Source organism: Myiozetetes cayanensis, unplaced genomic scaffold (assembly GCF_022539395.1).
Source record: "Myiozetetes cayanensis isolate MyiCay16 unplaced genomic scaffold, myiCay2020 scf10, whole genome shotgun sequence".
Lineage (NCBI taxonomy): Eukaryota > Metazoa > Chordata > Aves > Passeriformes > Tyrannidae > Myiozetetes > Myiozetetes cayanensis.
Window position 1 is genome coordinate 7,883,701 of NW_026086605.1, and position 60,948 is coordinate 7,944,648.

Below are 60,948 nucleotides of genomic sequence, written 5' to 3' on the forward strand. Positions count from 1 at the left end.
AGCATCTCTTCACGTTTGCTGTAAATTTACATATCTGTGTAAAAGGGAACAAGAGATTGGTCAGGAGCAGAAATACACAATATTGGTCCATAGACAAGTGTTAAAGAGCTCAATTCAGATGTTTGTGGAAATGCACCAGAGACAGTGACATTAAATCTGACTCCCTTGTAACAAAGTCAGTGGGAGTCATCTTGTTTAAAGTATGTTTGGACTAGATACTTGTCTGATTCATGTCCTTATTTATATAAATCCAAAATGGGATTTGTTATCTGGGTTAAAAAAGAAACCAAGCAATTTATTCTCATATACAATAAAAAGGAATTCACACACAGTCAGAACTCTGCCAAATACAAGGCAGCTCCAGAGAAAAATGGCATTGTAAAGCATTTCATAGCTTAAAAGAAAATAAGCTGGGTGTAGAACAAGGTAGGAACCATCTGCTTGGCTTCACTGGGAATTTCCCTAGAGTAATCATTGCAGGGGTGGATAGATCATGAAATAAAGGAATTTTTTTCTACCTCTAGTAATTAAATTTACCGGGTTGCTGCGGAACAGTTCCTGGCACAGAGTAAGACATGTAGATGTAATACCTTATCATTGTAAGGCTATATAATTACAGTGATAAACAAGCCCATTTGGTTTAGCAGAGTCTCACATTTTGTCTGACTGACAGACCTTCATTTGCTACAGATCATAAGTCCATTTTTTGTAGCCATGTCAGATTTCCCGTTCAGCCACTGCCCCCTGCACCAAAATGCATGCACTTCCCACAGCATCCAAGATAAATATCTGTTTGATGTACTACCAGATTTCTCTAGGAAGCTAAAACTTGAAGGGGTGACCATATATGCTTCATTCTTCTTCAAGACATTCAGACTAAGCAGCTGACCTTTACACGGGTCTTCTGTAAAGCTGGGAGCAGAGAACATGAATCAAGGAGGTGGAGGTCTGTATGACCTTGCAATAAATTAATATTGTCCTTTGACTTCAGGCTTTTGGACCTGCACCATAAATTCTTGATCAGGATGTAAATTCAGACCTACCCCTAATTTGCTTCTGCTGCAGTATTTGGAATTAGTTAATAATAATAATAATCAGGTAGTGATTCCTTTCTAATGCAATTGGAATTAAATATTGCTGTCAATCTAAGTTCATTTAATTAAGCAGCATTTACAGAGCAGTTGGGTGCTCAGAGAGGACAAGAAGCTGGGACCATTGTGTTGGTTCTGTGCTTCTTCCCTTACACTTTCAAATAATACATACTAGATTTACTTTTATTTTCTCTGTGAAATGAAAACAACCTTGAGAGTTACACAGGGTCAGAAGTAACATTTTGTTGAATCTTTTTGAATATGCTAAGCTTTATTTTTCTGGTTTCCATGATAAGTAGAAAAGGCCAAAAGAAGTAACAATAATTGTCCAGTGTTGTCTGTACTATTAACTAAAAATTAATAAATTACATGTGAAAACAAAGATGAATAATTTATTTCCAAGTAGTGGGCTTGACAAGAAAAATCCACATTTTGGCTGTATTTTCTCAAAATACACCCAGTCCATAAAGTAACTATCTCCCTCCCACAATGGAGTTTAAAATTACGTTGATTATACATCTTGAACGTAAACATAGTCAGGTGAGTTTACAGAGATAGACAGAGAAAAAACAGAAATAAAGAAATATTTTTAGAATAGGCCTTTATTGTACCTTTTGCAATATTTGATGGACTTTCTAATGTCTAGCAGAATCATTCTCCATAATGAGAACCAGAGGCAAAATTATCAACGAGCAAGGCAATCTAACCAACACTGTCCAGTTTCCAGAAATGGTGTAACACGAGTAGTGTTCAATATCAGACCCATCTCGGAGATGCTGCTCAATCAATGAACCCGAGCTCTTTAAGAGAAGGGCAGTAGTTTTGTGGAGTTGATTGTATATTGACTCAAATTTTGGTCACAGCACCTGCTGGACAGCTGGATGTTTCCTGATCTTCGAAGCCTTACACTGCTACCAGTTAGTAGTAGTGGACTACTACCTAGCTTTTCTAAATTGCCCCATACTCCACCAGCAAGGCCTTTGAACCTCAAGACTCTGGCAGCATTTTCGCTTCCAGGAGCATAGTGAAGGTGTTTTGCCTTGTGGCTGCAGGGCTAGGATGCACTGAGGCTGGCTGAGCCCTCAGATGAACTCAGAACTGGAGAGTTTGCTGCATTTCCTTTCCTCTAGGCATCCTGGTTGTTGCACACTTAGAAAACATAAATGTTAGATGAAGTTAAGTTGGACAGTGAACAACCTTCTTATTTACAGGGCAGTCCCACTGCTTGAGTCCATCCATGGAGAGTTCTCAAGCTGACATGTACTCTAATTCACACAACTCGAGTTTTTTAAGGACACTTCTCTGGACATAATATTTGGGCCCAGTGTGACTTTCAGGGTGTACACACTGCATGGTACAGCCCAGAGGCTTTAGTAAATTTCCCCAGTTCTTCATCAATCTTTAATACATGGTATTTTGCACTAACAGGCTGCTTAAGAGGCCTCAGATTCCAGCTACAATCAAAATGAAGCAGAGCAAAAATGTTCCCATCTTCTCAGCAACACTGAAAACTGAGGTTGGCTGTCCTGCAGTGTAACACAGCTGTGCTACAGTTCTGCAGGATATACCAGATGTATTTAGGGCAGTAGCTGGCCTGGGAACCAGGGGAGGTCAGGAGCAGATGCATCATCCCATTCTGCTGCCCCTGCTCTGGGGACAGATAAGCCGTGGGCAGTGGGGGGAGAGCAGCCTCTCGAAGCAGCAGCAGCAGAAACCCCCAGGGTGCGCTGAATCTGTGTGTTGGATCCTTGGAGAGGGTGTTACAGAATTCCTTCTCTAATGTGCATTTTGAGACAAATACCAGTCTCAGCGAAGCGTTTTCTATGAAACAGTCTGTGAGAAAAGGGTCAAACTGCTGATGTGCCAATTCCCACTCTCACCCAGGGCTGGGTGCCGGAGCACACGGAGTGGTTCAGTTACTGGGAAACACTCGGATACCCATCGGGATGGGTCTGAGGGGGGCAGAACTGCCTGTCCATGATCAGGGCTCGCAGCCTTTGACTGGTGAGGAACTGGCTGTGTGAGCTTTAATTAGCCAGCAACAAGGCAGAATTATAATCACTGTTTTACCAGCGCAATGTAAATAGCTGCTTCCCTGCTTTGCCCATCCTGGAAATTTATTTCACACTTGGATGTGTCCACACCTCAGAGCCAGGGAGGCAGACGCTGAGGGAGTGAGGAACGGGCTTTTGCAACCTGACCCCCGAGGAGGAATAGCTGCAGCCAAGCCTTTTACGATGACACATTTTTCTGAAATATTTATGCCCAATCACCTGCTGTTGTTTATCTCATGGCCTCCTCTCCTTGCTCACCCCAGGCTGCCTTATCATACAGCCTTCGCTATTTAGGAAGCACAAAGAAAAAGTGAGGAGTCTGAAATTAGAGAAAAACCTTTTTGACACACATTGAAGCTTCCACTAAGAGAGCTGTGGAGAATTAATTGTCAGGCAGAAAGGGCTGGGAGTGGGGACCAGAGGGTGCCCCAGCATGTGAAGGGCAGAGTTCCCCCCATCTCAGCAGGTCTGACTGCTGTGGATTTTAGGTAGGAACTGTTTTTCAGGCCCAGCTATTAACCACTAAGTGATCTGCTCTGTTGTTTCACCCAATCCATGCTGGATGTCTTCCCCTTCCCTGCTTGCAGAAAGAGCAGCCACAGCCTCAGTAGCAACTACAGCAGCCACCCGCAGCAGGGACAAAGGGAAAAGCCTCAGAGCAGGCAGCAGAAAGTAGGTTAGCCTGAAAGATGTGGGTGGAAACAGCGCTCTTACAGACACCTTTCATATACAATTCTGTATATTCACTTTTCAGTGGCTCAGAAGCAGAGGGCGTTTCTTTGCATCATTTCCAGTGAGGAGGGAGCTGAACTCCCTCCCTTCAAGCTCTCTCCCCTTTGACCTGTCTAATTTCCGTAGGACAAGGGCAGCCCAAAGAGAGTCAATATGGATAAAACCCTTTTGGATCCTGGTATTGGTCAAACTGCTGGTAGAAGGGTACAGCTTCCCTTGGGTCACAGACTTAGCTGAGGATAGCAGATTTGTCCTTTTCAACAGTTCTGCAAAATGAGGTGCTTTTGCTGTGGGATTTTTGGATTGCTTTGATCAGTTGTGGGGTTTTTTTACTATGTCTAGATCCAGGCTGCCTGAAGATAACCATGGGTTTGCCAGTGATTTTAGTGAAATAGGAATTTGACCTTGAAATATGCTGAGTTCACAGGCTATATAAACTACAATATTTTGTATATCTGCTCTAAATCCAGACAGCCAGAGGGCTGAAGGTACATTGCCCCACTGCAAACAGATCTGCTGAAAAACATGAACCTTGATTTAAAGGAAAGCCACCATTGCTGACTGTGTGTTATATCTTAGATGGGGAACAGAACTTTGATCAAACACATTCTATTGACTTTATTCCTTCCTTAACTAACAAGCGAACTTCTGAAAATGTGCACAGTAGCCATTTTATGAAATACGATAGCGAGCGCTAAATTACAGTCCTCAAATCACCAATTCAGAGCCCGCAGAAATATTTTTTTTTTCCATTTCTTCATCTATAATTTCCGGGCTGGAGCTCTAGCCATTAATAGCAGCTACATCATTACGCTGCCGTGACACTTCAGCAGCACCCTCATCCATTTCAGTCATTGATCCGCTAATGTGCGCCGGATGGGAAAGGAAAAGGGCCAGCTCATTCATCCTCCCCCTCCTTCCTCCTCCGCTCACCAGGTGGCAACCACTCACCCATTGCTTTAAATCCCTATCAGATTTCAGATGCTCAGTGTTAATTGTCTCTGTGCAAGGACTGACCCCAGACAGCGAAACTAAAATTAAAGTAACAGAGGCCACAGAAGTGGGTGAAATGCTACAGGAGTGGATGGATCTGCATCTGCTTTCCTTGGCCCACAGACTGCAGACAGCACTGGAAATGACAAGTTAGAGCAGGAGATGTAAAACACACTCCTAGGAACTCGATTCTTCCTGGAGAATGAAGCCCAAACAAGGAAAAGAGTAGGAGAAAGGCTAAAGAAATTAGGCAATAAGATCCAAGGTGCATCAGTGCACTGCTGGAGAAATGGTACTTTGAGTAGCACCAACTGCACAAGTAATTCTGTAATTCCAGTTGCATATGTAGCAAAAAAATATCTTTCCTATGGATATCCATGGGTAATCCATATTGCAGCTCAGTGTTTAGATGTTTTTCCGAGTTACAAAGATACTGAGCTGAAAGATATATTGCTTATGCCCGTAGCTTGTTGGGTTTTCTAATCCAGAAACCTGGTTTTTAAAAATGTTTCTTACATTTATCCAGCTAACCTATAGGCACATTCTTGCTTCCCCTTTCCACTCTTTGCTTGGTACATATGTTCTTTTGTTCTGATTTTCCTTATCTTTATATTGCTCATTTTGGGGATCAAAAGGAAATAAAAATCCTGTTAGTTTTCAAAGGTCCACAGAGCAGTGGATAATTGGTTTCCAATCAAGCTCAGACTTTCTTTGATCTCCAAAGCCCTCGCAAAGAACATTTTGCTAAGACACAAGTGTAAGTGTATGGTAGCACTTCCAGGAGATCTAATTTTGAAAGGCTGCAATTACCTGTGCAGTGACATGAAGATGAGAGGGACTGATAACAATGCTGTGTTTTTATACCACCTTCCATTACACTTGCATTAATCAGACAGGACTACACCCTTCTGAAGAAATACTTCCAGTACTGTTTCTCCCATGTGATGTAGTGGCAGAGGTGATGGGTCATGCAGAAGGGTCAGGAACAGACATCAGCTTCTTCCAGCTCCCCAGGCCACGGTTCAGCCACAGAAGCATCCTTCCTTCTCAGAGGCTGCTGCTCTTTCCAGGTCTGCTTCAAGAAGACAAATAGAATGTGCTGCTCATTCCCCCCCTGGTTCATGTTTCCACCTTCATTTAGCAGTTTATAACCTTTGGCTGTGCCCAGGGTAGTGCTGGAGTCACCATCCCCAAAGGGATTCAAAAGACATGCAGATGTGGCACTTGGGGACATGGTTTAGTGATGGGCTTGGCAGTTAATGGTTGGACTCAGTGATCTTAGAGGTATTTTGCAACCTAAATGATTCTATACTTCTGTATGAAAAAGCAAATTGTGTTCATGCTAGAAAAGCACAAGACAGAATAAAATGACTGATCTTAGGTTTGTAGGAATCTCTCTTCTATTTTCTTAATTTTTATTTTTATCCTTTTCTCTTCTTCTTCTCTTTTCCTCTTTCTCTTTCTCTTTTCCTTTTTCTTTTCCTATTTCTTTCTTACCCTCCATGCCAGGGCTGTCCAGAAACAAATTTTTTTTTTTTAATGTACCAAGGCAGAATTATTTTGTGCAATCTGGAGAGGCAGAGTGCACAAGATACACAGGTGTATATATTTGTGCATGCACACCAAAATCTCTAACTGACTCTGCTTCTTTAAATAAACAGAATACATTCATTTAGCTTAAAATAGGACTCCTGTCAAGCTCCTGCCCTAGAGCAACTACCAATTGCACTGTCAAAATCACTCTCTGTGGTTCTGAATAGGTTTCTTAATGAAAGAGCAACATTAGCTCTTTAGAACATTTTGTCCCTGAAGGATGCAGCAGCAACAGCCACAGAATGATTTCTGGCTCAGACATGCTTATAAAGGCTAGAAAACATAATGGTTTAAAACATAAGTATCAGCTCCCTGGAAATGCTTCATAACAGTGATTCAGTGAACCAAGAGACAAATGGATACTAAGAATGGTACCCACTGATGAGTGCTTTGTTTCCCACATGCACACAGACCCCCTTAAGAATAACTGTGGTTATGCTGTCACTGAAACAATGCAATAACCAGAGAATGAAATTATTTGGGCCCCGATCCAAAGAAAAATATGTTCTGGTAAAATGAAATTTTAATATTTGCTGGATTAAATAATGATGAGCACCCAAATGAAATTCCCTGTTTCTATTTTAGCAGTCTGGTCATACTGACTGTCACAGTAGTCATTTTTTATTCTGGTTAAACCTGGAGGCAGTAATAATATAATAATAATGGCCAGTCTTCGCGAGCGAAGATCCGGGGAAGGTCTTTCCACCTTCCAGCCTGCGCATTGGATTTTTTAGGTGAGACACAGTGTGCGCGGAACTGAGCCCACCCTTTAATCCTAAGGTTCATCTGCCGGGGCCAAGCGAGCTTGGACAGTGGCAGCGAGGTCCTTAGGACGTAGGTGGGTTGCCTTTGAGGGCTAACAAGCCCCACCTGCCCGGGAGTGGTCCTGACCGGGAATCGAACCCGGGTCTCCGCGGTGATAGCGCGGCGCCTTTACCCCCTAGACCACCAGGGGCTCCTGGAGGCAGTAGCAGAGCAGAATATGACTTGAGTAGATATGTCCAGATTCAGACCAAAGAAAAAGAACTTTTGTTATAAAATGCTTGGTTGGAGGCAGGACTCAGGTGTTCCCTTGTTTCTTTAATAGGGATGGTGTGGCTGCACTCAGCTGAAGTCTCCAAATTGGAGCTACAGCACCATTTAAATGTTGAAGAATGGTATTTATCAACAGCCTTATGCATATCCCAGTCTCGGTTCCAGAGAGATTTCAGATCAAATGCCACTGTTCTCATACAGGAAAAGCCCGCAAGCAGCTTTTCCACAGCACTGGAATCAGGAATCAAAATCAACAGCACAACAGATGACATTTTCCATCAGAATACAGAAGTATCTGTCCCTGCTCTGTCAGAGTCTTCTCCCTAGCAGCAGGAGACCGAACTTCTGATGTGTTTGATCCTCTTACTTCCTATACTTGCAGTCTGTTCCAACAGTCACCATCAGCCCAGACGTAATTATTACAGAATGCAGCTTTGTCTAGGCACAAAAAAATTCCATGCTGATAATAAAACTGTTACAAGTGCTCTTCCTATGTTCTGCCCTGTTTCCTGATGGTCCCTTCCCCTGCTCCTCAGAGTCTGTGGACCATGCTGTCATTCTGGTGGTGGTGATGCAGCAGGTCACTGGTTTCTGGAGTCTTTTCCCAGGAAGATTATGGTGCTCATATTGATAGTTTTGTCTGACTCATTTTAATATGGTTACTAACACATTTATATATTTCCTCTTCCTTCATTGTTCTGCACCCCCACATCCCATCTGCATTTTTTATCAATAGCACCTTTTAAATCTGCTAGATACTGTTTCTTTGTTGTCTTTGTTATCCCTAAACCCAGCTTTGTCCAGCTCCAGGTCGGTGTTTCTTGAACTCCCCGTGGGTGTGAAGCCTGTGCCCCATCTCTTTTCCCCATGCCAACATTATTCCTCTGCTGTGATGCTCTCCAGGCCTCAGCCATCCTACCAGCAAAGTAAAAGAATTTAGCCACAACCACCTGGTCAGAAGAAAAATCACTGTTGCAGCTAATTCAAATTAAAACAAAGCTGCAGGCAGGTCAATAAAGTTCAAACCAAGCAGGGCTGTCATAGCTCAGCCGTGAGGCCTTGCAAACTCAGCACAAAATCTGTGGCCTGTTAGCAGCAATGGCAATACAACACAACAGGGTTACATGGCTGCATTACTGTGCTATTCTCAAGTTTTCCATCCCATTTGTTTCCCATCCAACTCAGACCCTGCTAATACACTGCCCAAGGTAGGGAGCTGCAGGTACACGATCAGCCCAACAGCAGGAGTTAACTTAATGAAGCCAACTCATTCCATATTGCACTCAAGATTGGTGTCTCCTTGCCTGTGCTTATGAAATTCCATGGAGACTCTGGAATAAGTGCTACTGAATTAACACAAAGCTATAAATAGGTTAATCAGGTGGAATCTTCAGCTGCTAAAATAGTAAAGTTACAAATTATACTGACCTTGGCTCCTGATGGTGCAAGTTTTCGTGATCAAATTTTAGTTTCAGCCTGGAGATGATCTTTATCTGGCATCTTGGGTCAGCTTGCTCTTACAGTCCACACTTTTTCCAGTGAAGTAATAAACAACGGGGCCAACACTGGAGCAATTTCTTAGGGGCTTCTGATAATTGTTCATTTAGCTGCTGAGCATAAAAAGTTTCTGCAGAAAACTGAGTCAAGACTAAGAAGTCGAGCCCCTTCCACCAAACAGTTTAATAGCTGAAGAGCTGAAAAGATAAATTGCACCTATATGGCCTGTACTTTAAAGATGTAAATGAAGTCTGTATGTGTAATTCCTCTGTGACAGCTTCCTCTATTAACAGACTAAGTCATCCATCTGTCACAGGGAGAAAAAAAAACATATTTGCCACTCAAACCCACAAACCCAACAAAATTGCTCAGATTACTCAGCATCACCTCAGTGCGTCGTGAGTAAGCAAACTGCTTAAAAATAACTAAACAATTGGCAGAACAAGACACAGTGATCAGGGGTAAAAACTAGTATGTGCCTTGAAATGGCAACAACTGCTGCATATGCTGCCTGGAATTACTAGCATAACATTATTTACAGTTCCCACACCTTTGCTTCTTTCTGAAATAAAACAAAATACACAAATAATGGTTTCCAGGATAAGTATATATGCCGTAATCCAAAAGTATCCATCATAATGTACTTCTACCTTCTACCCCAGAAGTAAAAGGTAGAAACTTTCCATGTTGCATCTTTCCCCTCTTAGACAAAACCATCCAGAACGCTCCTTGTCAGCATCTCACTTGAAATATAAGCTAGAGAGAGAGGTTTGGAAGCTGTGGGCCCATCCCACTGCTTGATCAGATCATATTTCATCTTATTAAGGCATCTATTTTTTCATTATTCTGTTTGGTTGATATTTAGAAACAAAAAGGCAACACTATTTTAGAAATCTGGCAATTAGAATTATATTAGTAGATCCAACTGACATTTGGAATTAATTATAAAAGAGGGGAAGAAGGGTTTGTGCTCACTCTTGATCTTTTAGAATGTAAAAATAAGGTCTGATAAGCATATTTGCCATCTTGGAAACATCAAGATTTATTTTGATCTGTTGGCTTATAATAAACCAACTCCTTATTTAATGATCCAAGCTGAGATCCAGAGAAGCAGACATTTAATATATATAGAATGGAAGTCCTTCCACAATTCTGATGCATGATTTAGCCAGTATTACTATTACTTCTCCTAAATTTCAGCAAAAAATCAGGGAACAACAGAATTCTAAGCTGTTAATGTAAGGTCTTATTTACCAACAGAGAAGCAGCCTTCTGGTGTACCCTCTGAGAGGGTAATACTTCAGTTATCACTGGCTTAAATATGTATCTTACATGATCCTGACAAGTTTTTGCCAAGGTAAGCCAGGCTAAGACATTCAGGTGACTACATTTTGATGCCAAACTCTTCAGGCTTTGGTTCTTTAGTAATTAGTGTTTGATTATTTGAACAAAGAAATAGCACCAAAATAATAAATTTTTGAGCCATCAGAAATATGAAAGAAATGAAATATATATTTCACATATATGACATATATGAATTAAGCTTCTCTCATTGGTTAACACTTTATTTCTGTGGTAATGCTGTAAAATCCCCTCTGAGGGTCACAAACTGTTGCATTTCCCTTGGCCCAAGCCAACAGTTGTCCCACACATGCCTGAGCCGAGCCATGTCCTCTGTCCCTGTTGCTGTGTCAGTAGTTGTGCTGACATGCTCTTTAAATCAGCAGAACACATCTGCTTAGGTGTCTTTCTCTTAAACACGACCAAGCTATCAGTTTTCTTCAGTAATCCACTTTTTTCTTTTTATTCCTGTTTTTCCTTCCAAAAAAAAAACCAAAAAAACTTTAGCAGTTTGGGAAGCAGAGAGTAGAGGCTGTGCATTTCAACTGACAGCGAAATTTCCACAGATTTCAGTGTGTTCAGGTTTTCCTTCTGACCAGCCCACCATGTTTGCTATGCAGATGGGATTTCCCCTACAGATCCTGCAGCTGGACCTGGGTGGGCAGAAGTAGCTCTGATTTTATCTCTATTGTGCCTATGTGCTGAGCTGCACAAACTGCTGACTGCTGAAACCTCAAGGTGAAGGACAAGACAAAAAACATTTTCAGGGATTTGAAAGGATGGAATTAACAAGGTAGGAGAAAGTGAGTATAAAAGCCAGGATAAACAATACAAGGATTTCCCCCCCCCCCCTTCCAGGAGACTGAAAGGAAAATTGTCTGTAAATGCGCAGTGTTGATGGACAGCCTGCTAGCAGCGAAAATGGGAGTCTCTGAAAGCCTTAGGAAATAAAAATTCATGACCCAAATTAAGAAATATGAACTTGACAGGTGCTTCCCGTGGATGTAGAGATGAGGGAAGCAGAAGTGGGTTCCTCAAGTAAAGGATAATGACGATTCAGAGAACAGGTAATTTGTTTCTCCTCTCCAAGGAGCTCAGCACGGGGGGGAGGGTTCCTGGCCCTGCTAATCAAGCCGTGCTGCCCGCTGGGTGTAATGGGTGCTGCTTCTGCTGAGAGGTTGTTATGTAAGGGAGTCGCGTTTTGGAAAGCTGAAAATTGCTTTTCTCAGATTGCAGCAACTTCCCTCATTTACAGGAGATGCTCCACAGGAGAAGTGGATCAGTCCATCTCCCTGCTTCCCAGCAGAACAAATCCAAGTCATTCTGGAACCATTCATTAGCTGGGAGTCTGAGAATGTAAATGTGTGTTTACTTCCTCTCCTCAACAACACAGGCTGGTTCCCTCTGGAAAACATCCAATATTTTGTCCAGTCTTGGTTTTAAAAGCATAAGGATAAAGGCTCTGTCCTCTTCTGGTTCAGCAGCATTCACAGTCAGGGAGTTCTCACTGATAATGAGTATGAGTTTTCCTCAGTGACATTACTCCATTCTTAATTGCATTCCAATAAATTAAGGCTTCATAATTCTTTCAGTCTTGGTGCTTAAGTCTCCCAGATCTTTTTATTGGGAAGTAATGCTCTTCTAACCCTAAGCCATAATTTAACTGTGCTAAATTTAGTTACCTCTGTTGCACTCCTCTCTAAAATCAGTTTAATATCTTTTGCTGGTTTCTGCAGAACTTCCTCTCTCTTGTTATATGTATTACTCAGCACAAACACTTATGTTCTTGTCTGCTTCATCTCTCCAGACTGGAAACAGGATGCTGTACACCTTGAAATATGTAACACAAATGTCTCGTTTCTGCCATCCTCAGTGTAAATTACTAAAGGAGGTTTACACTCACCATCCACAGGCTCCCTGTGGATACCCTGCCTCGTTTCAGAAGTTATTTCAGAGAATTGTTCACTTTAGAATATAATGAGCTTCACCTTTTTGAAAATTAAGGTGATTAGGAGAATATGTTCCTAGTACAGAAACGGGGTTCTTCCCTTCACATTTCCTTATTTTTCAGTATGTAAAATGTTTTACCACCACATTTTACAAACCCCTACTGAGGGTTGTGGAGCAGAAAGGCAAAGCCAGCAAGATGTGCCTGCTTTGTCAAAGTTACAAGATAGTTACAAAGTTGTCAGTTCCACAGCACTGTTCTAGTAGATTCTATACCACCAGCAGCATTTATTCTACACCAGCAGCAGGAGTTTAATGAAACATAGCTCAGAATATATGTTCCACTTTAGCAAGGGCAACTGAAGCAGCCCAGTGAGGTACCACATTCCAAGAGGCATCTCTTTATCCTCACAGATGTGACTCCAAAGGCGGTGCCAGCAGCCAGTCCTACCGTGTAACATTTAACGTTCACACTCTCTTTTTTTTTGCATTCTCGAGAAGCTTATGACACCTGAAAACTTTAATCCACCATATGCTCCACTTGATTCTTAAACTGCTCTTCAGTTCTTTTTCTCACTGTTCAAAGGGAACCCTGGCTGATAAAGGATGCACCAGGAACACGTGGGTTTAGGCTGAAAGGGCTCATACAAGTTGTGACAGATTCACTTCACTGAGCATTAATCCACTTTAATCCAATTGGATCACATACCAAACTAGCAAAATCCTTGAGGCTTTCACAGCATCAGTTCTGTTAATATTTAAAGGTTAACAAAGTCAGTAGATCCTGTGCTATTTGTACCTATATTGAGAACTCTGGCTGCGAATTTGTAAAATAAGTTAATGAATATGAAGTAGAGACCACACACTGATAACATTCTCTTTGTTTGTTTTTTGTTTTGTTTTCTACAACAGGATGTAGAGCCCCAAAATCTTCTATCAGAATGCAAGTGCCATAAGCTTATCATGCTTCAATAACTCAGTCATTTCAAGGATATCAAAGTGAGAGAAAAATACAAGAAGATGCCAAATGTTCAAATCTGATACAACTTCCTCGCTGATTGGGAAAGCAAAGTGTTCCTAAATCTCTAAATGCCTCATGTAGGCATAGCAAATAAACCATCTGGGGTAGGAGATGACAATCTCCAAGACCCAAGAGGATGGGGGAAAGATGCAGAGAGCTATAAAAAAGCTGTCAAGTGCATCATCTTGCTGTAGCACTGTTCTTGTAAAGATGCAAGAGCACTTGCAGCTGTTAAATACTGAGGAGAAACAGCTTAACATCCAAGTGTATCCCTCAGAGGGGATCCTACAGAGAGACAAGATTTTTCAAAGGCTGATGAAAACCTGAAGGACAACAAAACAAAGAAAACCCCATAATAAATGCAGTTTAAAAATATATAAAAACATATATAACCTCCTATGTATAAAAGCCTTCCTTGAAGGCCCTGAAGGAAGAAATTATGCTTATTCACATATCTGACTGACATTTGTCCCCAATTCAATAAACTAATGTTGTGACTGCTGCACTCTGCACTCAAATGCAATAGAAAACCAAGGTCTTGACCAGCTGCTGCCTTTCTGGAAAGATATCAGGGCTCTCAGGAAAGAGCAGATGTTAATCTGTGCTCAGGATGGCTCCATCCTGGCCATTTCTCTCAGCTTCCAATTTTCATGGGCAAGAGCATGCTGATTGACTCCGAGCCCTGCACAGGACAGTACAGGTTTATCCCAGAAGACACTGCAGTGACAGACACAAAATAAATGAGCACTTCAGGATCAAAGGCATGATGTAAAATGCTGAAACATTTTCTGTCTCAAGGTCATCCATACAAGAAGTATTATGGATTCTGTAATAACAGAAGCAGTCGCTTCATTGAAATTAATTTATTTTGAGAATATCCCTTTTAATCCTCCATGCATTTTTTAGCACAAAAAGTTGAATTTTACCACAACCTCCTTCATAAAACTTAATGTTGTATGTCTGGTAATGTGGCTGTTTCAACAGTTCCTCACTGGAAATCCCACACCTGTGAAACCGTGGCAACACTGTTAGTAAGTGACCTACACAAAGTTTAATAGAAAATTTTTACTGAATATCCTCTGTTTAATGTAAACAAGGCAGGAGGCAAAACAAGGAGTATATATTTTATATAGTTACATTATTTTACAGGGCACAGTAAGCACGAAGGACATGTTTTGAAAACCCTGTATGATATGCAATATCAGGTATGGATTTTCCACGTAGCCCCAGGTCTACTACAGGACCCTTAGATTTTACCAAGCACTTTGAGTTAGTATTCCTTTTAGCAAGACAGAGAGCACTAATAAAATGTCATCTGTGAGATTACCCAGCGGGTTATGGTAGAAATTACCATGCATTACAAAGCCATTCCATGATTACTTGTGCCCTGTAAAACCAAGTGTGGCAATCTTTACACTAATCATAGTGTAAGCAAGCTCGGGATTCTGGTCCTTTTATATATATATATGTGTATATATATATATATATATATATACACATAGGTGATATACAAGCCAGACTCAAGCTGTGTATCAAGTCACAGCTTTTATATTGCACAGACAATATATAGTAAGAACATTACACAGACAGGATCTGAATACCAGCAATATTACAGTCATATGAGAAACTAAGGACAAACTTGTTCTACCAGAGCTAGCACATGGCTTATTACAAAATCTTCTAAATCAGAGTCTAAATCAAATACATACTATAAATGAAAAAAAAATGTAAAAAATTGCTTCTATTTACACACATGTGCATCAGGATTAAAATGTGGTTTGGGTCTGCTTTTTGAAATAAAAAATTATTCTAGTATTACCTCTTAAGTATTCCAATCTAATACTGGTGGGCCCTATTTTCTAAGGGGTAAGCACTCACATTTCCACTGACATCTGAAGGATCTGCATACGCCATGAACTCTTCAGGCCTTGTATTTTCTCAGGTGTCCCTCTCTGGGTAATAAATAACCACATACAGACACACATACACACATACACACAAAATGGGCACCTCAATGACATGCATAGATTGAAAAGGTGAAAACATGGACCTCAACTATCTTCTAACCTTGTTTTTTTTCAAAAAAAAAAGTGCATGAAAAGTATCACCACAAAAATAATGAAACGAGTTCCATCTCTTAAGGAAGATTAAATCACTTTTACAAAAATAAAGGTCATTGTTATCAGGTATGGTAATTAAGGGTTTGGAGGCAGCACTCACATGGACAGTTTAGGCTAAAGCAACTTTAAGGATTTGCTTCACTTCTATCAGGATGGATCCATGTCTTATAAATTTATCAACTAAATAACATTTGGTTTGCAAGGACATCACCAATGTCACCGGAGACTGTACAATTACAGCCTGAATTTCAGACTGATTATAGTTATATCTACTTCTTTTTCTCGTGGACCAGGTTAAGGAACTGTGTTTGCAGCTTGGCAAACTGTTTTGCATTAAAATGCCACAGAGGCATTACAGTGTAATGAGCTCAGGTATCAGTGAAAACAGCAATGACAACAAAAGAGGTGATGTTAATGCCTTCATTTGAGATCAGGCATCTCTTGAATGGCTTTATAAATTCTTATATTACTTGGAATGCTCTTGGAAGTTTTAACATTTCTCTCACTTTCATTTAGAGTAGCATTATTGCTTCCAGTTTCCACTGAAATTGGGACATTAGAAGTACTCTGGAGCATACACTTTAAACAAAATAAATAATGAAAATAGAAAATTTGAGGAAAAAGTAATTAAGGTCAAGCAAAACCAAAAAAGACCCAAATTCAGTAAAGTATCATTATTTGTGCTCAACAGCTTAACTTTGTTCATGTAAAAAATTGGAGTTTAAGGACAAAATTCCTAAAATTAAGCTTATCTTTAAGTGTTTTGCTGAATTGGGACCTTATTTATAACAAATATATGTATTAAACATCTCTCTGCAAAGACATCAATGTGTTCTAAACTATGTGTCAGGTATCAGTGAAGCTTCTAATGCAGACCAACTGCAATACAGATCACTAAAAATGATTTGCTGTTTTTAAGCTGTGTTTCTAAAGAACAAAAATGAAAAAAAGTGTCATTTTTTTAAACTTTCTCCTACTGTGCTATTTGGACATGAAAACAATTTTGGGCTAAATTCATAAGAAAAAAAATCCTCACCCAAACAGGTGAGGACGTAAAATATGCTTCTGTTTGCCAGAGAAATGCCACACTTTTTAAAAGTGTCTCAGTACATTGCATACAGGATTTACCTGCCAAAATGTTTCCCCAGTTCCAAAGCTACTTTCTCCAGCTGAACCTGTACTGGAAGCTTTTAGAGCAGAACCCTCTTCACTGGTGACAAGAATAAATTTAGCCCATTAACTGTGACGCTGCTCTAATTAACCTGCTAACTTAAAAGGCCTCTCAACACTCAGGTTCCATAAATATTAAAAAACAAGACCTCAAAGGCATGGATTCAGAGCAAAATCTGATCCTCTGGTATAGTCATGTAAATCCAGAAAAATTTGAGTGACTGGGTAAATTAGTCCATCACTGCATGTGAGCAATGAGGTCTGAAATGGGCTTTAGCTGTGCAAACGGGGCAGGAGGAAAGACAAATGAAGAAATACAATGTAAACAGGAGGAGTGAAGCTCTACCCTGCTCGGTAGTTCAAGGGAGGGGTCCTGCACACCGGTGTGAGAGCAGGACAGGTCTCTCACCCCAGACATCCAGTGTGCCTGGAAGGTTCAAGCACAGCCCCCCACACCTGCCAGTGCTCAGCAAGGACTCTCCCAAGTGCAGGCTGCCACCAGCAGAAGCAAAGAACACTGACGTGTCCTCCACTTGCAGTGCCAACACCTGCCCTGGGTGATGGCATTCACACTGACAAAGATTCACTGAAAGGCATTCCTGCATCCCACCTTCACAAAAAGCAGGTGCAAATTTTGGTCCTGTATAAATTATCAATGCTTTAACTGAGTTGGCATCACTGGGATGGTTAGGTAAGCAATAGAAACATCTCAAAAAATAACAGAATGCTGCCAATTTCCAAGGCACGGGAGATTCTTAAACCAATTCAGGCTATATACCAATTTAAAAGAAATTAAAAATACTGTTTCAGCAACAACTACTGATGACCTAGAATTAACCCCTCTATAAAGGGGACATGGGTCAAACAATTCTCATGAAAAAACCTAAAGCAAATCTAGTTATGCAGATGACCTGAGATCAACAGCTTGGAATGACAGAGACAAGCATGCTACAAACATGTACATTTCAGATATATTTGTTATGGATGTGATGCCGAATCAGGATTAATTTCATCAGTATTGATTTTATGTCATATCTCTTGAAGTAATCCACTGAGGAATCAAGCTCAGAGTTGTCTTTAAGATCCATCAAAACAAAAATGACCCCTCATTAACATATCCTACTGTATATGGATTGGTGAAGTTTTTGAACCTCATCATTTTTAATAACATACTTTGCAACTATGATTTCCTTTCATATCTCCAACTGAAAAGAAAAAGAATTAAGACATAAAAATGTTATAAAATTAATTTGCTTTTTAAAAGTAATATGGTCACAAAGTACATGTGAGCCCCAGAACATAAGACCAAACTCTCTAAACATTGTCATTAGAATAACCAAGGTCTGATGTCTGTGGTTCTTCATGCAGCTTTTGCAGCTCTGCACACAGTGGCTAGAAATGCTATGTATTGGTTTCTCCCAAAACGCCTTCACTCATATTCTAGGTCCATTTGAATCCCCCTCTCTTGCAATCTGAACATCTGGTGAAAGGAACTTGTTTTCCAGTTCTGCCAAACGTCCCCTTCCATTTTTTCCAGGAGGCACCACCTCTTCTCTTTGACTGTTGTCAGTGGACTTGTGGCTGAAGGGAGCCCGGCGGCTTCCCAGCCTGACCCCCCAGGGCTGCTCACGGCGTGGCCGAGGTGTGGTACTTCACAAAGGCGATCGCTGCCAGCTCCTTGCAGAACTCTTCCAGCACAATCACGCCCTCTAGTAACGTCATGTGGTCAATGCTGGGACAGAGAGAAAATTGCGGGGAGTCAGGACTGGTACACACAAAACCAGCCGTGGGTCTTGGACAATACGCAGCGTTATTTACTCACATGGGCCCTTCGGGCTCCAAGCCCAGCAGGCGTTTTCTGACCAGCAGCAGTTTGGGAGTGAAATCTGGGATGCGCTGGATTCTTACCATGAGGTCCCCGACGACCTGTAAAGCCCAATGCCATGGACACACAAAGTTACCACCTCTGCAGAGTGCCTGGCAGCAAGGTTAATGACAGTTTTGGTGCCCAGGACACAGACCCACTTCAGCCTCCTCACAGGGTCACAGAACAGCACGTGGAGCAGCTGCTCTGCCCCAAAAGAGGGTGCGGGAAGCAAAGAGATACAAATGCCTTACTTGCTGTTGTCACAAATGGCATTACTTGTTTTAATTATGTGGATGATTAATCTGTCTTAGTAAATGTTGATGCAGGCAATTGACCAGTAAATTTATGGGTTTAGGGAAAGCATAAGGGGAGAGAGTGAAGATTTGTATTTTTGAATGGATATGGCTGCTGGAAAGAAGGGAGCCAAGCCCTCTGTCAGTACTGGGCAAGCAGCATTAACAAGCTCCTGACCAGCTTAATAACAGCTGGTGCGTGGGGTAAGCGAGGGATTCTGACTAGGAAGATTGCAGTGTGACAGGCACCCAGCCAGCACTTCTAGGATGCAGGTCTGTCAGGAAGATGGAATCAGAGAGGGGGAGAAGGGGACTTTCAATAAATCCAGGACTACATCATCAAGAACAGCCTTAATCAGAAAAAAAAGACGTGCCTGAGCAAAGACACTCAGCCAGGCACAGGGCATTAAGGAGTGTTCGTGTGTGTGTATCAAAACCATCTCTTTCCCATCCAGGTGCAAACCTGTACTTGGCCTGTTCCCATGGCACTACCTGACTTTGCCTGCAAGTGTCAGCAATGTGACCTAGTCCAGTTTAAAGCAATGTCATTGCCAGAGGGAATACCTTGCATCTACACAATGAAACTAAGCAACAAAAAATTCTAAATACATGAAATACATTTTCAATATTTTTGGTAGAAAATCCAAAATCTTGACTCAAATCAAGACTTCAAGTATCTGCTTTCAGAGAGAAACCATTTGCCAACTTCAACTACCCAGCAACTACTACCACTAATTACAAAGTTATTAAATATATTTCTGCTTTATAGCCACATGTAAGTATTACCTGTGTGTTTACTCACCCTGACAATCACAGAGAAGAGAGACTTGCAGCCAGAGGCAAGATTTACATAAGGATCCAAAAGGTATTCATGTATATGAGGATGGGGAAACAGGGACAGTTTGGACAACACTGACGTAACTTGTAAATTTACATCATAGGGCTGCAAAAAAGGGAAAACACAGTGCTTAGTTATTTTCATGCTGGCTTCTCTTCACCCAGCTTGTGTTTATTTAACTACCAGAACCTTCTATACAGGGTTATGAATACAGAAAGATAAAAAGTTAGATCAGAAGACAGGTCCAATTTCTGCTCTTCACAACAGCAGTGATGTGATTATGACAGCTGAATATTAGATATTATTATCTGTAAAACTGCTACAACCACTTGAAGCTTCTGCACTCTTGTTTATTTATCGTAGCCTAAGTCCTCTTCATGTAAAACACTTTTTCAGCTAAACAAATAGCATGGAATCAGCTTAGATTAAACATCTGCTTGCTTCTGCTGAGAAACTCTGAAGCATATGAGCTCAGGAAATTGGCAGAGACAAATACATCTTTATGGCTAATATGTTATTTCTCCTCTGCTTCATTTTTTTTTCTGGGTAAGAAGCATTGCAGAAGGCCTGGTCATCTTGTGGCAGCATGCTATGGGAGATGAGACAGTCCTGGGCTGGGAAAGCAGCATGAAATTCTGAGCTGCTTTTCTACCTCCTTTCTGCAAATCAACCAAATGGGAGATGCAACACTGTCAGACACTGAATGATGCTCATCATTCATAAGGAAAAAAATAGTACCTAATTTTCTAGAAAAAAATTAGGACCTAGTATAAAGGACTTTACCATTCTAGTAAGAAACTCATTTCCATAAAAGTAAGTATTTTCACCACAGCTTCTATGTGTTCCAAATAGTTTTTTTCATCTTTGATTTTCTCATCACAGTGAAAACAAGTTGACACTTTATTCAGCCCCAAATCTGCAAACTGGTGGAATTTCATTCTATCTATTCAATGCCAGAACAGACTACATTGACAAGATATGGACAAACATTTCTTTGGTACATCTTTTCAATCAACCTTGTTGATTTAAGTGGATTACAAGGCCCTCATTCCATCTCTGTATCTGCATATTGGTAGTAATATCCTCACTGGCATAATCACATCTAGAAGAGGATGATTTAATGACCTCAAATTATCATCTCTATGCTCTCAAGTTAGCATCCCACTGAACAATCAGAGAACAGATTCTTGCCTCTTTCAGGTTTGGAAGAATCCACCCTCAGATTAGGACAGATAGACTTAGCCATGTCTACATGTCTAAGCTCGCATTAGCCTACTCAGCAGAGACCTGACACTTGATGCACTTAACAACACACAAACATCTCCTGCCATCTTAGATGCTCCAGAGTATCTGCTGGTCTCTTGATGGTTCCACAGAGGGTGAATCCTGCAAGATCTATGTTGTAACCACAAGCCTGTGGGAACAGCTGGGGCAACAGATACCTCAGTTCAGCCACCTGAGAGGAGCTCTCAGTCCATACAGTTGCACAAGCCGAGATGGTGAATTCACTTTGCACTAGAAGAGATCTACTTTTCAGCATGAGAGCTCCAGAGACTACCAGGGCTGTTTTCACAAAATGTCCACTGACTAGACATGGACACCTAACTAATATTTAGGTTCCTTATTCTTGAATTTGTTACCACACACTGTTGCATTGCAAAGTTGCCCTACAGATCTTCTGAAGTGAAAGCAGGTATTTCTTTCAGTCAGTGACAGTTATTTTTGTACGTGGTACTCCAGCAATAAATTCATCTCAATCTCTAACAAATGAAGCTTTAAGACCCTGGACCGGAGATGTTACAGGCAGAAGAGATCACTACAGTTTGAGTTATTATGGCAGAGCTACTCTGCAGAGAGAGACACAAATTCCTTCCATAAATCCATTCACTGCCTACCTAGCTCATCTGTAGAAGGTCTTTAGAGCTATTTGAATCAGCCAATAGATTAGGAAGCTTTGAAGCAATGAGCATTATCTGGTGTTCACAAGAAGAGAAGGAAACAAAGTAGTAACGGGTGCTGCATTGTTCAGACAGATTGCTGCTGTGATTTGAACTAATTGAGAGCATTTAAGGAAAGCTGCCTCTTCACACAGAGCTTTTATTTCTGTCCATATGTCAGCAGACTAAGTAAGACGGCCCCATTTCAGATAACAACCTAAAGAAACTCCCTGTAACTGAAAAGATTAAATGCAGGAAAATTTGAAGTTCAGGAAGGTTAAAAAAAATTCTTAGCAAACAGTCAGTTCCATAGAAATTTATAGTATTAGCAGGAGGAAGAAGGTAGTGTCTAGCAGATGGGGTACTTGAAACAATTCACTTCACTTGTGTGCCTCAGCTATCTTCTGCCAGAAACTACCTCAGTGACACCTACCACCTCTGCAAAGTTTTCTGGCATCATAGAATCACATCAGAGTGTTCCCCTGACCACTCACAGAGCTGACCTAAAGGCTGCTACTGGCTTCCTGACATGTTCCCCGTGCATTTATAGGTTCAAATGGTTCTTGTCTGCTTACGACCAGGAAATCTGGCACTACCACAGCCAATTGTTTATTCTGCAGATAGCTCCACATGCAACACAGGAAAGAATTGTACAAGCTTCTGAAACTGGTACAACCACATTTGTAGCCACTCCAGCTGGTATTACAGGGAGGGTACTCGAGATTTTCAGGACTCACTTTCACTGGAAAGGAAAAATTATCTTCCTGAAATAAAGCAGTAACATTGACTTGAGGAACATAAGCCCAGAGTTTAGAGAAGGCAAAGAAAGTCTAAGTTTCCACAAAGGGCAACCACCTCCTCACCTCCCTAAACCCTCCCTTTCTCCCCAGACAGTCCAGGTTTTCCGAACTGGCCAAAGAGAAACAAAGAGGCATCAGAAAAAGTCAGCTTCTTTTAATTCTTTTGTACTAATCTGGATCTGACATGTCACACCACTTTTTCGGAAGTTTTTCAGAGCCTGTCAGGTTTTACCTCATTTGTTTGCCTTTAGCAGATATATTTTTATTATTTGAAGATAATCAAACAGGAAAAAACCTACTTCACATCACAGACAGAAAACAAGACTGTATAGAAACTTTCACTGGTAAGTTTTTTAAAAACTGAAAAAACGGGGAAAGTATTAGCAGTGATGCAGTAAGTTCTTTTCACCTTACACAGTGACATAAACTGCTTCCTGAACAAGACTTCAGATGGAAGTTCACTGAAATGTGGCAGAAAGAAGACGTATCATATTTTATTTACTGCAATATGTACATGCTTTTTAAGTGTAAATGCTGTAAAATGAAAACAGAACCATTTTACAACAAACACTGTAAAATGAAAACAGAACAGAAAAATGCTAAGACTGAAGGATTCCTAAGATACTACCTTAGGAATTTCTAAGACACTATCTTCCCTTCATCTTTTATCTTAAGAATATACTTTCCTCGCTCAATTTAAATGATATTTCTGGTCAATAAAACATTCGGTGCACAAAAAGGTGGCTAACAAAGATAAGAGAGTTTTTGTTCTTGCTTTTGTTAAACTGATAATACTGATCACTGTAACATCCTGCAATCTACAGAGACCTGCACCAAGGACATGGGACATTACACAGTAATACGAAACTATAATAGAAAACTGACTGATGGGAATCCACAGGACCTTATCAGCCCTTTAGCAGTGATGAAAGTATCAGAAATGGAATTCCTAACCTGTTTTTTCTTACCTGGTCAAGAATCCTGCCCATTCTTTCAAAGAGGACTTTCAAGAAGTGTCCTTCAAAAAATGACGCTTCGAAATTGCACTTTTCCAAAGATTTGGGAGATGAAGGCCACTCCCACCGTAAGCAAATGACACAATAATCCCGGAACTAGAAAAAAGTAGTTAGGAAAACAGACCTAAATCTCCATGGAAACAATTTAATTTCCTTTGAATAGTACATACACCTTAAAATTATAATCTGTAGCTACATGAAAGCTCTGAGCTCAAAAAGAACAGTCATTGTAAACACTATCAGCAGGTACCTCATTTTCTTTTTGACGTTCCTGCTATTAAGGTAGCTTGAGAAACAACCAGTGGAGAACAGAGCTCCCAAAAAGCAGCTGGGGCCAAAGCACAAAGCAAAGCCAACAATACACATCCTGATCAGGGTCCTTCTAAAGCAGGAATTGCATTCTTACACATTCTTCTTGCCAGTACATTACCACATTTTAACTACATTATGTGTAGTTTTTCTTGCTACCCAAACTGTGTTGTTCCCTAATTCCCAGGACAGGAAAGGCCTGTGTATATGCAAATATATATACATATATATTTTCACACAAATTAAGAGAACTTCAGGGTTTCCTCTTGCCTCTTTTTGTTTCCTATCTCTCCTAACAGTCTTTCTCAACCTCTGTCCCTCATTTACTGCCTGATGTTTCACTTTCAAGGAATTATACCTTGAAAGGAGCATATGTTATAGCAGAAAAAATAAGGAACACAGGAACAAACAGAAGCAAAAGAGAGAGAAAACAGAAATTCTGCACTGCATGTAGCCTACCTACCTGTGCAGCCTTCCAGGAACAGAAATACGGAAGCAGAACAGCTATTTGGAAGTAATAACAGCAATAGGCAGGGCTATTCTTAGGGGGGAAATATTTTAACAGTAGCCATATCATTGTCAGGAAGTGACAGAAACCAATTCTGCTCTCTAATAAATTCCAGAATACTCTTTTTCCCAAGGCACGAAAGAAAGACAAAGATGATAAGTGGTTTCTGGCATCCAAGAATAGAAGATAGGGGAATTTTACATCAACCCTTGTTTCCTTATTCTCTATTTTCTATTCCCTATTCCCTTTCTTTTCAGGAGAGATTACTTCAGGAGATAAAGCAATATAATAAATACAGAAATTTGAGCTTCCCATCTTAAACTGCTGATAACATAATTCCAAGGTTATGGAATTTTTGAATTACCTACCAAATATAGCTCTCGGTTACTCTGCTCCTTTGCATAATTTTTTCTATTTTAGAAGATTCACAGGACTTCAATATGAAAGCTGCAAACAGGGATTGTCCTCTGACCAAGGAAACTTTATATTATATTTGTAAAAATAAAACTTGCATTTATTTCAAAGCAGTAAACCATAAAGCTTTCCCTAGCTACCCAACCTCCCAACTTCCAACCTGAATGCCTTAGGCTGCACATTCCCCGTGATGAGCTTTTATTTTCAAAGTCCCAGATTGCATAACTCCTATGCAGCATTTTAATTTCTCTTTAGTTCTTTCAAACAGCTTGGCAGGCAATTCTCCAAGAGAATGCAGATAAATGCAAAAGCAAATTAAGAATCTTTCCACGGTTCAGATTTTCTCTCACTGTATTTGTTATATGAATATTAATGCATTTAATGTCATCCATTACTCCCCCTAGAGCTATACAAGGTGAATTCATCATCAAAAGATCTCCAAAGGTAAATTTTCATTAGAAAACGAAAATTGAATTTCCCCACCTTTCCTTACCAAAAGATGCATTTATTAGGACTATTTACAGAACCATTTGTATATTCTCATAAGCATTTCAAATTCTTAAGGACCAAGCAGGACTTCACTGACTTACTTGTCTGTGGGCATCTCTGAGGTAAGTATCATAACCTGTACCCTCCACGTGGTATGAAGACTTTGCTTCATCAGGTACAAGACAGAGAAAACTAAAGAGAACAAAAGTACATTAATGAGTATCTCTATTCCACAGAGCACTGATCAATACTTTTTCATAATCTGTACCAGTGTACACAATGCTGAATTGTCTGGCCAATTAATCCACAGACTCTACCATAACTCTACCTTAGGAACAGAGACTACAAAATCTATTTAGGCATATCTATTCCAACTAGTGTTTGCAATAACAAGACATATATACTTCAGAACTTTTGTATCTAACACTGGAGGTAAAATCCTCAGTGGAAGCATTTTCTCAGAATCAGCAGACAGAATGGAGATGAAAAGGAATATTCATAACCAGGTCAAGTATTTGCTAAAGGCCAGACTCCATCTTACCAGAAGTAAAAAAAACATATACTTGGGAATAAACAAGTCAAAAAAAAAGGAGAATTACAGGTAAAATTCTTCTAAACCTACTTCATAGGCAGCTTTACTTACCATAATTTGCTGTGGTAAAAAATTAACATCTAAGACATACAGGAGTGTTTGCACATAAATGCCCCAGTTAAAAATATAACTGAATTGCCTTTACCAGGTATGTAGTGTAAATACTGTATGTCCTTATTACTTCACCAATATCTGACCTAAAATGCACCATGAAATTTTGAATCATATTAATAACTGTCTTGAAAAAAATATAAAAATTAGAACCACTGCAATTTCTGGACAACAAAAAAAACCCTCAGTCTTTGGACCTTGATTACAAATTTCAGCTTTTTCCACACCCCAAGAACTGCTGGATGCTCCAGTAAGATTTTTATGCAGAAATATGCAGTAGCTGACTTTTTATGTGGAGTTCATCTTATCTGAAAAAATATAAATTTGCAAAACACTGCAAATCCTGAAAAAAATTGTATTCACTGATGGGGATTACACGAGATGAATTTAGGAGAACATTCTTTGTCTCTTTGCTCCAAACCATGTCCACCACAAACCATATATATAGCAGTACTGGGGGAAAGAGGGCAAGAAGTGACAATGCCTTTCTGTCCTGACTGTCCCAGGGCTGTTTGTTTCCTTTGGCCAACACCTCTGATTATTTCTGGGTAAGCAGACAGGTCAGCTCTGATACACCAGTGCTGCCTTGCTACCATGTCTTCACAGAGCAAACAGCCTTTGTCCTAATATTAGTTCCTAAGAGAATTACCATCCCTAAGTTGCTTAGAGCAGAGCTTGCCCTCTTTGTGATATCCAATTTGCAGTATGACTGAGGCACTGAGGTGTGTTACAGGTGACAGAGGTGCCCCCTCATTTTCAGGGAACAGGAGGTTATCTCCAGCATGGCAATTATTTACTTTCATGTATGTGTTTAAGGAACCTTAGGAAGCTTTGAGTTTTGCATTTTTTTCCTAAAAAGTTTATGGCAAGACTCCCCAGATTTGTCCAGGAAGGTCAAGTCCTGGAATAGCAATTATTTCTGTGAAAAGCAAGTTTTGTAATCAACGAGGCCTTCACAGTGAATTCCAAGTATTCAACTAGACCATTAGCTGCAAAGTTCTTCAATTTTTCTCATTTACATGGAATTATTTTTACTTATGCAAGCTCTAATCTTTCAGAAGTAGCTTTCTGATAAAATGCCACATAATTTCCTTCTGTGGAGTCATTTTCCCAGCTGGCACAGAATAACATCCATTACAGAGTACATTTAATTTGCACAGTGTGTGCAGACACCCACACATTCAGACATTTCTTTAAGTGTTTGTTTCAACTTACCTATTTACAATTTTATGAACTTCAGTCTTCCCATCATTTTTCGGATGTTCTGGACTGACAGATGGAGAAGCACTGAGCCACTCCTGTGCTGACAATGTGTTATCTGGAGACAGATCAGTAAATAATGGATCTTCCTCCAGGTCTCTGTGAGATTATATTAGACAAAAACATAATAATTGACAGAACATTATGAAGGACATATGACAGAACATATATCTCCGTGTCACAAGGCATGCTTTGTGTTTTTCTTCTCTGAACAACTAGGATGTTTTCCAGAAAATTACCATATCCATATCTTATTGCCTAGTTAATACTCAGAAATACCAACCATTATAATACCCAACATTCTAAACAACAGAGGAGACATTTTTGACTCATACAAAATCACTGCATTAAGTCACTCTGTAGCCACAGTTTTCACATGAGAGAGAGTTATACTCAGGAAATATTTCAATTATTTTAGATTACTAAAATAGCTGGTATGGCAAGTCCTTACCCTTCCATTGGTAAAAAAATTAGTTAGAAGAGTTACATAGGATATTTAAAAGGATTTTATGTAGGGTCCTAGAAAAGTTCTTCCATCAGGAAATGATTCAAGAACATAAATATAAGCAAGGCACCTAAGTGACTCACTTCACCAATAATCTCACTGATTACAATACAAATATGCATAGACTTAAGCTAGGTAGATGCATAAGTACATTGGTACACAAAGACCTTTGAGTGCCTACTGTTCTGCACAAAGGCTTGTGGTAATTTTAGTTTTTCTATTCCTGTTCTAAGAATTTACATAAGTTGCTGATGTAATAATTTCTGCATCACTTTACGGATATGGATTAATACATAAGAGCACTCAAGTGCTATCCAGGCTCACTTTTCTTTCAATCACTGAAAAAAACACCCCATTTTGTTCTAAAAATAAGGATCCAACTGAGCTGCCGTGAAAACTTCCCTTAAGAATGAAACTTACACTGCTCCAGCAATCTGTCCATTCTCTACCACATCTTTATCTTCTTGAGAGAGGGGCTTGTATTCCATGTAGTTTCTTTCTTCCAAATTTCTCAGAACCAAATTATAAAGAATGTGCTCATTGGGTTTTTGCAATAGGTGCTCAAACATTCTTAAAGTCATTATGCTGATCTGCAACACAAAAAGTTGACTTCACTAAACAGCTGCACTGCTGCCCTGTGGGTTTGGTCTTACACCTGGTTTGCACATCCTAGAACACTGCAATTACTTACTGACATTACAGAAGGAAGCAAAAATCATATAAAAAAAATTAGGCAATTGTGATGCTGAATGTGGTATAAACATGGATGAAGAGTTCACACGCATCTGAAAATCAATATGGGAATGTATTTTTTTTCCGTAAAACAAAAACTGTTCTGAAATCTGTCAAAATAACATATACATAATACAAAGAACATACAGAGAACTCACAATTTAGCTTTCCATATTACAATCAGATCCATGCTGGAAGATGGTTATCATTGTGCAAATGAAACACAGAACAGGACTTCAAGTTAGTAACAAATACCCAGAATAAAGCAAAGTACTACTGGGATATTGTGACTAGAACTGTAGGCTAAGATTTTTACATGGAGATGTAGGCTTCTAAAAGGAGACTGACTTTAGGCAATACAGAGATAATTTTAAAAGACAGCTTTTAAGTGCTTAGCTTTGCCAAGATCAACTAATTTATACAGTTAACTCATTCTGACAGGGTGAGCAGGTAGGCATACTGAAAAATTGATATTGGAAGGCATTGGTCTGTATTTCAGGCAAGCCTGGTTTTTATTTGAAAAAGCAGAGTGGAGGTTGTTTCATGGAGAAAATGAAACAAGCAAGTCCTGAGGAGGAATTCTAGTGAAGTAAATTATTTTAACAATGTTTACAGTGTGTAAAGAGTTTTAAGTTATTATATCATCTTTTAATTGGTATTGTGTACGTTCTCTGATCACACTTAATCTAAAACCCAAATCTCTATCTTATATGATAACAACACAGAATTGACACACCATGGAAAACAACAGTGACACAACATTTAACAAAGCACAAATTAAAATGCAATTAGACACTGAGTTTGCCCTGTCTTACAGGTAAGCAAGTCTAACTAGATATCCATAGTGGGCAAGCAAATTTAGAAAAGAATATTTCGTAAAATATGCTAGGTGGAGAAAACAGCTTGACTTTCATTTTCTAAAGGGAATTTGTGAGGCTAGCAGTCAGAACTCTTCTTCTTGGCAAAAAAACTGAGTTGACACAAATACGAAAAGTCCTCACAATGTTGTCTTTACAGACTCTCCACAAGCCAGGACCAGCCAGCAGACATTACTGTGTGAGTATCACTTCTCACCTCGTCAGAAATATGATCACAGTGCTCGATTAACCTGTGTCTCAATGGATGCCTGTTGATGTCTGCCAAGGTTTCTGGATCTCTGTGTTCTCCAAGTATAAAATACACAAGTTCCTGCAGGAGGACATCTGAAGTGACCTGACGAACAACGCGGTGCAATAGTGCAGTTGAGGTGAGGATTCCGATCTCTGAACTGAACAAAGTATTTCATATCAGACAAGTAATGGATTTCAGCTGAAAAAAAAATCAGCTTGATTCAGATTCTGTTCTGTGTCTCATAGGATGCTACTCACGTTTGCATCAGCTGAGGTTCCATAACATCAATGAAAAAACGTTCCCGCACAGCTTTTGCCATAGCAACAGCAGTCATCTGAAACAAAAGTACAAAATGGTGTGTCTCAAACTCAGAAACTAAGAAACAACTGGAACTACTTATTTGGTGAATATATTTGTATCATCTGAACATATTTCAAACCTTTTGTGCTTCTTTGATGAGCTGATCACAGTAGTCAAACCAAGAAAGAAACGAAATCAACGCTCTTTTCCCTGGAAAAGCAGATGCATCTTCTTTGTGGCTATAGGAATCCAAACTAGAGAACACAGAGAAAAATATTTATTTAGTCTACAAGTAACTGAAGAATCTTGGACTTCATTCTTATTGAACCTAACAGAATAATCAATGACCTACTTGTAGTGAAGGGAACGTTCAAAAGGTTTTTCTGCCAATCTATACTAATCTGGCAGTGCTGTCATTACACAGGTGTTCAGAGACATGCTAAAGGATGCACAGAATGTACAGCAGCAGAACTCTGGTTAAGTATTTCTGCAGTCAGAAGGGAAAACTGAACACCAAGTCTGGTCTCCCAGGAAACACAGACCACAGAAACTGGATCAATAACTCCTGTAGTCACAGAACCATAAAATGAAGGCAATTGTTCTTCTCTCCTCTGCAAGCAACCTCAAGCAAGTCCAGCAAAACCACACAGTGTATACCTGAACTAGATTGTATCTTTCAGAAAAAAAGCATGTTATTTCAATTAAAGGGCTTTAAGAATAACATATACACTGTTTTCTTTGGTAAAGCACTCCAATAGTTATTTATCCCACAATTAAGAGTTGCGGTTTTCCTGCTTCTAATTTCAAACTCCAACCACCAGAAATTTTGGTAGACATTTTGCAAACACCTACTTTTTGTCTCAGTACTAACAAGTCATGAGTAATTCATAGTAAAGTGAATGGGGAAGAGAAATGTTTTGGGAATCTAACATGCAAGCAGTTAGGGTAACAGCCATGTATCTTCTGCTTCATGTTGATGAATCATGCAATATCTCTTTCCTTCTTCTTTTTAGATGCAAAAACAGCAGCCTGTTATCAAATGCACCCTTCCTGCCCCCCGCAGCAGCTGACAGTTCCCACTGTGTACAGTGAAAAGTTTGTGTTTCCTAAATCCTGGACATCTGCACAAGAACACAATCCATAGCTGATATCCAATGACACCACCACAAACCGCTAACATAACTCAGTGGAAAAATTTGCCCCCTGAGGAATCTCTGCAGAGGACGGGCAGACAAACCTGGCCCTGTGTCAGAAATCATGTGTACACTGGACACCCCAAGAGTACTGCTCTGCTGCAGCTGTGTGGCACCTCTGCCCTTGAGGATTTAGCATGGGGGGTGAATATTTTATACACCTCATCTACCTATAAAATTAGTTTCAGGGAGGGATGTAAAGTCACTTTGGGTATTAAATACAAAAATAAAATTCTTACCCCCAGTTAATTGCCTCCACTGTTTCAATGTCTAAGGGATCCAGTGACTGAGGCAGGGCTTTGTAGAGGGTGGCCAGCCTGTCTGTCAACAACTCACATAAACAAGTGCTTTGGGTCAGGCACTTGGCAGCTGCTGGTTCTGGCAAACTCACCAAAAGCATGAGGCCTTCACAGGCCTTCACTGCTATCCGGCCGTCCTGGCAGAAGGGCATGGAAGAATTAATCAGAGGGTGAATGAAGCTCACTTGAAATCAAGAAGCAAACACCTCCCAAATAAAACCTCTCTATCTCCCCACAGTGAGTGAATACATCTATTTTTTGTTGACTTTTCAGTCATTAACGAATTTGGATGTAAAGAATCTCACTTGATTCTCTGTCAAATAGTAAGAATGCAACTGCAACCTTCAGACTGACAGGAGTGCTGTAGGTCACCCTGAGACCAAGATATTATATCATGTAACAATGACCAAGTGCAGTGGCAGAGCCAGTTTTCTGCTCTCAACACTGCTGTACAAATTACAGGCTTACCCAACCCTCTACATTTTCTGAAAGGGTCTGCATTTGAGGATGCAGCTGGGTAAGACATACAGCAGGTTTTTCTAAAGAACACAAACTTCTAGAGATAGCCCAGTGCCATCACAAAGAGAATGTGATTGGTTAAGTCAGAACAATTAAAAATAGTTTTAAAAGTATTCTCTTGTGATATATTTAACCTTCTGATTATCCTATGTAGCTTGTTCATGAAACATACAGCATCCTATATATATTTCTTTAAATACCCCACTTATATTACCAGCAACAATCATAGTATTAGTTTTATAAAATAATATTTTAAATCTGAATTGATAAAAAAAATTGTCAGTTTACAAAAGCTGCCTGCAAAAAAACCCTCATTTTAGCTCTTATAGCTAAAATACACAGTGTATATATGTGTATATTTACTCCCTCTACCCACTTCACACAACATCCAACTATTTCATTTCATCACATTAAACAGAAAAAAAAACCCAAACCAAAAAACAACTCACAGGACTTTTAGTGAGGTTTAGTAGAGAATTCACTAAATTATAGTCTTGATTTGGACAAACAGTGGAGGACTCGGGTGATGATGTGACATTTAGTTCATCCAGACTGAAGGAGAGATCATCTGCCTGTTGTGGGAGCTCGTCTTCCCTCTCCATGTGCTCCACTCCGGCTGCACTGGGCATTTCTTCAGGCTGAACAGGCTGTCCCGTGTCTGTTGTCACAGAGTCTTGGTCTTTTATCATGTCTTCTGTGAGCACACTTGCTGATCCTTTGGAAGCCATTGCTTTTAACTTACTCTGCAAAGCATTTTTTGGAATTAAACAGTTGAAATCACTGTTCATCCTGAAGCAGAAATGTACTAGAAGGAATTTTTTTTTACATCAGCATTTGAAGTAGTCAAGGCTGGATACAGGAACCATGTAGAAGGTAACGGGCTGTGGAACGTGCATGTTTTTTAAACCTAGGCCATTTTTAAATCTGCTTAAAGTTCTCTCAAGCCCTGCAAATTTTGCTTCAAGGCTGAATATGTCATTTACAAAGAGATGGCAACTTTTTCTGTTTGCCACTGAAGGCACATATTCACTTGATTTGCCCACAGTTGGATATAAGTTTTTCATTTACCTAATTGGTGCACCTTTAGACCTTTGCACATACCATAAAACATCCCTTTCCAGGCCAAGGCCTCAAATTCATCCAACATCTGAAACAGTTTCCAGTTAGAGTTACACAAGTAAATCTAAGTTTCTTGAGATTTTATCTTCAACAAAAAAGAGAAAAAAACACCTTTTATGACAGCAGGGTACTCAATTCAAACTGTGTTTCTCATGAAGAAAAAGTTGAGTAGACTGAAGGGATAGAAGTTAGCATTGGGCACTGGATACTGTAACAGATCAGAGAACCTTCTCCCAGGCTCCAAGGCAACTCTACTTAGCCTGAAGAAAAACAACCCATCTGTCTTCCCATAAATCTGTCTCCAGCACATAAAAAGACATTTAAATTTGTACTCTGTGATACCAAGAAGAAACTCAGTGCAAGGCAAAAAATCAGTGTTCTTCTGGCATATGTGCAGGTGAATAATACTTTATTGGAATCATAAATTAGACTGCAGCACAAGGCATTTTTTTCCAAGCGAGCACAATAGTGAGGTTATTAATCCAAACGGTTCCCTTCTCTATGGTAACACCAAAATTATTACAAGTATATCTCAAGCATTAATAATTTAAAAGACCAACCACTGGGGGTTAATGCATTTAGTACATACAAGCCAGCAGGGACTGACTACATGACAGTCTCAGACAGCAAACCAGAGCTGCTGCGAACGTTTGCTTGATCGCTGTGCATTCATTGTGGGGAATCTGCACTGAGCATTGTGATGCACTCACAGAACCAATTCCCTGGAGAGGCAAACAGTGGTAAAAGCAGCAAACTGCATGCAATAAAATAAGTATGATTTTTTTACAACAGTAGAAAAATCACTCCTTTAACATATGTCTTTTTTTCGCCAGTGTAAAAGCATAAGGTGGCAAAGCAGCAAAAATGTGTCTGTCTGAATCTTGTTTATCTCTAGCTAAAGCTTCTGGAGTCCTCCAGTATCACCTCATCTATTTTATCAATACAAAGAAATATCAGATTACAACAATGACCCTTGCATGTAAAGCAGTGTAATCTGTCCTGGATTACACCTGGTGCTGGGACCACTCAGGTAGCAGGCAGGGTTGTCAAAGGGAAAAGCTACTTTTCTCAAACAGTGGGTAATATTTTGTAAAAGACATATTTTATCTTATTACTTCATGTCTGGACCCTTCTGTCATTTGAAAAGCCATTGTTTATTTAGCTGAGGCATTGATGGGAAGACCTAACACACATAAATGTATGAATGCCCCTAGAAATGTGTCCATAGCTCATTCCTCTTATATTGGCGGGAGACACAAAGCAGTTTGTACATTGAACAACACACAGACAGAATTTTTGTGTGTATTTAAGCTTCCTATTATCTAATCATGCAATTCTGCAGCTCAGCTGCTCACCTGCCTCCTGCAAAGGTGCAAAACAGGATCCTGAATGACCTAATAGAAAAGGTTACGTAGAACACATATTCAATGCTTTCTATACAAAGTAGTTGTGAATTCAGCATCAACAGAAAGCTGACAATAAAAAAAATCTATGGTGGATGATGCCATGTCTAAGTTCAGACAGATTTAAAAATAATTCTGTGAAAAAAATCGATTGATATCCCAGTTGATGAGAATCTTTACTTGATTTGTGGTGAGAAATATAAAGCTGATAATTTGTAATATGGAAAATAAAAGTGAATAGTGAAACTATTGTTCATTTTATAAAATGAAGGTACCACTTTTTAGCAGACATTATATTACAACTTTTCTAAGGTCTCAAGAGCAGAAGTCAAAACACAGAGAATCAAGTGTCCCTTTGTATGGAACAGTTACAAGGAGTATTTCGCCTAAGATGGGATGAGATGGGGCAAGTTTAGCTTAAAATATGGCTGAGGTAGAGCTAATAAGTCAAACACTACAATGTATATTCTTTACAGAAGAGCTAGGAAAACTCAGTTTAAAGAAAAGAGCACAATAATACCAAAATAAAATTAGTATAGGGTTTTTAAAGCTTTAAGTAAGGAGAATGAAGTTCTTCCAGTTCTTATTTCCACAAGAGACATAACTTGCCCAAGAGACAGTCATGCCATGGAGCTTTACTGGTTAAGCAGTACAGGTGAAAGATTTTACTAAAATATAACCAACATTCTATCAACACTCTATTTGATATGGAATCATACAAAGGAAATCCTGGGTTTGTACATACTCAGCCCCTAAAGTCCTGAAGAAACTGATCAGGAACAGTCAAAGAAGGAAGCAAAACTAACAGATATACACAGAATGCTTTGGTGAGATCCATCTGCATTTCAGTTTGTAAGTGCTGGAGATTTGAGAGAGAAATGCCACAAAGAATTCTGTAAATCTGCCCTTTCATGCACTAGAAGGTCAGAAACAGTGACCAAGTCACAGCAACAGCACCTCTAAGAGGCCTAGATGTGAACAACCAGAATATTCCATCCTAATAAAGGACAATTCTGCACCACATGTACCTTATGGGGAAACAGCCATCCCAAGCTGTGAAATGCCTTAGGCTACAATACTTACAATAGTGCTTGTGAAGAAACCACGAGCTACAAGAAATGTTCATCAGCTTGCCTGAACTCCACAGCCAGCACTGTTTGCAACTACAGATCCCTTTTAAGTTTGGAATCATCTGGATTTCCATGTCTGTTTTTTAATATTGGAATCTTGCTATTTGGGGGAAGAACACTAACAAAGTCTCATGAAATTCTGAATAGATTTACTGACCTCAAGGAAGAAGTTGACCAGGTATGGATCTTGTTTCAGCTTTGCACATACTATACAGAGAAACTGAATTTCTTCATTTTCTGTTGGTGTTGCCAGAACTTCACCACACAGCCGGATTAATTTCTGTCGCATAAAGCAAACAATGAAAACAGAGAGTTAGCTCTAGGTTTTACTAGGAACAGTGGACTGAATTATTTTTCTATACACATACTACAATTATGTATGATTATTGGCTTGAACATTTGCTCTAGATTTAGGTTGCCATAAACAAGTTTTCTTTATTATTTATGACTCCCATTGCAGTGGTGGTTCATGGCTCTAATCATCAACACACTACAAGCAATACTGCACTCCAGCAGAGTTTCTTTCATTCACTTGACAATGGAAGAATTAAAGATACCATCAGCTACAGCAGAATAAAAGTAACTTGTCATGCAAAAATATAGTTTACTTCAGATCTGAGCAGTACCTGCACTGGTCTGTGCACATTTATGTGGGGGAGAAGAGGTTGCCGTATTCTTCCAAGAAGCTTTGTATAAAAAGCCAGAACTTGCTGTTTCATTCCTGGAGGACACTGAAACAAAACCAGATGAACAATAAAAAAAATATAAAAATGTGGAGAAAAACACAGATGCAAATTTTTCACTCAGAATGGCTAATTAAACAGCAATAGTATACCCCAAAGTATTTTAAAAATAATCATCTGTTAACACATGACTTTTATTGATATTAACAGAGATCAACAAAACTGTTGCATCTCATTGCTGTTTTCTTTTTCAGTTAATTGCCCTAGGGCAGACTTCTACCAATCTTTCCAGAAAACATTCCATATCATTACAGTAATAAAGGGAAATTAGCATGGAATTAATTTGCTACAGGTCAGCTCTCTTTTAGGTTACTGAGCCACAAAATCCATCAACTGACTAAGTCAGTACATACAAAGAAAGAATTATAAACTATAAACATCTTAATATCTACAAAACATTTCTTAAAGTCACAAGCAATTAACCTTAGACAGATAAAGCATTTATAAATGCACAGATGTTCTGGGACAAGAGAAAGCTGCTGTTTTTCCTGAGCAGAATACAAATCACAAATATCTGTGCAACATGCAGACCCTTGTTCTACTGTCCCCCATGCACCTCATCACTTGAAAGTACTTTCCTAACTCCATGAGATCTGATGGCTCGTGGTCCTTTATGTACCTTTGTTTCTTGCTAAATCCCCCAAAACTCACGTGTTCTACCATGTTAATAAACGCTGTAACTCCGTAAGTTCATTTTAAGCCACATAACTTCCCTCCTCTGGTTCACTGCACAGCTGAATGGAGCAAGGGTAGCAACAGCCAGGAATGACAACTGCCCAACCTGACTCTCCTCTCAAAGTAAGTACTCCTAGATTTGTAATCCATGTTGAATAAAATGGCAAAATATCTACCATCAGGGTACATCTACAGTAATGAAGAAAGTCTAACTGACTGCTGTGAAAGAAAATTATTTTTTATGCACCAGATCTTTGCAACATCTTGCCAGCAACTGAACTGTGTGTTTACTTCAGATGTATCAACTCACAAAAGGCAAAGTGTAAAGACAGGCTGTACAAGAATTGCTTGTACAGGAGTATTTGCATGAGTACAAAATGACTTCTCTCAACTCTTAGAAACACACCACTAATTACTGCTTCACATATGTCACCATTTCATCTTGGTTTCCTGACAAAGTTTATAGATTACTGAATGAGCTGTATTTCTGAGCAAGTATTTTCAATACAGCAGGTATCTTAGCCTGATTGTAGGACAGCTGGTATAGCAATGGGAATTGCAGATCTCTGGCCCTTCCAGAACACAGAACATCCCAGGCTCAGACTGCTCCTATCCTACATTGTCTATTTATAAAAAAAATCGAGTAGATTAAAAACTCATGACAATGTGTAAAAGACTGAGAATGAAACCCTGGAGAGCTCCATTTGTCTGTGGAACAAGATACACCAGGCTTCCCTAACTGCATCTGCATCGTGATACAGAAAGTTCTAGCACAAGGACTGCCAAGCTAATTCACCCCATGACCCATCCAGCCCCACACACTTTGGCTCAGAAGTCTGCCAAGACAGACAGAAACAAGAATGCACCAAGACCATGAAGGGAACTTCATGTGTGCCACACGAGTGCCAAGGGCTACATTCATACCAAAGACTCAGATGTGAAAACTGTCTGGTGATCAGATTAAACTAATGCTTTCTGACAAGGAGTCTTTTCGAGCAACAACACACCACACTTAGAAAAATTTATCAGAAGTTTGTATCTAATACAGCACTTTCCACCCAAGAATCTCCTAACAAAAGGACAGAGAGGGATAATACTGTCCTGTAGAAGCCAGAAAAACTTTAGACCAAACAACAATGTTTCTCTTAGTTTCACAGTCTGTATTATCAGACCGGCAAGTAACAAATCTCAGGGTTCTGTCTTAGCATCTCCCTGGTTGTCTCACTGTGATCACATTTGTAAAAGACTGTTATTTGTATTGTGTTGGAAGCATAAGCAAACAGCTTTTTGCTGGAGTTCAGTGTCCCACACTACCACCTACTGTAGAACTTCAGTCCCTGTTACAATTAGGAGCTCACACAAAAGATAATCTGCTCTGCTGGGAAGTACATACATCAGCTTTTCCCAGCGTGTAGAGTGTCTCCAAAATCTTGTGATGTAGCAAATACTCCATACATGGTCCTGTTTCGCCTGATTCCCTCTCATTTTCTTCTTGAACTAGAATATCCAACATCTGCTCCAGGTGAGAAGGAATGTTGGTATCAGTCACGGGAGCTTTGTCATCTGAACAGAAGAGATGGGCAATTAAGAATTATTAAAATATTGTCCTCGCTTTTCTTAAGTTCAGTTCCAAATTTAAGATTTAAAAACATGACCACTCATTTCAAGAATCTTACATACAGTATGTTTTTACCATGTCCTAAATCAAATTTTCAGAAACTTATCTGGAAATGTAAACTGGAGTATGCATTGGGCAGACATCTGACCTTGCAGTGGGGAAAAGGGGAAATGCCAAAATTCAAAACATGGTCAAAAAGGAAAAATTATACAGTCAGAAACCAAGTTTTGGGAGAGAAAGATTCAACTCTCAATCTGCTGGTTAGTATCCACCCTGTCTTTATAACTTCCTCTTTAACTCTCCATGTAGTATTCTCAAAGCTCTAAATGGCCTTTAACATCAGCTTAATTTGCACCTGATCAGTTCTTTTACAAATCTGAAAACTAAAGAAATGTTTTTTTCCTAATGATAACAACAAAGAAAACCCAAACTCCATGCTGTTTATTCTTCACAAGTTGTTACATTTCTCTTTTATGCTTTCTGCACTGAGATAGAATTATGTCAAACTGCATGAAGGAAAGGGTAAGACTGATTTCATTATAATGAAGTCATGAAACTGCAGTGGATTTATGCCACTGGCAGTGGGAGCTGGCATTAACATGTTGTAGAGCATATCCACAACATGAAGATTTTCCTCTTTTATTTTTTTCAGCAAAATTCTACTTGAACAGCTATCCCACTAGCTCGGGAAATGGTTACTCCTTCTTATGCAATAATCTAAAAATAACTGCCACTTGCATGCAAATGGCATTGAGACCACACAGGAAAACTGCCATGTCAGAGTGATTTTGGTCTCTGCCACAACCTCCAGTAGCCTGGAGTGTTTTGCTTGAATTTCCTAAGCATAATTCTGCTCCTACTGCAGAGGAACAGAAATATATCCACTCAGTGGAAACTTGTTTTTCAAATGACTTGTGAAAGTCTGGGAGAGAGGTCAGCTTTTATTCTGCACCACGTCACTGCAGGTATCACTTTTCCCCTGATACCCTGTCCTTTCCACCTTAGGAAACATCACATCGTGTTCCGAAAGATGGGTATTCAGAACCAAGGGTCAAGTTGTAGCTTGTATGAGTAAACATTGATATAAACAAAATCCTCAGGCCAGACACAAACACAGATTCAACAGCTCTTCCAGTAGAAATGCAGAAGTAATACACTTGAGGAAAGCATGGTAACATTCATTTTTAAAACATAGTAGTTTAATAACAAAATAAAAAAATGTACAAGTTGCATAACTTCAAAAAAACCCTAAAACAAAACAAAACAGAAAAAACCAACAAAACCAAACAAAAACCCAAACCACCAAAAGAAAACAAAAACAAAAACACACACACAAAAAAAAAATCCACAGAAAAGTTTAAGAAAAACCAACTATAGCCACATTTCATCAGAATATGCATTTTTTTAGACAAGCAAAATAACACCTGGATAAGGTTTAACAAAACATGTTCTAATCTGCTCACAAATTCACTTTTCAGAGCTATGTTATCAAAATACCTTTCATTGAGACAAGACAGTAAAGCAAAAAAAAAAGTAACACTGAGCACATGGAATTCATGTCTGTCTGGTAAAATCTATGACCACAAAATTACTTTTATTAAAATCTTGGAAAGGAAAAGAAAATCTCTGATGCAAACCAATAAAAAGGTTAACAGCAGGGACGACATTTCTGTAGCTGTCTGTTTAGATTAAACAAAATATGTGAAGACAGAAATTGGGTCAGACATGAAAAGGTGCAGTTCTCTACATGGTACTTAAGAAATATGACTCTCCCTCAATCCTTTTTCATGCCTACTTTTTAAGGTGTGGAGGTACAAAATATTTTGGATTCCTAATTATTATTGTTGGCATTTTGATAAAAGACAAGCCTCATTTTAGTATTTCTTAACATTTTCTTTTTAAAAACACTGAAATTGAGAATTCTAGTTTTCACAACAGAGACAAACCCAGAGTGCTTTCTTCTTTTACCTGAGGTCTCGATGTAGTAATGGGTGATGGCTTTCCAGTGGTAAACAAAATCTTCTTGTAATGGAAGGGAAGGTGCGAGCTATGGGGGAAAAAACCAAACAAAACCCAGTTACAAATGGAACTAACATGTCTCCTCAGAGATTAAACTGAATTTTACCTTAGGAAGTGAACTGCTGCAGACTAGTGCTACAATTAAGTCTCTGGTCTTTAACAAGGCCTCCATACATTATTCATGGCTGGGCCCCATGTCACGCTGCCTGGCTTGTGAACATCAGTAATAATCTCTGTGATGTCTCTATGACCAGACAATCTATTTGAAGCAACAAAAGCACTTGCTCATACAGCAGAGAAACACTGGAAACCTATGTTTGTATTATTTAGATCACAGTTTTGTCCTGTAGAAAAAATCATGTTCTTTTACATCTGCTCTTGATGCAATTTTCCCTTTTTGTACACTCTGTTCTCCTCTCCTCCTCTATTCCCTTAAAATTACCAATTAGTTGCTTCACACAGTTTTTGCTGTGCATTTTTTCCTGTTAACCACAACTTCTTTTAAAAGATCTTTGTTCAGTTTTTGGTGAAGGTTTTTTAGTTTTGTGGTTTTGTTTTTGTTTTTTTTTCACAGCAGGCCCATCCCAAGAACTTGGCTTGTTTTTTTTTTTTTTTTAAACAAACCCATTTCTTATGTAATTTCTGAGAGAAAAGAAAGTTTCTTTTCTAGAGGAATTTGGGATGGGTGGTTGGGCGTGACCAGCATCCAGGAATGACATGCTGGAAGAATAAAATCCAGCCTCCCACTCAGTCACCATCAGCACTGCTCCTTCCCCACTGAGCTGGAAGACCTGGTGCCCTGTTACACCATAAGTAGCATGTGAGAAAAGGAGGACCACAACCATTTCACCTCCCTGTTCTCCAAAGCAAGAATTGAGGCAAACACGGGATTTGTGACCACAATCTAAAATGTTCTGAGCTGGTAAAATCGGCAATCCTGTAGGGAAAGCCCCCACCACTCAACAGATCACATGAAGGTCTGCTGTTACTGAGGTCTAATCCTACTTGCTTGAGGGTTTTTTGACTATCAAGTCCTCAAGGCAATCCTGAAATAGGGGATTATCACTTGACATGATGGCAGCAACGAGCCCTGTGGGCAAACATGAATCACAAGTATAAATAGGTGTGTCCATTTTGGAAGCATAAGGAATTGAACCATCCCAGCAAGGCATGGAGTCCAATCCTTTACAGAATCTCAGAGGGGCTGAGGTTGGAAGGGGTCTCTGGAGCCCCCCTGCTCCAGCATGGTCACCTAGAGCCAACTGCCCAGGACTATATCTGGATGCCTTTTGAATATATCAAAGGATGGAGATTCTACAACCTCTCCAGGAACCTGTGCCAGGGTTCAGTCAACCTCACAGTGAGAAATTTTTCTCCCCCAAAAAACCACAGATATCACATTTCAGACTAGTAACTCTGAACTCCTCTGGTGACTCCTTGTAGGGTCTAAAAAGTGCTGACTTGTCTCAGTTCTTGGACAAACATAAGCACAGGGCCCAGGCATCTGTATAGTCTTCACTGGGTAGTGTTGGTCTCTCTGAAAAAGCTCTGGACTTTTTCCACATCAGTCTTGTCTTTGCCTTGAATTTAATGACACTTAAATTTATCTTGGTAAAGCTGTAGAGCCCAGTATATGAACAGCATGCCATGTGAGATAAGTGCAATGCTAATTGTTAATGGCCCTTTGCACACAGGACTTTGACATGCAAGACTCTGAAAAAGTAGTGGTGCTTGGCAACTATCTCTGCCTGCATCCTGGGTGGAAACGTGCCCTGGAAGCTGGGAACTAGGAAATCAAACTGACAGTGCTTATCCTCTCCCTGACAGTGTGCACCCACCAAGTCTTCCACATTTCCATGGCTGGGCACTGGGAGCAGCACTTGAGCACACCAGCTACCACAGAATAAGTATCAGGGCAGCACACACTGCACAAAACCAGTTTATTTTACTATGACGTTTATGAGGTTATTGAAATTCAGAAGAATAACTGAACAAACTGAAGACTGAGCATGTGATAGTTTGTATCGTGCTTCGCATATTGCACTCGCTGCTGCTGATGTGTATTTCAAGCAATGTAATGATCATTTAGCATCTTTCTGTAAAAAAAATATACCTCAACACTGGCTGATAGATAGCAGAGACAACTTTTGAGGAATACAGGCCTTTCAAACCACTCTATTTACAAAGTAACACATGATAGATAACGTTAAAGATTTATCCTTGGCTGATGTGATTTTCCTCTCCACTTCTTCTAGCCTCATCTGCTTCAAGATGAATTAAGTGCTCCTGAGCAGTGCCAGGAAAAGGATTTCACTTCTCAGCACTGTCAATAATTTATCTACCATGGGAGAGAACTGGGGATACAGACACGCTCCCTCCCAACAAACGCCTCCAGGGACTCTTCTCAGAGGTGAAAAAATAATTCAGAGGCAGGTCCTGCCCTTTTAAATTAAAACACTCAGTGATTCCACAGTCTCCTCTGATTGAGGACTGCAAGCCAGACATACCAAATAGAGATACCATTAGCAGGTGTGTGCACCTGTACTCGTGTACAGGTATCCAACTGGGAACACATGATCAGCCTTGGCACCAACTGAGATGTAACTCCAGCACCATTATTCTGAGATAAGTGCTTTACCAACTAAAAAAAAACAAAACCAAACACCAAAGGACACACCCAGAAACAAATCCAAAAGCCCCCACAGACACAAAATCAAGGTAAAGACCAAGACCAAGATACCACCTTACATGTAAACAAAGCCAAGCACTGGAAGGTATTATTAAAATGTCAGCTCTCAAACACTTGGTTGACATGCTATAACCCTATCATGACAGGTAATTCTAGGATGAAGTCATAGTTTCTATTTTAGGATGAGTTATTAGCTACCAGACGAGATGAAATACATGTCCCAGTCTCCAGTATGAATAACCACTCTATTGTGTAAGTACACAGACTAGCCTAGAGATCCTGAAGCAAACCAAAATTCACTGTGATGGCCATTAATTCCTGCTATTTGCCTAATTTGAAGAAATTAAAAAAGTACAGTTATTTCTCACCATTTTATTAATCTTGATGTAATTACCCATGTTCTTACTAACTTTGAGCCACTGATTCCTACTGTCAAAGTGAAGTTCTCCCCTTTGGGGAAAAAAACCCAGCATCTTCAAGGCTGCAGTGGAGATGTTGGTATATCAAATAGTCAAAACTCAGTGAACACTACTAAAAAGCAGCCCATTTGAGCAGATATTGATTAGCTCTTCCAGCTCCAGCAGTCTGGCTTCCTGGGAGTGAGCTAAACTTAACACATGCTGCCTTACCATTCTGGTGACAATATGTAAACAAAGATCAAACCCCACTCCTTCCAGGAAAAGTGTTGTTCTCAGGAGAACTAGAGATCTTTGACCAGAACTACAGCCTGCTCATTACAGAACCTGTCCAAATTACAGTTCCACGTAGTTTTCAAAAGTATGTAAAATTTGTGTTTAGGCAGGAAAAAAAGTAACATCAAGGGCAAAGACATTTAGAAATATTCAGTATTTAACAGCAATTCTTTTGTGCATGTATTTTTCATGTATGCTTTTCAGAAGTGCAATTCAATACTGAAAAGAATAGTGACATCAGAAGCTAGGTGATATCTTTTGAACAAGCTCAGTATCGGTATTTTTGGACAAAAAGTAAAGAGAACACCGTATAAAAAAATAACAGGTGCTGTCTGGTCAGATGCCACAGTGAAAAAGAAAGTAGAAACTGGGTCAAAGAGAAAGGAAGGGGAAGTGCACACACTGCCCTGAGTGAAGCAAGGAAAACTACAGCAGTGACTTGATGTTTTCCTTCAATCTTACACTGCACCAGTGTGAATGTCTGGGCTGACAGAAAATGTGTAAGAGGACTAATGCCTGAAGGTTTATTTGATCTTCAGCTGATGGATGCACAGAGTTTATAATGGCCACTGCTTTCACATATGTAAAATTAAGGCTGCAGATGCTTGCAAGCCATGCATTAAATTTTGTCATCATAATTTGTTAAAGCAGCACAACATTAAAATAACGAGTAATGTGAAGTCATTACATTAAATAAAGTGGGTTCAAGAAGAATAAATTCTGTTCTGATCAGTTATGCAGTTCATGATTTTGGAGCAATGCCTGCACCAAGTGACTCAGTTTCTTTCAAACCTGAGTTTCCACCTCAAAAATATGAACAGAAAAGAACCTACTTAAAAGTATGTTAAGCTCCCAGTGTAAGAGATATTGTGGAATAACAGGTTGGTAGAAAGGGGGTCTCAAGAATGTGCAGCAGACACCTAAATCTTAATTCACTCCCGGGTACCAACAGACAGATGCAAATATACAAACTTTGCAAATGGTAAATAAATGAAATACAAATAAATAAATATATAAATTTAGATACAAATATATATCATAAAAATATAAATTGCAAATAAATAATACACAAATGCCAATTAAAAATATACAATTTTGCAAATTGCACAAATTGCACAAACAACCAAAATGATACTTTTCCTGCTCAAGGCACACAGCAGGAAACTCCCTTTGAGTTGACTATTAAGGTGAAACATCTAAAAGCCAAAATCAAACACAAACAAAAGCCCTTTGAACAGGGACTGGTCACTTTACAGACAAGCTGTTTTGTCCAGGGAAAGACGAGTGAAGAGCACAAGATAAGAGAAAAATAAGTCTAACTTGCTGCTTTGTTACTGTACACTACATTCTGTTGTTACTAAGAATGTAGTGCTCATGGATAGCCCTTTGGGATAAAAGTGTATCAGAAATGCACAGCAAACACAAGACATCTCGAGGACAAACCATACATAAACTGTCACAGATTCAATAATATTAACCCCATGAAGCAACAGCATTTCTGTTCTGCCCTGAAGTAAGGTAAACAGAACAAGGATTGCAGTCCTGGCCACTATTCTTACCAACCCACCCAACCCAGTTTAAGGGTGCCCTGTCAGCACAGTAACACAGTGGTGCTTGCTCATCTGGATGCTGCAGAGGAATCCAGAAAGAAAAAAAAATATCTAAAATACTGGAAGGGTTGACAGAAAAGGTGGCAAAAACTAGAGTTCAATTGTAATGAAAATTGGGAATACGATTTCAAATACTTGGGCAATTCAGGCAGAAAAAACTGAAAGTTCTGGGTTATTAAAGGTAGAATCATAGACTGGTTTGGGTTGGAAGGGACCTTAAAGACCATCTAGTTCAAATCCCCCTGCCATGGGCAGGGAACCTTCCACTACACCAGGTTGTTTAAAGCCCCATCCAGCCTGGTCTTGACCACCACCATAACCGTTCTGGGAAAAAGTCCTGGTATGAAAAAGTCTTAATAAAAAGCAGCTGATCCCTTATGTTTTCCTCAGCAGTCCTGTCACAAAGGCAGTCAATTGAAGAGTGATACATTCACAAGTAAAAGGTAAATATCACTATGCCTATGAGACTGTCAACCTTTGGTACTCCTTGTCAAGAGTTCAGAGGGATGGCACAGTGAGGGTAAGATAGCAGTGATTACCTAATAGCATAGTAACTTACTGTTTAAATGCATCCCTCTGAAGTCTGTGGGTCCATGGGCCCTGAGGCAGGGCAGGACCATTATGTAAGTGATGTGCAGGAGAAAGGACAGGGGAGAAAGGCTGCACTAACCACTCTGATTTAAAGTAGTCCCACCCACGAAATCCAAGCCCAGGCTCTTTAAGTGCATTTAAGTGTCCAGCTCAGCTGAAAACTGTTCAGCTGCAACTGAATTCCTCTGGGAGGCAGGCACCCAAAACCTTTGAGAATTAATATCTTAGTAACCAGTTCCATTGCTGACACTCAGGGTTCAGAGTCCACTTGGGGCTTTACAAGCTACGCTTGTTCCACAGCAATAACAGCAATTCTCTAGGTTCTGAAAACAGCAGGCAGCATCAAAGTGGCCTTATCTAATATTCAGGATTCACCAGTTCTCATTTTCAGCACAGCAAAGCGAAGCAGCCCCCATACTTTCATTAGGTAGAATAAAACAACTTTAAGTCACATACAGCCCCTAAACTGGTGTAAAATTTCTGTTTCTCAGTTCAGTCCTGAATTGGTGAGTCAAACTTTCTAGATCCAGCAAGAAACATTCTTAATATCCTCGTGCCTTTGTGAGTCCATGTTTCATTCCCAGTGCGTGGTGCTCAGTATTTGTCACAACGCTGTAAATGCAATTTAGTGCAGTATTTGTTATCAGGAGATCCATCACAGAATGAGGCAATTCTAAAAGGGACACCAGAGCTGAGCAAGGACAAATAGCATGTTGTTCGATAGCACTCACTTGCAAAATGATGGTATCAATCTGTTTCTGCATTTTGTTGTTCTTTTTTTAATCAAAAAAGATTGTCTAGTCCCTACCACCTCTACTTTTCTCCTTTTCCATTCAGCCCATTCGTTTTTCCTATTTTTCTTTTTATGGATCTCAAATAAATGCAGTTCTTTTTGTTTATTTTTGCACACATCAATAATGTAAACATTCTTCTAGGAATAACTTCTATTAGATCTCTTGAATAGGTAGGCCTGAAAGAGTAACTTCTCCTTCCCTCCTGCATCTCCCTGTCATCCAGTCTTACTCAAAATGTGGCACAGGTCACCATAACAAGCTTTCTTTAGTCAGGCAGGCACTAATTTCTGTTTCCCCTCTAAAGAAAGAACTGTCTGTTGAAGGCATTCTCATGTGGTCAGAGTGTTTTCAAATAAGACATTTCGTCATTATTTAAAACATTTCTTTCCAAATGCCACTTTACCACTACAAGGGCAAACTGCAATTAATACATGCCTAACTTTTAAAACTGAATGCTGCTACAGAACCACAAGCACACATAAAGCCAAGCATGTGCTCAAGTGCAGTATCGAAGCATACACTAATGCACAAAGGCTGGCCCTCACATAAGGCAGCATTTGGCATGCAGGCTCTTCTTACAACCATTAGGATGTAGCCTGCAAGCTCTTTTTGCAACCATTTGAACAATTTTCCTCCAACACTCTCCACCTTCATTTCCAGCAGTCTTTCACCGCCACTTTTTAGCACCTCTTCAGACTCAAGTGTGGCAGGTGTGTTGGCTCACTGGGAGAGGCGCTGAAAGGCAGGGAATCACCACCAGGACCCCGCCTCGGCGAAAAGCAAACAAAAATAAGCGGTGTGGACAGGCAGAGCCGAACGCGGCCTGCGGCGATGGCAGCTCACACACAGGCCCCGCTTCCTCTGCCCAGCACGGCTCGGGGCACAAACACAGCCCCGGGAGTCCCCGGCCAGCGGGAACACAAACCAGAGGTCAAAAACATCAAACACAGTCCCGCAGAAGCACCGGACACGGCGGCTATTGTCTGAGGGCCGCTACAATATGAAAATCCTGAGGAGCTTCCTGGTTCACCTCCTGTATTGTTTGTCTCGCCAAAAGGCACGGGCCGAGCGAGGGCCGGGCCTGGGCTGCCCTCGGGCCCGGCAGTGCCCGGCGGTGACAGCAGGAGCGGAGCCGGGGCCGCAGGGGCAGCGGCCGCTCCGTCCTCCCGCGGCACCCCCGGCTCTGCACGGCCGCGCTGGGGCGAGTCGCTCCCTCCCCGCTCTCCCCGTGGAGCCTCCCCCTCGGCCTCCGCCTCCCCGGCCCGCGGCAGGGCCGTGCCGGGTCCGGGCCCGCGTCCCGCGGGGTCCCGGCCGGCGGCAGCCCCGAGGGCCGGCAGGGAAGGGGCGCTGAGCCCGCCCGAGCCCCTGCCCCGCGCTCGGCGCTAGGCCCGGCTCGCAGCCCCGGCGCGGCGTGGCCGGGCCCGCTGGCGGCCTTACCGCCTCCACGGCGTGCTGCAGGATGGAGGTGAACTTGGAGAACATCCTGTCCCGCGACTGCAGCAGCCGCTGCCGGGAGGACCGCGAGAGCTCCTCGATGCGCCGCCGCCGCCGCTCCAGGGTGAGGGCTGCATGCGGGGGCCTGGCCGCGGGGATCGGGCGGGCGGGCGCCGGCGCTGCCTCTCGCTCCCCGGCGGACACCGTGGCACTGACACCGCCGGGCGCGGCGGCGGCGGCTGCCGAGGCTCCGGGTGCCCTGCAGGGGCCGCCACCCCCCGCACGCCGCCCGGCCCTGCCCTGCCCTGCCCGCCCCGCTCCGCTCCGCCCGGAGCGCCCGGGCCGGGCTGGCAGCGGGCACCGAGCCCCGAGGCAGCCCCCGCCTCTGCGGGCAATTCCCAGGCAGGGAGGTGAATCACAGAATCGATTAGGTTGGAAAAGACCTCTGAGATCATCGAGTCCAACCTGTGACCGAACACCACCAGGTCAACTAGACCACGGCACCATGATCCACGTCCAGTCTTTCCTTGAACACCTCCAGGGATGATGACTCCACTGCTTACCTGGGCCCATTCCAATGTCTAATGCACCTTTCTGTTAAGAAATTCTTCCTGACGTCCAACCTAAACCTCCACAGACACAGCTTAAGGCTATGTTGTCTTGTGCTGTTGCTGGTTGCCTGGGAGAAGAGACTGATACCCAACCCACCACAACCTTCTTTCAGGTAGTTGTAGAGAGTGATAAGGTCATCCCTGAGCCTCCTTTTCTAAAGACTAAATACCTCCAGCTCCCTCCACCACTCCTCATAGGACTGGTGCTCCGGTCTCTTCCCCAGCTCCATTGCCGTCTCTGGACACACTCCAGTACCTCAGTGGCCTTCCTGAATTGAGGGGCCCAGAGCTGGATACAGCACTTGAGGTGTGGCCTCCCCACTGTCAAGCACAGGGGGATAAGCCCTTCCCTGGTCCTGCTGGCCGCACTATTCCTGATCCTGGGCAGGATGCCATTGGTCTTCTTGGCTGCCTGCGTGCACACTGGCTCAGGTGAGGGGAAGAGTCGCCCACCTCTGCTGTCCCTGTGTCCAAACACTGCCATCAGTCTCCCACAAAGGTCTCTGTGGCTACATGTGCCCTTCAGAATCATGAGGGTGGGGAGACAGCCACCTCCACCTGCCTGCCACCATGGTACAGATATGGAGCAGCCCTGGTGTGGGTGGCCCAAGGCCCAGCTTGCTGTCTGCTGTAACATTTTGGGTCTGTCACTGTCCACAAGGACAGTGAGATCCTCAAGGATACAATGACGAGCCCAGCTCTCCACAAAGCAGCACAAGAGTGATAAGCTCCAAAAGTCAGCGGCAAGTGGTGGAGTCACCACCAAACGAGTGGATGTGGCACTTCGCCGTATGGTTTAGTGGTCATGGTGGTACGAGGTCAAAGGTTGGACCTGAGGATCTTGGAGGTCTTTTCCAACCTTAATGAGTCAATCTTGCTGCTGCTGGGTGAGAGACAGGTGGAGTGGGTGGCATGGTCCTGTCTGAATGCAGTCAGCCTGGGACTTGCAGCGTACCACAGCTAAGGAGGGCTTGTGGCAATGTGCACATTACCCATTTCACTGGGGGGTTTTTGTTTATTTTTGTTTATTTGATTGTTTGTTTTCCAGAGAGAAAGAGACAAAGATGGCTTTATTTCACCTCCAAACCAAATACTTCAAAGAGAACGGTCATCCCTGCCATTTTCCAGTGCCATGCAAAAAGGAGAGATAAGGTGGGGTGAGCAGAGGTTATGGATGTAGCTAGCAAGCAATGTGATGTTTTGGGAACAACTGCCATTCATGGGATAATATGTGGTCACTGGGCAAATGAAAGTAGGAGAACAGGATTGCTTTGGCACAGCAGAGAAGAGTGAAATGTTGGGAAGGTGACAGACCAGTAAGGGAAAAGGAAGAGAACCTGTAGTACCAAATGAAGGAAAGCTGCCTCGTTAATTTTTGGAGATGAATGAACACAAACTTCGTCATATGCTAGGAGAAAGCAGAGAGAGATGAAGCCAAAGACAAGACAAAACTACTATTTAACTTCTGCTCTTTAAATTGTGTCACCTGGGAAGTCAGACTGTGACTGTTGACCCTGTGATGAAGTCTTACCACAATTCTGCTGTACTGATTGCTGTTACTACCTCTGTGCTTTGCAGGCACAGAGAGCTACAGTCCAAATATTCTGTGGAAGTAAATAGTAGTTGTATGTGGACACCTCTGCTGCAGAGCTAGTTATTTCCTTCTCAAAATCCATATATATAAAATAATAAGAATTTAAAAAGTGTTACATGTTGGGTTTTTAAAATCTGCTTACTCTTGGTTTGTCAAGTTATATTCTATAGATGTTCGTATAGAAATGTAAATTTTCTGTGTGGGCAGTCACATGATGAAACATATGTACCATCTCTGTGTTTAGGTAATTATTGACTGGACAGATGCTGCATTTGGAAGGTACCTATCTTCTATCATTTAACATTAAAAGTTCTGTTAGACTTTTTAAGTGTGCTCTAGGAGGAAAAGCCTTCTTGAGATGAATTTAAGTGTCATCGACTATAGTTTTGCAATACATACAGATTATTATTAATGTGTATGTGTATTTTAATATGTAATACTTTGCTATTTATTTATATTATTATTTTTATATAAGTACAGTTCAGGTGTTACTTTCAGCCTGCTTGTATGGTTTTAATTTAAAATTCATAATGCTTTCATTAAAAAGATTAAAATGAGTTGTAGTTTTCAGTGCAGATGTTGTCAGCACAACAATTGAGTGGTACAGCTTTCCTTCCATCAGTGTGAAGTCATTTACTATGTTAATGGGCACCTTCCCATTTTCTCACCATAGATACCGTTTTGGAACCTGCATCATTTCAGAAGAAAATGTGAATATAAGGCACATGTACTTAATTAGGGTGTCTAAGAGAACACGGTAATTTAAGACGCTCTTTGCAATCTTTTTGTTTCTGAAAAAATGCCTTTAGAATGTGCCTGGGCCTTCCCATTTCTGAGCAGCAGAATGAATAAAGAAACAGTAAGATATCATGAAGATATAAAAAGAGACAGTTTTACAACTGTGAGAGTATTCCTAGGCATACTTAACAATTTATGAAATCATAAGTCACAGAGTCACAGATGGTGAGGTAAAGCTTTTCTAAGAGTGCCTGATGTATATAAATTCATTATTATTTAAACAGAACATTTCATAGCTGTTGAAATTAAGATTTTGATTGTAAAAGTGACTTCTTATTAGGACTTCTCAATGTGAAATGCCTTCCAGTAGAGGAAACAAAGAAAATACCACAGTTAAATGATTATTCCTAAACTTATGAAACAAATTGAGTCTCTGCACATAAGCCTGCATTTATTTGCCAATAGATTGAGCTTGAATTTGTAGCCATATATGCAGAATCCAGCCTGTAGTGCTTATATCTGTTGCAAATTGTAGATATACTTTTTGAATGCTTTTTTAAAGTAGTCTCTTAATTTCTCAAGTACATGTATGTATTTCTCACTACTGGGAATACTGGATAGCTATTCACAGACCAGTAATAATGCAAATCATTGGAAACTAAGGGAAAAATTATTTCACCAGTGTCAGTGCACAAGAACTTAGCTGAGGTTACATTTTGTTTGGATACTTCTTGTTCTCACTGGAGATTATTTAGTTGGAGATGATGCAGTTATGGATGGGCTACCAGTGTCATATCACGTGCAATAATACATCTTCACCTGCTCATGCTTCACAATGTTTCTACTGAAGTATTATTACCTATTTTAGTACCCTTGAGAGCAGAGTTCTGATGGTTTGAGGGTGTTGGGGTTTTTTTGGTGAGGTATTTCTTTTTTTTGGACAATAAATGCAGTGAGTGAGTGTTTTGCTTGAATGTGAGAAGACACAGTGTGAAAGTGAGGCTGTTCTAATTGATAGAGCTTTTGGGAACTTTTCTCCTTCTTACAAATTAATGAAATTGTCTAGATCAAATCAATTTAGATGGAGTGAGACAGTGAGATAATTGGCTAGCCTTTCTATCTGAAAATTTCTCTGCTATTTGGATTGATGGCATCAAGCCAGTGTCTAATGGATGCATTTATCTACATTATTGAAGAACTTCCTGCAGTCTGGACTTTCACTTCAGAGAGGCTGAAAATTTGGAAGGTGCATTTTTGTACCCTAGGATGAAAACTTGCTGGTAGAGCTATGCCCAATATCTGTTGATATTCTGGATTTTATTGTGTTTATAATAATCAGATTGACATCTATGTTTTCAGTGACTACTTGGATGAAATAAAGAATGAAGTTTCAGTGGCTCAGCATGCTCTCTGCTTTTTAGGAGGGCGAAAGGGATTGTTAACTTCATCTTCATACCTGTCTGATTCTGGGCTTTATTACAGAAAGAAAGCATGTTGTGCATTACATACTGAAGAGCAAGCAGTGGAACTGAAGTAATTTTCTGCCATGAATTTCTGGCTGGCTGTGGTCTCATCTGTGTGCATCAGCTCCCTCCTTGCTGATTTGCTGGCAGCACCATGTAATCAGCTCATGCAGTATTTCATAAATCCCATTTTCAGGCATTTCCTGGCCTGCGCGTCCTGCTCCGCATCTGCACATCTGCTCCTTCTGTGCAGATATTCATTTGTCTTCTGATGGGTTACAAAATTCCTAGTGATTAATCTCTTGTCTAATTGCTTGCTTGTCACATCTTCAAGTGCCTTCTGACACCAACATTCACTGATACTGTGGAAGACACAATACTGGGCAAATATTGCCTGCCCAGTAGCTATTGCTTATGTTTGTGCTTCAGTTACACTGTCTGTACTACCCTGATTTATCTTATATAATGGCTTGTAAAGGAGGCCACGAGGAGGTCAGAAGTACATGTTGTCAGTGAAATGAGACATTTATTTTGCAAACACATCATGTTTCCCTGAAATGTTTCTATTCCACTGGCAGCATTACAATCCAGGTTTTCCTCCATAAGTAAATATATGAATGTTCTGCAACAGGGTATCTGCAAATGTTAGCATATAATAAATTACTGAAACCAGATAAAATACATTCGAATGTGACCAGTTAGAGCTTAGCCAATTTCACTGAAGTCTGCAGGTTAGCAGGAGCAGAGATTTGCTTGTTCTTGTGGTAGTGAAAGCTGAAGCAAAGAGATTAAAGATAGACTACTGGGTTTATGCTGTATTGCAACAGTAATGACTGCAAGAGTTTCTCTTATAAAAAGATGTATAACTGGATGTTACCCTAAAATACTGGAAACAAAATAATTGACTGACTGTCTGCTGTGAATTGGTTCCCTCAATCTTTCATCTGAGCACTTGCAGAGATAGAAGTCTGGCAGTCAGAATCTGTGTGTTTTTCTGAGGAGAATTTAGGTGCTTAGCCTTTACCCTACTGAGAGATTTCCAAGCAATGTTCAGATCAGCTCTGACGGCATTGTTTGTTTTCTAATGCATAATAAGATTTCATTGTTACTTACATCTTTAGATTAAGGGCTGTAATCTGTTGATCCCTAAAATGTCATCAGATAATCTGTTTAATCATAAGCAAAAGCTGATCTTGATAGTCTATATGAGTTATGCAAATTAATTCAGGCACACTACTGCCATGCAAGTACAGAAGCTGTTAGCAGAGTTCTCTTTCTCATTAGTTCACAATTAAAAGTAGGATTTGTCAGAGTTTCAATTCACATATCTCTGTCCTGAGGCATAATTGAAATCTCTTATGGATCCCGACTTGAAATTTTGGCATTGTAAAATGTCTTAATTTTGAAGCAAGTGTCTAAAATATTTATGTTGCAAGGCACTCGATAGCGGCTTCATGATTAATTTTAAGTTATTGATGGCACAATTATCTCGAAAGGCCCAAATACTAGTGTCACAACGCTCTCCAGCGTTCACTGCCCATAAAGTTGCGTGACAAAATTCCAGCGCTGTTCTCCAGTCTGGTGTTTACCGGGAAGGTGGCCACTGACTCCCGGGAGTTCCAGCTCTCACCAGCAGAGAGCGCAGCTGACCTGGCTTAACCTCTGGGACACAAAGCAGCGGGATTTAGGGAGATTCCCTCACAGAATGTTTTTAGGGAAAAAAATTAACCTGTGTATCCCGTGTAGAATGAACTACTATGTCAACTAGTGATGTTGCCTCTGGGCTTAACTGCTGCGTGTTACTTGGGTCGTAAAAGCTTTGGTTGCTACACGTGACAGCCCATCATTAGCAGTTCACTTGTCCTGCTTGGTTCTCCAATCACGTTATTTGAAGCTACAGGACTGGTTTGAGTTTATTAAGACATTGACTTACCCCTGTGGCTGCCACATGCTATTTGCATCTTTGCAGCATCTTTGCAACAACTAAGCCCCAATGAATTTAGGAAGAGTCTTGTATTGAGAGACTGGCCCTTCTTGACAACTGAATTCTTGTGCGGTTCCCACAGAGGTGAGAGTGACCATGTACATCTCCATTGCATTATTTTACCTGTAGGTTAGGGTAGAGGGAACCACCTCCACCTCTTCACTTTCTCATAGAATTTCATGTTCAGAAGCTGTACTCTGAGCCAAACTGCATTTCCAGAAAAAGTATGGACAGCTCGATCCTTTGTAATTTTTTTCTGAGTCATCAGCCCTGTAGGAGCAAGCGTCTGTACTTGGATGAAGCCTTTAAGGAACTGAGCTGGAGGCACTACTGACTGAGCAAAGAAAATGAAGTCTGTAGTAGACCCAGTGTCATGCAGGAATATTTCTGTTGCTCTTCCCTGTTCTTTTGCCTCGGGCTGCTTTGGACTGGTTTGACACTCAGTCCTCGTGTTGTGAAATGCTGAAGTAAGCAGACCTGTGTTTGTAATATGCCTAATATAATGGAACCTGTTCCTGATTAGATCTTGGAGTAGTGCTGTAATATGCTGTACTCGATTCCTGCCTTGCAGCTCGTGTGCCAAGTGAAGTATTTCCAGCCATTTAGTTTCTCTGGTTTTATGTTCAGGAGCTGTTATGCCCGGTGTCTGGGTCTCCCAGGAATTCCCAGGTGCTGTATATTGAGCTGTGATTAGTACCTGGAGTGCCTGACTGCTGCATCAGGCACCTGCAGTCTGCAGCAGTCTGCATTTCCTGCTGCCTCTTCGGCAACAGACAACCAGTTGTGACACTGGCATTGTATGTACAGCATAAGTCAAAATTCTGTGCTCAGATGTAGAAATCTTGGACTAACGTGAATCAGTCTCCATGAGCTGTTGCAAAACCACTCGTCCCAGAGCCCGATCCCAGCCCACAGAGGGCAGCCTGACGCCGTGTTTTACTCTGGCAATGTGCTCAACTTGGGAATTCCATCATCTGCTGGCGTCTCTGTCAGCATGACTTGCTGGGGAATAAACAACTGAATGTTGTGGAGAATTAGCATCAGCCCTAAGCTCAAACAGATTCAAAAGTGGACTTAAAAACAAAAACAAAAAGCATGGCTAAATTAAACCACCTGGTACTGTTTTTTAAAAAATGTATTGAAAGAAAAATGTTATGTAAGAAAGCTCAGTTCCTTTGGCTGGTTGGACCATGTTCTTTCCCAAGTGTGTCCCAAGTCCTTGTGAAACAGCCATCACAATTTCCAGGAGATTTTATCTAAGAGGTTGTGTTCACCTGCAGGCATGTGCCTGAGCTATAAAACTGATCAGTGCCAGGTCGGGTGCCAGGGCTTGGTATCTTGATTTATTATGAAAAGGAACAAGGCATACATCTCCTGAAAAAGAGCCAGTACTTTGTGTCTCTCAAATCAAATTGCACCCACCAGCTAATTAAGGAATGATCTTGAAATGCTCTGAAGGGAGGCCTGTCCAGTTCTGTACTTCTCAGCCAGAGGGCCCTGCAACACAGTATTCAGAACAGAAAATATGTATAAAGAAAATAGCCTTGAGAAATTAAGACAGCCTCAGCAGTGTGTGAATTCCAAGAGTACAGGGACAAACATAAGTATCTTTTATGATCAGATATCAAATTACACACTGATGAACTTTCACAATTATTTAGATAATTAATTTTTTTGACCCCAGACTTCTAACCCCACCCAAGCCTGGCTATTCACAGCAGAATGTAATTTACCCACTTCTCAGAGTTTGGCATATTGTAATTACAACTGCAGATGAATTTTCACTTCTCATTCCTTAAAATTTTCCCATATGTAGGAATGCTGAGAGATTTTGGTTATAGTTTATTCAGAATATTCTTTGCTCTTCTTGCCATGCTGTTCATTTAGATTTCATTTAGATCTTTGCTAAGGTGAACTTTGACCAAGCAAATGCCTGCCACATTCTACATGGTGTAAAAGTTACTCTATGTAAGAACACTTGCACATTTAACCGACTCTTTGCCTAGCAAATTCTCTATGGTAAACAGTAAAGTAGGGCACACAGTGAGGTAATGCCCTTACTTGATGCTGATCTAAAAACTATAATGTATAATTACCAACAAATGCAGTTTATGGGATTGTCTCTAAACCTCACCCTGGGTGAAGCCCTGCTGCCTGTCTCCAGTCACCTCCCTGTTCTCCATGTGCCTTACCGCAGCTTCCAGGACGATCTGTTCCATGGCCTTCCCGGGCACAGAGGTGAGGCTGATGGGTCAGTAGTTCCCAGAGTCCTACTTTCCACCCTTTTTAAAAATAGGAGTGATGTTTTCCTTTTTTCCAGTCACCAGGGACTTCACTTGACTTTTCAAGCATCATGGAGAGTGGCTTGGGAACTGCATCTGGCAATTCCCTCAGGATTCTGGGATGCATCTCCTCAGCCCCCATAGACTTGTATTTGCAGCTCTTACTCACACTATATGTTTCATGTGTGAACCTGTGAGAACCTCATTCAAAACCTGATTAAGTTTCTGACTCTGAACTCTTTCTTGGGATCTTCATGATGAGGGTACACACATAGGGGTGATGCTGAACTTCTTCAGCAGTAAATGCTGCCCAGTGATGATCTTTCCAGACTTGACTCTCAGAAATGAATTGTCATTTTGGCCTTTCTGTCCTAAGTTCCCACAGGCACAGTAGTCATTTTGATGGAAGAGCAATCCAGACTAGATATAAATAGGCTTATCTGCGGGCTTTTCCTTAGTTTTCCAGGATTGCCAATATTTCTTGGTTATATAAAACCTGTATCATTTATGTGATAGCATGATCTTACATAATCTGTGTAAAACTTTGTGGGTTATTCAAGTCCAATAGTCTGTACTGACTTGGGATAACAGAGGTTCAATATTATAATTTTTGCCATTGAAGTGCATATATCACAGACAATGTGGAGAGCTGAATAACATGCAGAGGATTAAGACAACTGGAATAAGAAGAAACAAGGAAGATAACTTCAGTATTTGTCTCACTCAGAGGAACTTTCTATCTTTTTGATTTTGTTTCCTTTTTTTTGTGTGATGTTTATGTGGGATGTTTGGGGAAAAAAATTCAGTGAAGATTTCTATTAATATTTGAGTGTGAGTAATTTGAGGTTCCTTTGAAATATATAAATGGGAACTTTTCTCAAAAGAGAAAAGTGAAAACTGTCCTGGAAGCTCATTGCAATCAGTGAAAGGCCATGTATTTATGTGAATGTGCTGTGCTGCCCATTACTGACTAATTGCAAATCCCAGTAAGGGCATTACATTAAAAGTAAGAGAGCTGTCTTGCTTTCTTGTCATTCATGTCACAGAGAGAGATTTATTCTGAGCTTATTAAAATTCTGAATAAATTATCAGGCCTTAGTAATACTGTAGATTTGACTGCTACAGGTCTGATTTCCCTAAGAAATGAGCCAGTGGAGTTATAGTGAAACATGTATCAAAAATTTGTAAAAAATTCCTCTAGTTTCTGTCATTTTTCAGCATTCCAATATCAGTTCAGCAAAATAAGTTAAACAGATAATTCAGGCCAATCCTGGCCATCCTTGCCATTTGCCTTGCCTACAGAAGTTGTTTAATGAACCCTACTTCTGTAAGAATTTATCTTTTGTTCCAAAAAAACCCTTCACTTTTCTCACAATGTCTTACAAGAGGAAACACCCTGCATTGTGCAAAGATGGGTATATTCTGACTGATGAGTTATCTGCATCAGACAAAGATGTAATGCTGACTTTTACCTGCTTTTTTGTCCGTGCCAAGTCATCCTCCACTGATTTTCAGTGGGAAAAAAACACTTTTACATACAACTGATTAGATCTTAATTATTTTTAAAACTACTATCCTACTTTATATGTGAAAAACCAGTTCAAATGTGATGAAAGGAAAGCTTTCTTTTTTATATTCATGCAATGGCTAAGGGACAGCAAGGTATGCTGTGCAGAGAATACAGTCCACTCTTTAGGATACTTTTCTTTGAAGATGCAGGTTCTATTCTTTGCCCTGACATAGATTTACTCTGTGACCTTGGACAACATACTTTACTCCACAAGGGCATTTAAAAATCTGAGAATACCAACAGGGGATCTGAAAACACCTATTGTTTGGTAAAATAGATTATTATTATTTGGGCATCTCTAAAAAAATCATGAGGTGCCTGTTTGCATCTGTTAAAGCCTGAGTACCTTTAAAAAATGTTGATCTTAATGGATCTTTTCACGTTGTGAGTTAGAAGCTTTGGCTGTCTGCACAGTCAATAGGAGAATGCAGGAGGTAGGATCCTACTTCCCAGCTGACTAATTCAGATGCCTCAGGTAGATGCCTGAAATAAAACAATGTCAATCACTGCTCCCTAATGGACTTCTAAAGTAGTCAGGAAATGGCTCAATCAAACAGCTCAGTGGCTTGCTGCTGCTAAAAAAGGACCATTTCTGTTCCCTCTAATGGTTCCTGCTCACCCTTCCTGGCTGTGCAGTTCTGCACTTGCCGTCTGTCATGTCCTAGTGTTTGTCTGAGCCTTTGGTTCAGGGAGTGAATGTAGTGAACTTGGATACAGAAAGTGAGCAACTCTTTGCTAATTATTGAGTTAAAGTAGTTCTGTGAGCATCAGACCAGTGCTGCAGTGAGGGAACCAGGAGCACAGGGGTTGGAGTAAGAAAAGAAGGAGTGCACAGGAGAGTGACTGAGCAAGCCTTAGATTGGCTTATCCATCTTCTCTGACTCAACATCTCCTATCTATCTGAGGTCTTCATCTGTAAAAGAGTAATAATGGTTTCTCATTTCTTCTATGTACCTTCCTTTTCCACCCTCTTCAGCTTCCTTCCACATTCCCTAGATATTGGCAGGATCTCAGACAGCAACTACAGGAGCTGATTCAGCTGTCCACATGCAGATTGCCTGACTGGTACTTGTGGCTAATGAAGACGTGGCCTCCAGAACTGGTAACTGTTCCCACTGCAGCTTTTCTCCTTCATTTTAATTTATCTTTGTAAGTGCTAATTGCTACAAAACTTGTAGGGATGTAGAACTCGTTCTAAATTATACCTTTTAGTCAACTTGAATTGAAATTCCCTACATTCAAATCTGGAACATTTTTGGAGGGGACTTGATGGATGGGACAGACAGGAAAATAAAACTCTATCAGCCTCAATTCCTCCAGAAACCCATCTAAAAACCTCTAAATAAACCTAAATAAATGAGTCCTGTATCTTACCCATTTTAGAATTATCTGACCAAAATGTCTGTTGAACTTCTCTGCCATAGAAAATTTACATAATGAAGGGAATAAACTCTTTGTGTTCCACAGAAACCCAAGTTACAAATGCCTTTCCCTTCCTGCTTCCTAGCAGTATAAAGAAAGGAAGTTCTTCATTAAAAAGCTAGTTTCTGCATGTTCCTGAACCTTCTTTATAAAACCATCTATTGAGTACCACACAGGAGAACCTGTCATAGTGCTACTCAGAAACTCACTGAAGGAAATGCATAGGAAATGACTCACTTAAAAATACAAAATCCTGTCATACTACATTGATTGTGGAAAACTTTGGCCCTTTTGGACCAGAAGGAAAATTTGAGTTGTTTGCAAGTGGAAAACCTCACTAATTTCAGAAAAGAAGACCAGGAAAGGAACTGTTTTTCAAGTGGATGTCAGTTCACCAACTAAAGATAATGCCATAGGAGTTTGGAAGGAGAAGAACAACTTCAGAGTTATTTTATTCCTGCTGCAGAATTCAGAAACATTTGCAAGGGGCAAGAAAACAGAATGACATAAGAAATACGATTGAAATGTGGGAGGACGCTGGGGTAATCCATGGCAAATAGAGCTGGCTATGACTAAAAGTCTTTGCTGTGTGTGAGTATGAGCACAAATTCAGACAGACAGATGTGCCAATTCATTTTCTGTGCAGGTATCACCCATTAAGAAGGTATGTGAGTGCTGTCCATCCTGCTGCTACTTCCATACTTGCTTACACACATGCTATCCACATTATTACTTCCTAGTTGGTGTGGTAGGGAAGGTGATCAGTGTAACAGCAGTGCCAGAGGGTCGATCTGACAGCAGATACACTGGCTGGGCTGCACCTGCAAACAGCAGTGGGAACACGTGGTACATCTGTTACTAGCACCCATTCCTGCTCTGTGGACACACTGATGTAATCTTCACCACTTCTCTTAGATAAGAAGATTTGGTAATTGTGGGGTTTTTTTGATGGAGAAATTGTGTAGGCTTCTTTGCTAGAATGAAGATGTATAGTGCATGGTAGAGCAAAGTGGAGGAGTGTGATTCAGTCTCTCCTGTCATTTAGTTTGCATGTTGGCTCTTCACTGAACATCACAGATTG

The 60,948-nt window shown here is 40.6% G+C and overlaps 2 protein-coding genes across 2 annotated transcripts; one reads left to right on the forward strand and one right to left on the reverse strand.

Annotated features, from left to right (window-relative positions):
* Positions 1 to 14,152: 14,152 nt before the first annotated feature.
* On the reverse strand, positions 14,153 to 48,346 carry FHIP2A (FHF complex subunit HOOK interacting protein 2A). Its single transcript, XM_050337150.1, has 17 exons — positions 48,207 to 48,346; positions 40,343 to 40,421; positions 38,150 to 38,319; positions 35,965 to 36,069; positions 35,496 to 35,618; positions 32,136 to 32,429; positions 31,108 to 31,304; positions 29,815 to 29,929; positions 29,633 to 29,709; positions 29,340 to 29,532; positions 27,954 to 28,123; positions 26,984 to 27,127; positions 25,167 to 25,257; positions 23,298 to 23,441; positions 19,557 to 19,697; positions 18,417 to 18,520; positions 14,153 to 18,326 (listed from the first exon to the last, which is right to left on the reverse strand). The coding sequence occupies exons 1-17, from the start codon at positions 48,249 to 48,251 to the stop codon at positions 18,221 to 18,223; spliced, it is 2,298 nt and encodes a 765-aa protein (XP_050193107.1). The 5' UTR covers positions 48,252 to 48,346; the 3' UTR covers positions 14,153 to 18,220.
* On the forward strand, positions 48,201 to 59,547 carry LOC126651401 (uncharacterized). Its single transcript, XM_050337289.1, has 3 exons — positions 48,201 to 48,327; positions 49,863 to 49,966; positions 59,422 to 59,547. Exons 1-3 carry the CDS (start codon positions 48,229 to 48,231, stop codon positions 59,477 to 59,479), a joined length of 261 nt encoding a protein of 86 aa, XP_050193246.1. The 5' UTR covers positions 48,201 to 48,228; the 3' UTR covers positions 59,480 to 59,547.
* Positions 59,548 to 60,948: the final 1,401 nt, after the last annotated feature.

What these genes read in the sequence shown, in the direction of transcription:
- FHIP2A (XM_050337150.1), bottom strand. Translation starts at nt 48,251, where the DNA reads ATGTTCTCCAAGTTCACCTCCATCCTGCAGCACGCCGTGGAGGCG. An exon ending in ACACGCTGGGAAAAGCTGAT is followed by an intron (nt 36,070 to 38,149) that starts GTATGTACTTCC and finishes GTTTTGTTTCAG; the next exon opens with TGTCCTCCAGGAATGAAACA. An exon ending in GAACCTCAGCTGATGCAAAC is followed by an intron (nt 29,533 to 29,632) that starts GTGAGTAGCATC and finishes TACTTTGTTCAG; the next exon opens with TTCAGAGATCGGAATCCTCA.
- LOC126651401 (XM_050337289.1), top strand. Translation starts at nt 48,229, where the DNA reads ATGGAGGTGAACTTGGAGAACATCCTGTCCCGCGACTGCAGCAGCCGC. An exon ending in GCCGCCGCCGCCGCTCCAGG is followed by an intron (nt 48,328 to 49,862) that starts GTGAGGGCTGCA and finishes TTTGTTTTCCAG; the next exon opens with AGAGAAAGAGACAAAGATGG. An exon ending in ATGCAAAAAGGAGAGATAAG is followed by an intron (nt 49,967 to 59,421) that starts GTGGGGTGAGCA and finishes CACCCTCTTCAG; the next exon opens with CTTCCTTCCACATTCCCTAG.